Source organism: Haemaphysalis longicornis, unplaced genomic scaffold, assembly GCF_048455015.1.
Source record: "Haemaphysalis longicornis isolate Haplotype H1 unplaced genomic scaffold, Haemaphysalis longicornis Haplotype H1 scaffold_3, whole genome shotgun sequence".
NCBI classification, from domain to species: domain Eukaryota; kingdom Metazoa; phylum Arthropoda; class Arachnida; order Ixodida; family Ixodidae; genus Haemaphysalis; species Haemaphysalis longicornis.
In genome coordinates, this window is record NW_027526335.1 from 2,759,523 (window position 1) to 2,830,867 (window position 71,345).

The window sequence follows — 71,345 nt, forward strand, 5'->3', positions numbered from 1 at the left end:
TCAAAATGCGAAGGGGATTGCAGGAGAAGCATCTTTGTTGGGCAGGGCTGGGATGGGGCGAGGTGGCGCTGCGCTGGCAAAAGGTAGCAGCGGCTGCAACTAGGTGTCTCGCGAAGAACCGCCGCCGTCAATGAGACAATGTTTTGATACGCTTGTTGAGGCAGGCCGAGCTGAATGACAAAGGTAAGGGCTCCTGTTGGACTCCCCTTGGCATTGCCATGGCTTTCGAGGATGTCGGTGCCTCGAGGAGCCGTGCACGGTTGGGTGCAACTCGTGCCACTAAAGTGTGCGAGCATGGCAGCCGGTGGGTGGTTGGAGTGGGTGTCACTCAGAGGTGGAGTGTTGAAGGTGCCGGGAAGCTCCGCTGGTAATTTCTCTCTAAAAAAACAGAGCATCCCAAATGCACCCCAGCTTGTGGCTGAAGCGCTCGCACCAGTAGGTCCTGCGGCACCAGTCTGGCCACAACACTGCATGGGTGGTGCCGATGTTTTGCAACTGCCACCCCGCGCCCCCTCAACGTACACGGTGCAAGCACGCAGTTTGGGATGTCAAAGTGGATTGTGCTAAAATCGCCCACCCGCTGCCACTCTTGCCACGAACATTGCTCTCTAGAGCTCTTCTCCCCTGCCAATGCCCTGAAGTGTGTGCACACTCGTCGCAGGGGCAACCAGAACGTGACGCTGACCCTGTCCTGGAACGTGATCCCCAATGCCGGCAGCCTGCCCAACATTCTGGGCACCGGGGTGCACAGCTTCTCGTTCCCCGTGGAGTACACCTCCTCCAGGGTGTGACGGTGGCGGCGCTCCGGGGGAACAATGGCACCCTGGTGGTGGGACTGAGTTATCCGTTCTTTCTACTGCGTTGTACAGATGACATACTGCATTGGGGGAAACGTACATAAATGGTGGGGGCAATAAACCGCTTTTGTACAAACTGCTCTTGGTTCAGTCTCTTTACTTTGTAAGGGTGCTGCTGGTTTTTGCAGAATCGCGTTATTTCTAAATGAGATGTTCCGCGGACTTGTATGCAGCACCATGCTTAACAAGAAAGAAACCATAAACATAAAGGTATGGAACTGAATTTAAAAAGTTGCAGAAAACAATTGCGTCCTTGTCCGTTGTAACACAGTGGTGTAAGCATGAGACTCCGCAAGTCTATTTGCACCAGTATTGTGCCTCCATAACCTAACCCTCCCAATTGGGCATCTGCAAGCTCATATCCAATTTGCTTCTGGAGGTAAATGCCTGATGCACTTGACATGCTTTGTAACATATTGCTGTGTCACTCTCGAGTGAGAATTGGTGTGCAGAAAGGCCAGGTGTGTAGCACTGTGCAATACCACCATCTACGTACATCTGAAACATCATTAAGCTTGCTGCTGTTCCATGGCCACTAGCCCCGATTGAACTGGAAGCCCTGTGACGCTTGGTAGCAACCACCTGCACAGTGGACTGCTTGGCTACGATGCAGGAGTCACAAAATGTCTGATCTTGTTCATTTTAAATGTTTACTATGATAATGCACTTTCATGGCTGGCAAGTTTTATTTCTGTGGTTTGCTCAAGAATGTAATCATTTCACTAGGCATAATGATCCCATTTACACAGTGCACTGCTGTCAAATATCTCCATTTACTTCTGTAAAAGTTACCCCATACAGCAAAAAATGTGCCTTTTAGGGCATTTGTGGCAAAACCGGAAAGGAGTTCTATCATCTGGTAAAAAGTGGTAGCAGAAATTGACGGATCTCATTTCAGAGTTCACAAGATCTGCTTTCAGTAATCCTTTAGGCTGCGTCCTTGTCCACGGCTCAGTTATGGACGCGCACTAAAATGTTGATAGTGCGCCGAAACTGTATGACAATCATGCAGATTGTCGCCTGGGCAGGTGTTCTGACAGTCTTCCGCACGGAACCTCACGGTAGTGCGCCGAAACTGTATGACAATCATGCAGATTGTCGCCTGGGCAGGTGTTCCGACAGTCTTCCGCACGGAGCCTCGCGGTACCGACGGAAGCTTGGTCTCACTGCACCGGCGACCACAGCGCCCAATCGACTTGCCACTACCGCCCATCACTGACAGCCCCCTTCATGACCCCAAACTGCCTCCTGTTCTACCCCGCCTACTGCACTCCCCGAAGTCACGTGGTTCCCACGTCACCGACCCGACACCGGCGCCACACCGCTACCATAAAAGCACCAGCGTCACCCGTGGCCCCTCCAGTGGGCTCGGCAACAGCGTATCGATGGCGAACGCTCACCTGCGACGCCTGTTTTTCATGCAGGTAACGAACCGCTACTCCATATTTGCCAAGCCTACACGGCATTATACGTTGCTAGTGTTGCCGAGCCCACGGTATTGCATTGGTGCCCTTTATCATTACTGCTACTGCTTACTAAACCTGTTGTTGCTCTCCGGAGACATAGAAGAAAACCCAGGCCCTACTACCCGTTCATCCTCCACCCAAACAGCTGGCAACGTACTGTCAGCCCTTGATGAAGTTCGATTATCCCTCCTAAAAGAAATGAAAAGCATTCAAACTACACTGTCCCAGTATGATAAAACTTTTGAGAACATGAACGAAAGGCTTGCTAAAATTGAAGCAGACTGTGCGAACGTAGCCACATTTAAAACACACGTCGACGAAATCCGTTCCATCGCTGTACAAAATTCCGAACAAATCGCTGAACTAGCTTGCAGTATTGACGATTTTAACGATTGAGCCCGACGAAATAACCTTATCTTTTATGGACACAAAGATTCCGGACGCGAAACGTGGGCCCAATCCGAGGCTTTAATCATAGATCACTGCAAGGCTGCCCTCAATCTGACTTAACCCACGCGATATTGAACGCGCACACCGACTGGGAACTTTCCATCCTAGCAAAGATAGGCCCATAATTGTAACGTTCACGCATTTCAAAGATAAAGACCTTATTCTATCGAACGCAAAAAAACTAAAAAATAGTACATACAGCATTTCACAAGATTACTCCCCCAACACCCGTCTGATACACAAACGAATGATCGAATTTGGCAAAGCCCAGTCCCGACCCTATAAGCTCGCATACCGTAAATTAACCATCGATGAGGTGACTTACATTTTTGACCCGACTACACAAACGGTGCTCCCACATGCACCATAGCTACCCACTAAAACCCATGTTCAATCGAAAAACTTTCTTTCAGTTATTTATACTAACATTAGGAGCCTATTGCCTAAACGCGATTCCCTGCACAGTCTCATCCAGGCTACCGAATGTAAATTAGTAGTACCAGAGTCCTTCAATGCTTTTCTGGTCACGAAACTCCGGCCGAAGTTTCATTCAGCGACAAAAGCTGCCGCTAGGATCGCCCCTGTTAACGTGAAGGCTTCACCGGCGGGCGACGACGCTTGCGGGCCGGCTGTTTCTCCGTCGGCACGCGCCTACTTTCATCTGCTCTTCATTTCCACCAGTAAAAATGCGAGCGAAGTTTTTGAGTAAGCTTTTGAGTCAGTCAGTTGTTGTTTTTGAGTCATTTGTTGTCCCATAGCTCAGCTGTGAAACTGAGGCAAGACCACGGGTGTTACTGTGGCGCATATGTTGCAGCACTGCAACGTATGCCGGAATGAACGAACACTTGTTCGTTCATTCCGGCAAGCACTGCTACATTCTCGCTTCGAAAAGGCGGTCATCTGGCGTTTTCAATTTTTGACTAGCCTTTGCAGCCGCCTGCATGATTTGAGTGAACTAGCGCCAGAATTAAATCTGTATTTACCCCTGGGCGCGACATGCTGCGCTGAGCAAATAGGTGTGCAAACATACAGCACGTTGGGTTAGCGCTGTATTTGCGCTATTTTATAGCGCGCTAATAATGTAAAACTATAATCGAGATTCGGAAAGTTAGCGTGGACAGCAGGGAAAAAAACGCTCACGAAATGGAAGCAGAATAATGGGCGTGCGGAGGGGCCAGGGTAGGAGTAAATGCTACAGTTTTGAGCTACTTTCTCGGCTGTTCTCATAGGCATAGGGTGTCAACAGATAAAAACTCACCCGCTCAGTGCCTGTCACACCCCTCCCACCCAAACGGCAAGTTAAAAAACATTGATTGATTGATTATGATGTTTAACGTGCCGACGCTACACAGGCAATGGGGCGCGCGCCGTACTGTAGTGCTCCGGATTAATTTTAACCACTCAGGTATCTTTAACTTGCGCCGAAATCTCGAACACACAAGCGTTTTCTCTTTTCGCCTCCATCAGAAAAGCGGCTGGGAACCCGCGTCCTTGGGCTTATCAATAAGCACAACGCCTTAGCCCCTGGGCAAGCGCGGCGGGCAAGTAAAAAAATATATATATATATATGCAGGCAAAGATAGCCATGCTCCACTTTCCAAATTCAAAATATCTGGTTGGATAACCAAAATCACAGTAGCTGCAGTCCGATCTTTGTGCGGCGACGTAACGCGGCGACGAAACGCGACGACGTTTAGCAGACGGATTTTCTCGTTGTGAGCGCGATCGTGGCTTGGGCTTCGTAAGATACGCCGGCAGGTTTTCAAATATCCGGGGCAACGCGGAGCTTGAGCTTCTCGCTGCAGAAGCACAGGTTGTCCACTTATTTTGAACTCATCGGCTCGAATAATGCCCGTGGGGTCCAAATATTTCCCGAACACACGAACGGCCTTCCACTCGAAGCTGAAAGCGTCCGTCTCCTGTCGTGGAATGGCTCGCTTCCACTGTCGCGTTGTTCGTGGTCGCTTGGGAGGCAGAACAACGAAGCCTTTTCTGTTGTATTCCGATAGCCAGAGCGGCAACCAGGTACACAGCATGTCAGAGGCATGGTAGTTCACATATATTCGCCCATCGTGATGAGTTTAGAAAGCTATATCACACAACAAACACCAGCAAGCTCGCACTCCAACGCACGGCAAATACGGCCGCCGCCTTCACCGGACTCGTAGCGCCACCGCGCGGGCGCGTTGGTCCCCATATGAAGCTCTCCCATAGCGTTACGGAGAAGTTTCGTGACCAGAAAAGCATTGAAGGACTCTGGTAGTACTAACCGAAACATGGCTGAATTCATCTATCTTCGACTCAGAGTCGCTTCCTATGTTTACTGATTTTGATATTTTCCGCTGTGATTGCCAAAACAAACGGGGAGGTGGGGTCTTAATCGCTGCTCACCACAGTTTGCAATGCTGCGCGGTAGACATTCCTTCTTGCCTTGAAATTACCTTCATCCGCTGCAAAGCTGCAGCCCCACCCATTACAATTGGCGTCTGCTACCGCCCCCCTGACTCCGATTCCTCTTTTATTGGCAACTTTTATGATGCTCTCCAACTGGCAACTTCAGATTCGGACGGTTCCCCTCTCCTGCTATTCGGAGACTTCAACTTCCCCTCAATAAATTGGTCCAACTTAGCATTAACAACTTCAAAAAATAATATTCAAAGCGACTTTGCAGATACTTGCCTAACGTTCAATTTATCCCAAGTGATAACATTCCCTACACGAACAACCCCTAATTCAACAAGCTTGCTAGATTTACTCCTAACGTCCGAACCTGATAAAATTTCGTCGGTTTCTAATCTAACCAGCCTAAGCGATCACTCAGTCATTCATGCGAGTTTCCAATACAACTTACCGAACCCGCCCAAAATTAAGAAAAGAATAACCCTATCCGACAAAGCCGATTATGAAAGTATGAATAACGAACTTTCCTCTTTCTGCGATTGGTTTCTTATAGATTTCTGGAAACGGTCTGTTGACGAAAACTGGGAGCTTTTTAAAGTGAAAATGCAGCAATTAATAAACACCTATATTCCTACCATCACCATTACAGAACGTCCTACTTCTCCGTGGTACAACAACGCATTAAAACGCCTTAACAACAAAAAGAAGAGACATTTCCGCTCGGCTAAGGCGTCGAATTCCAAGCAAGCATGGGAAAAATATCGTAATACTGAAAAACTTTACGAATCCATGATTTCAAATGCTAAACGAACGTTCTTCTCGTCTACCCTCCCAGACATGATACGCACTAACCCCAAACAGTTCTGGAAGGCCATTAACCCAACTCATATGAAACCTATCTCGTTATGCGATCCACAAAATGTTACAATACCGGAGCCCTATGTCGCAGAAACACTAAATTCTACATTTTGTTCTCTCTTTACTGATGAACCCGAAGATATACTTCCTTGTGCTTCCACGCATGATTTCCCTGTTATGCCTAACGTCATCTTCGAACCTCACGGTATCATTAAAGTGATCGAGTCATTAAAAGTGACGTCATCAGCTGGTATTGACTGTATAAATTCTAACGTTCTGATAAACACTAAACATTTTTCTGCTGTTATATTGTCTCATATCTTTCAGCAATCACTGTCATCTGGAGTGGTGCCACGAGACTGGAAGGTCGGCGAGATCATTCCAATTCCCAAGAAAGGTCCGTCATCCTCACCCTCCAGCTACCGTCCAATATCACTAATATACATATGCTGTAAACTTATGGAACATATTATCTACTCTCAAACCGTCAAATTTCTTTCATCTGCAAATTTTTTTCGCCCCAGTCAGCACGGTTTTCAGAAAGGCCTCTGATGTGACACCCAACTCGCGCTTTTTATTAACGATATCAGCTCATGTCTTGATCATAATATTCCTGTTGACGCTCTGCTTCTAGATATCGAAAAAGTTTTTGATAAGGGACCCCATAAACGTCTCTTTCTAAAGCTTTCGCGCTTAAACCTTGACCCTGCCATTTTAAACTGGATCCAAAATTTTCTTTCAAATTGTGAACAGTTCGTTTGTGCCAACCAGGCATCATCATCCCGTTGTCAAGTAGTCTCAGGTGTGCCCCAGGGTACGGTCCTCGGTCCCCTCCTGTTCTTAATTTATATAAACGACCTGCCTAATAATATATCGTCAAGTATCCGTTTATTCGCAGATGACTGCGTCATTTATCGCCCTATTAATGACCATAATGACTCCTGCATTCTCCAAAACGATCTATTAACAATTGAAACATGGTGCAGAAATTGGCTAATGACTCTAAACTAGGGGTGTGCGAATATCAATTTTTTAATTTCGAATCGAATTCGAATAATAAAAACAAAGTTCGAATCGAATCGAATATTTTTCGAATATTTTTCGAATACGAATACTTATGGTTATTTGTAAAATTAATGTTTTCACCATCTAGAGACACAAAAACTGCAACTTTATTGCACAACAAATCGCACAAAGTAAAATTAGGAATTACACAATACCATTGCACTCAACAGATTAAGGTCTGCACTCGCTTAAATGTTAACATGGAGAAAGGTTAACTGCTCGACATGTTCGGGGAGCAGTGACAACGTCCTGCTCGTCACCACTTTACCAGATATCGAAAACAGCCGCTCACCTGAGACACTAGTAGCTGGCATGCCCGAGCCCGTGCACATTGCCGCGCGCTGATACAGTAAAATCTTGATTATACTAATCTCGCGGGACTGCGAAAAATATTCGTATCATCCAAAATTCGTATGAACCAACACAGACCAAAAAATTTAGCGCTGAAAGAAGTTTTCGTTTATTTCTTTTCCTACTTTTGCGTGAAGAAATTCGTGATTTTTCTGCTTTTTTTAACCCCCGTGTCGCAAAGCAGTCCTTTCTGGAGCACGTAAAGCTTCGCGCTCGTCTCCTCACTCGGTGTGCCCAAGCTCGCTACACGCCGAAACAGCCAAGCGTGAACCGCATGGTGCGGTTTTGCACGCGATTCGCTCGCCTCGGCTCTGCGAGCGCTGTATTTTCACGCCCACATCGACGATTTCGCGCCCGCAATAGCGCCTACCTCGGTCAGAAAATGACGCAGTACGCGCGCGGCAGAATGGAGGAGCCTGACTACTTGCGATGAGATCGAGACAGCCGGCTTCGCTCCGCCAGAGACGGTTAGGCTTAGCACCCCGGCAAATATTTTATGGGCGCTTTCACTAGCGGCGCGGATGGTGTTTTATAGTACCGTTATCGCATGAATTATCAGCTCCTTTACCGCACAAGCAACTTCGTGTCTCCCTTGAGCCGCATTTGAAAGAGCGGTTAGAAGCGGTCGCTCGAGCGCCCGCGCCACTTCGCGGCTGGAGCCGACGCCATGTTGACGTCGCCGGCCGCGCCGCGCGCAGCGTGGGGGTGGTTTCGCGGCGGTGTCAGCGCGTTGGGCGTGCGCAGAGCGTTTTCGCGAGCAGAAAACAACAGCCCGGCCGTTTCTGCAGAAAGAGTGACAAACAGGGGAGCGAGAGCCGTCACTTGCTCGTTCAGCAGTTGGGTGCCTCGCCGGCTCGTTCGTACCTTCCGCCGGGCCGCGCAGGTCTGTTCGTAACAGCCGAAATTTTTCCCATTGCAAACGATGCAATTTCGCCGGGACTTTTCGGAAATTCGTATCATCCCGAAATTCGCACCCCCAGAATCGTATGAACGAGAGTCCACTGTAAATAAACACCGATACAGACACGATTTGAATTTTTTTTTTTTTTAGTTTTGGGTGGTTCGAATATTTCGAACAATAAAAGTGTGGTTCGAATCGAATCGAATACCAAAAAATTCGAATCGAATATTCGAAGTTTCGAATATTCGCACACCCCTACTCTAAACATTAACAAAACTTCTGTTGTTTCTTTTCATCGTAGGAAACATTACCCGGCTCCAACGTACTTTATTTTCGGCTCTAAGTTATCCCCCGTGGACTCCTATAGGTATTTAGGTATAAACATAACTCCCGATCTTAATTGGACACCCCACATAATAAATATCTGTAACGAAGCAAATAAAGTTCTTGGCTACCTCAGACGAAACCTACGCCTTGCCCCTCCTCCTGTAAAACGTTTAGCCTACCTAACATTAGTACGCCCGAAACTCACTGCAAAGCTGGCTTTTCCACACGCCACCGAAGCCATGCAAAAGACCAAATGCATTAAGGACATGAAAAAAGTTAGAATTACTTTGACAGCGTCACCTTGCCCGTCTTCCACTTCCCCTGCACGGTCCAGTAAGCCCAAGCTTATTCACGATTACTGACCACTGATTTATAACAAACACCGGCATGAGATGTGTTTGAGACAATTGGGAAAAGAGCAGCAAGCCTGTAGACGTAGTTTTGCACTTCTCTCGGACAAACAGCCGCATTTCTTACTACACAGATGAATGCAACCCCTCTCGCCATGACACTGGCCAAGTGGACAACTTTACTGGCGATATTGTGCATCCTTGACCTCACCAGAGTCAGCAAGTTCACTGGTGTTTGTAGCAGCTTGTTTTATGCTATAATAATGGTGCTTAGGATAAGAAAGTGCTGTAGTGGGGGCATTTCATATAAGATTGCCGCCTATACAGAATGAGGCCTGTTTTCCTATGTCTTTCATGCAACCTAGTTAATAACTGCAAACCACTAGCTGTGAGTATTTTGACCAAATTAAGCTCTACGATAAACCATGCCTACACCTACTGTAGAGTTAGTTTTCAAGCGTCATTGACTGTACCGACCAGAATAAAAAGGAATAATAAAAAAACTGCGCATAGAATTTGCATCATCAGACAAGATAGTAACACTGAAAACACTCCACGATAGTGACAAGACTTTTGCAATATGCCAAGTACACAGAAATCCGGCTTCAACAGCAGGCTTTCAATGCAGTAGAACAAGCAAATATTTATTAGCCAATTCAGTAGCATCAGGGCAGAATTGAAATTGTGCAAATTAGGTTCTTTGGGCATAACACGGCAACAAATGATTATATGTGAAGTTGCGAGAAACTGTAGATCGGAATACAGAAGAACTGTACTAAATGATAAAGTGAAGTGATAGTTTTACAGGATGCTTTTGAAGGAAGTTTAAATGTGGAGTGCTTGAAGGAGCTTGAACAGTCAGTGCAACTATACTGCACAGTAATTTGAACACAGGCACACATTGCCTTATCATGCTACAAGAACTGTAGCATGTGTTGAAGGTACAAGAAAAGGGGGATACAAAAAAAGTTATTGATCTCACCAACAGCCCTATTGATAAGGATTACTTTTGAGACCTTCATGATCTACTTAATCAGCAAAAGGCTCAATTAACCAACCTTGACAAAACTCTGAAACAACGAAGATCATCACAGGAGTACAATATCTTAAAAAGCACGAGTGCTAAGAAGCAAAAAAAAAGAAGAGGGGGGGGTGCAAACTGAGCACTTGAAGGAGAGCTGTTAAGTTGGGCCTCTTTCTTTAGGGGCTGTAGTTTATTTGCCTTCAGCACACAGCAGAAAACTTGGGTGCAATTTTAAGACATGCAATGTAACACTGCCAAATGTAGCTAAATCTGACAGAGCTTTTCCCACGCTAACAGGCTCTGTGTGATTACCAGTTATCAGTTTCAGGCAAGATTTAGCCTTTGTGAACAAGGAACCACTGACAGCTGTATATAACTGCACGTTACTACTTTTTTAAAGTAATTAGTGTGCTTAAACTACGCAGCTGTTGTGCAAAAATCTTGAAAGCAGTACTGGATGCTTTTTTTTTTTTTAATCCAATATAGAGTTCAGAAGCGGTGCATCCATATTCACCAGCAAAAAGAAACAATCACCCCTTTGTAGGCCATGTGGAGCAAGGACCTGCTTCACACTTGTATGGAGAAAGACCCATTGTTAATAGTTAATGCAGTTTATTTGTGGATAAAAAGCCATCGAAAAAAAAAAGTAACAAAAGTTTTTGAGTTAGACAGTTTCACATAGAGTCAGCATTCATTCCCAGTTCAAGCATAACGCAGCGTGTACAAAGCTTGCACCACAAACAAGGGCACATTTTGACGTCTACAGAGCATACAACTTCTGTCTAGGGCAACTGGTGGCATGCCTTCAGAAGTGCACCATCATGAAAGATTAATTCTTTGAGCACAGAAGACGATTTCCAGAAGTCCAGCACTTTTGCCTACACTGCTGCGACTTAAAAAAAGAAAGGAACTCCAAAGACACCTAACAACTTGTTATTTGTGAATGAAAAAATGTGAATGTCCTATTGAACACCAAACAGCATTCCACACTGGTGACTGATGTGCCACTGGGCGACAGGAGCGGTGCTTGTTAGAGTATCAAACAGCTGCCTTTCATGCAGTCCTCCAGATGTCCAGGCATTGCTTAGCAGTGCGCAATTTCTCTGTGCGCACACAGCATGGAACATGTCACGGCCAATGGGAATTCAGGAACTGAACTTTGGTGCCATGTGGCCGGCACAGCATCTTTCTTGCACAACGAGCTGCTCGATGCCCTCGTAATAACATTCCACAGTACCTCAACTGATTTTTACAATGCTTTAAACGGACACTGAAAAAGTGCTACGAACAATGCCTGATGACTTCATCAGGACTGCACTTAATGTGTAGCTCAAGTTCAGAGTTTTCCTGATGGAGGCGAAAAGCAAAAACGCCCGCGTGTACGAGATTTCGGCGCATGTCAAAGATCCCCAGGTGGTCACTGCCAGTCAGAGGAGCAGACCGTAACAAATTGTGGGTACATGCAGGTCCCATAAACTCTGTGAACAGACATATTAACCACTAAATGGTGGACAAGCAGAAGGGGCACCAAGCCACGGGGCCAGCCGGCGTAGCACCTTTTGTCCCACTTCTTGAGGCAGCTGTGAAAGGCAGCTGGCACTTCCTCGGGCCACTTACGACTTCTGCAGCAGAGCTCACTTTTGTCAACTATATTTTTGCAATTATTATAAATATTCATACATGACATGCAATTAGCAAAAATTTTGCTCACAGCTGGGTTACAAACCTGCGCGATTAAATAAACTTGGCATTTCCAGCAAGCATTGCCAGAAGCCTTTTCCGTGCCCAAAGGGTTACCTGCACTGTGAATGCCAGCCAAAAGCAGACTCGAGGCTAGGTAACAGCAGCCTAGCTGAGGACGCTCACATTAGGAGTCTTAATCCTGCGCTTGAGGTGGGCTCTGAGAATGCGCGCGAATGCTTCCCGGCCGAGAAGATCGTAAGCAATGCCCGCCACCATGTCGATGGTCGGGTGCAAGCTGGGGTGGCCTGCACAGAAGAGGTCAATGGCAAACTCGAGGCCCATGCCATAGTCGCACTCATCGTTGGCAATGTTGATCCACGTGGTCAGCTGCAGAAGCCTGTCCACATGGCTCCCCGTGCTGGCTTCATCTCCAGAAAACTTATCCAGCAACTTCCGCAGATCAGCTGAAAAAGGTGCATAATAAAAAGGCTCAGTTGGATGCGAAAAATGTGCAAACCGAGCTTGAAACTGGAGCCCTGTCTACTATTGTACGGCGAAACGCACTATTCTAAAGTTTGGCCGAATACGTTCTTCGTAGAAACTGCAGCCAGTTGCAGCAGGCAGGGAGGCACTTACACTGTGAGATGGGCATCTCGCGGTACCCAACTTCAGTCTTCTTGTCAACAGGAACCACCAGACCAGCTCCATGGAAAGTGGCGGACTGCGGCTGGGGCCGCTTCTTGGACGTCTCCTGCAGCTGGTAACCCTTGTCCTCGGCAAACTCCACCAGGGCTCCATTGAGCTTGCGCAGCTTGGCCTTCGCCTGGGCGTCGTCCGTCCCTTTCAGGGCCTTCGAAATCTCCTTGCTGGAAGGCAAGTGGAGACGAGACTTGGCATCGCAAGAAACAAGCACGGCAACTACCACCACAGACTTGAGAAATCTCAAAAAACACTGCAAGCAGGAGTGCCCACAGACGTAGAGGGAGAGGTAATATGGCCAATAAAAGGGGGTGGCGCTTCTAGTTCCGTTCTCCCCACCTCAGATCGCATGATGGATAGATGGATAGATTGTAGGGTCTAACGTGCCGACGCAACGCAGGCGATGAGGCGCGCCGTAGTGGAGGGCTCCGGATTAATTTTGACCACCTGAGGATCTTTAAACGTGCGCCGAAATCTCGTACACACGGGCGTTTTTGCTTTTCACCTCCATCAGAAAAGCGACCGCCACGGCCGGGAATCAAAACCGCGACCTGGTGCTCAGCAGCACAACGCCTTGGCCACTGCGCCACAGCCGCGGGTAGATCGCATGATGGGTCGTTGAAGAACAGGAGTGAGTGTGAAGAAAGGTAGTGAACAATTTGTGCGCCTGCTTGACACCTTTATTCAACAGTCATCATACGACTCTTGCTTAGCACCGTTTTGACACAAGCGTACAAGTGAAAAGCACAAGATAATGTTGCAACTGCTCGCAGATTTCATAAGAGATACCATCAACAGCTGACAATAGTTAAAAAAAATCAAAGCTTGGAAAAAATTATGCTTTGAAGTCATCATCATCATCACCAGCCTATCTACGCCCACTGTACGGCAAAGGCCTCTTCCATTAATATGCAGTTATTCCGGTCCAGTGCTAACTGCGCCCAATTTATCCCCGCAAACTTTTTGATCTCATCTGCCCATCTAACCTTCTGCCGCCCCCCCCCCCCCCTTCCCCCCCCCGCAACGATTGCCTTCTCTAGGGATCCGCTCTGTTACCCTTAATGACCAACGGTTATCTTGCCTTCACATTACATACCCTGCCCACGTCCATTTCTTCTTAATTTCTACTAATATGGCCTTAACACGCGTTTGTTCCCTGACCCACTCCGCTCTCTTCTCCTCCCTTAATGTTACACCTATCATCTTCCGTTCCATCGCTCTCCGGGTCGTCCTCAATTTAAGTCGAACCCTTTTAGTGAGCCCCCAAGTTTCTGCCCCGTAGGTGAGTACCGGTAAGATGCAGCTGTCATACACTTTCTTCTTCAGGGGCAATGTTAGGGGGCCATTCATTATCTGAGAATGCCTGCCGAATGCACTCCACCCCATTCTGATCCTTCTGATTATCTCTGCCTCATGGTTGGGGTCTGGGGTCACAACTTGGCCTAAGTAGATATATTCGCTTACCACTTCCACTGCCTCGCCACCTATCTCAAACTGCTGTGCTCTACCGAGGTTATTGATCATTACTTTAGTTTTCTGCATATTAATTTTCAGGCCCATGGTTCTACTCTGTTCGTCCAATGCGGAAAGCATGCTTTGCAATTCGTCCCCCGAGTTACTTAGCAAGGCAACGTCATCAGCAAATCTGAGGTTACTGAGGTATTCTCCATTAACCCTTACTCCCACCTGTTCCCAATCGAATGTTCTGAATACTTGTTGTAAACATGCTGTGAATAACATGGGAGAGATTGTGTCTCCTTGCCTGTCGCCCTTCCTTATAGGTATGTTACTGCTCTCCTTATGGAGGATGATGGTAGTTATAGACCCATTTTAAATATCCTCTAGTATTTTTACATAATGCTTGTCTACACCCTGGTTCCATAGTGCCTGAATGACTGCTGAGGTTTCGACCGAGTCAAATGCTTTCTCATAATCTATGAAGGCTATATATAGGGGTTCAGTATTGGGACCGGGCGGCCGTTGTATGGCACCACCATCGCTTCAGCGAACAGCGCCGCCCGTGGCGAAGCGCTCGTCAGTGGAATGCCGGTGGCGGTCAGCGCAGCGTAACTGTGCATGGCTTTCTGTCGTTTTTATGCGGTGCGGCTTGCAAAGCGTACGTAACCCCACGTGCATTTTTCAGATCGGTAAATCTTGAGCGTGGATGCGACGTTTACGAGGCATGCCATGTGTGTGATTTACGCCCATACTCAGTATTTACAAATAAATAACAGACGACGCTCAATGCGCCAAGCTGGAAGTCAAGCTGGAAGTGAAAGGTCATTGCTTCATGCAATTTTTTTACGCCTGCATGCAGTTTCGCGTATCGAGGAGTATACTGCAGCTAAATGCTCCCACAAAGCCAGTGTGCAACCGATCCACGAATGCTGCGGCGCTGGCCTTGGGCAGTGGATGACGAAACGGCGTCGACGTCGTGCACAAGTGAAAGACAAAGTTGCGGGGTGTCTTCTAAGATTTACCTCAAAACAGAAATTGTGATGGACGACGCTTCCGTAACTTCATTACCTATGGCTGAAACGTGTTTAATTTCACAGAAATGCTCTTACTACAGTCATCAGGAATCGTTGATAGAATAAACACCGCATGATAGTAGAACGTTATTGCTTGTCGTGGAGAAGCATTGCTTTACAAGAATTGCAATGGTTGGTGGATAGTTGGTAAATGGTTTTTCAAAAACCAATTCCTGCGTGGCTGAAGGACGCAAGACAGGAGGGTGCCCGAAACCTGTACTCAGCTTCACAACTGAATGCTGTGGTCGGTTTACAAGCTGCCACCTATGCTTGCAAAATCACGCACACCTTCGTCTAATGACGATGAGGGTTTATCGCAAAGCTCTATCGTATGGGTTTCCCTGGTTGCCTTCTGGATTTAAGCTTTGACTAGTTGAGCGTCGAATTTGACTAGCACGCAGTTTGGTCTTTTGATCGCAGCGTTTTTGAATTTGACCATTTCCCATTCGATTTCGCAGGAAGAAAGCTTTGCGTTCAACCATCATAATCATTAGACGGAGGGCTAGATGATTTTGCTGTTTAATTTTGAACTTCCATGCCCCCCTCTCCAAATCTAAACTTTGTCCAGCGTGTCGGAAATGTGTCTGTGCTGTAGGACTCGGGCTGATGCACCCATATTTGAGGCAACTAATCGCGCGTTTTTGGTGTCTTAACCGGGCATTACACGATTGTTTTAGGTACTCTGTAAAGAATACTTAAGCATTAAAAAACACCGGCTGACGTTAACACTGCCACATTTTTTAACTATCGGTGCCAGCCTTTATTCTACGCAGGTGGTAAAACGGGAAGGGGAGGAGGGATGGTGGATGGTTTGTAGCTTGGGCTGTTAAGTTGGTGAATAACTTTGGCCCTTGATAAAATGACCACCACAAATGTGGGATTTCCACTTCGGCTTTCAGGCTCCCATGCTGTCAGCGTGTTGCTCACCAAAACCGAAGGCACAAAGCTCACGGTTACAGGAAGTGTAAACTACAGCAACATTTCTACGGCTACAGGGTAATCCATCTTGTATGCAGGTGCCTTTCTATTAAAAGCACACATATCGAGGTATCCCAGCGCTAAGGCTGGCGTGGAAACCGTAGTCATTGCAACCAGTGAAGATAATTTAAAGTGGTAGAAATGAATAATAATATTGCTAATAGTTTTATTCCTACTCAGATCGCGCAGAGCCAGGCGCAGAGCGCTCCAAAAAGCGCTCTTGTCAATATAGCCCATTCCCAACCTTACAAGAATCCAATAAGTTTGCGTAGCCGTTAGTTGCGTAGCCGTTAGTGCATTTTAAGAAGAAAATAATACTACTAATAGTAGTTTTATTCGTACTCAGAACGGGTGTAGCCAAGCGCAGATCGCTGCAAAAAGCGCTCATGCCATTGCAGCTGATACCCAACTTTAGAAGCGTCCGACAAGTTTACGTAGTTATTACTGCATCTAAGAACGAACACATCTGCAAACCTGCCAGGTTTGCCGGGATGGCATTAGGGAGATCTGACCGGAGGGGGTGGGGTGGGAGGGGGGGGTAAATTTTACACACATTTTTTTCATTTACTTACAACATAGCAGGAAATGAACTGTTTCTTCGTCCAAACTACCAACAAGCTACACCACTTAACTGTTCGACGTGGCTGACGCCGCCCTTTACAGAGAGTCCTGGAAATAGTACTGCCAAGCGCAATACAAAAAATTCCCCGCATTTCCCCGAGGGGAAGAATGTGAAAGTGTGAATGCACGAGTTGAATTTGCGCGGTTCGGTAATGTTCGCGAAAGAGAGATCACACACACACACACAACTACAAAGAAAGAAAGATTCATTTATTCACAGACACCTATTTGTGTTGTCGTTGTACTTGATTGCTAGAGCGGATCTCAGCTTTGAAATTTCGTGTCAGTACTCCTTTAAGCAGGTGCATTAGCCCTTATCACGCCCGATTCTTGGCCAATCCCCCACGTGGGTATGTGCCACGTCAGCGGCCAGGCAGCGCGCGCCCATCTCCCCCCGTTGCCAAGGAAGACGAGGAGATTCCTGGCCAATCCCCCACATGGGTATGTGCTATGTCAGCGGCCAGGCTGCGCGCGCCCATCTCCACGTGCGCGGACATCGCCGGTGGACGCAGGTTCAGGGTCGCTTAAGAAGTGCATTGCACTTAAAACAGCAGGAACTGAACTGTTTTGTTGTTTCGTCTAAACTAACAAGCTACACTTGCTAAATCTTCAGAATGGCCATGCTCGTGTGTAAATGAAAGCGGCGGCGGTGCTGCGTTTCTATAAACAGTACGTAAACTAACAATGGGAAGAACAGGTTCACCGTCTGCGCATGGCCAACTACGCTTTTTAAGCACTTCACTGATAACAATGCCAATTGGTGTCGGGTTGGATTGTCAGGTATACCTCCGGTGCATTGTGGCCAGACTGGGAATAAGATTTGGCCAAAGACGGGTGCGTTTTCGGGAGATTTTCGTTTCAGTCGTACAATCGTACAAAACCATGAAAATTAGGGAGTCTCCCGGAAAATTCGGGAAACCTGGCAGGTATGCATCTGTCTAGACTTTGTTTCACCGCACATATACGCTCACAACACCACCAAAACATTCAAAGCACCGAAGCAAACACGACAAAAACAACAGGAGGCTGTGTAGTCCAATGCACCGGCTCATTCCAGTGACGAGGGGAGCGCCGAGTGGTGGCGCCACCCGTCCAGCTGCCCGGTCCCTATACTCAGCGCACTACCCTATCACCTGATTGATCATGTCAATATGATCCATTGTTGAATAGCCTTTACAGAACAGTGCTTGTTCTTTAGGTTGACTGAAATCTGAGGTGGCAAAAATTCTGTTAGCGATTACCTTGGTAAGTACCTTGTAGACGACTGACAGCAAGCTGATCGGCCTGTAATTTTCCAAGTCCTTCATGTCACCTTTCTTATGGATTAGGATGATGTCTGCGTTCTTCTAAGATTTCGGTACATTCGCGGTCATTAGGCATTACGTGTACAGGATTGCCAGTTTTTCAAGTGCAATTTCCCCGCCATCCTTCAAAATGTCTGCTGTTATCTGATCCTCACCAGGTATTTTGCCCCCTTTCATTTCTTTCAAAGCCTTCCTTACTTCTCATGTCGTTACTGGTGCGGTGTCTATAACCTCTGAACTACTTTCTCATTCGGCATTATCCTGAATGTCCCGGCTACTGTACAGATCCCCATAGAACTCCTCAGCTACTATGGCTATTTGTGATGACATTGCCTTGCTTATCTTTAAGTGCATTCATCTGATTTTTTCCCTATGTCTAGACGCCCCTTCACTGCTTTCGGCTGCCTCTGTTCTTTACAGCATATTCGATCCTCTCCATATTATACTTCCGTATGTCAGCTGTCTTACGCTTATTGATTAACTTCGAAAGCTCCGCTAGTTCTATTCTCTCAGCTGGGGTGGAGATTGTCATGGTTTGCCGTTTCCTAATTAGATCTTTCGTCTCCTGGGAAAGTTTACCAGTATCCTGTCTAGACTTCTACTGTGCACTCTGTGATAATGCGTGTAAGATTGTCGCTGGCTTCCTGCGTTGTAAACTCTGCTTCCTCGGTAAGAGCTAAATATCGGTTCTGCAGTGCGTTCCCGAATTCTTCTACTTTACGTCTTACTGTTAGCTCATTAATCGGTTTCTTTCATACCAGCTTGTTACGGTCCCTCCTCAAATCTAGCCTAATTCGAGATGCTACCATACGGTAAGATACGGCTCTGAAGTACCCGCTGCAAAATGTTTTCCTTACCCAAGTAAAGCAAACAAGTTCCCGGCAACCTTGGTGATCTTGCAGCCCTTCGAAGCAACGTTGGAAGCCAAGAAGACAGGCATTTCTTCGGGGTCATCCCTGGAACACAACAAATGGATCACCTCTCGGCGGCCACGTACCATGCCCTAAAGCAATGTCCTGCATGTAGGTGAAATGCTGTCAGGCCCTTGACCTCGCAGCATTTCACCCACATCAGAGGTGCAGTTGCAGTTGCTGGGGATCAAACCGACTGTGCAGCAAAACAGTTCAGCCACATTCACCCCAGCGGGAATAAAATAGAAATCTCATGATCAGCAGCAGCCTATTCGTGTTCACTGCAGGACGAAGGCCTCTCCCATACACTTCTAACTGCATGTACGCTGCACTGTCCAAGTCCACTCTTTGCAGCCAAATTTGCTTGCTCATTCTTCAATCAGGTTATTGATCTTCTACCTCTAGGCCTGTCTCTGCATAGCTATTCAGTTAGAGTGACAGTGGTCACCTCTCTGCATTCCATGCCCAGCCAAACTCCACTTCTCTTTTTTCCCTCCTAATTTGAGCCAAAATACAAACGTAATTTACTGTGTTTTAAGACTTTCATGACCACACCTATACCCATCGATAGTATGTTATCGAGGAATACAAATTCGAACTTTGGCGCTCTTCGAGCGCTTCTGGACAGCTGACGCGATCCAAAGGAAGTAGAAGAGGAAGTATTTCATCAGTTTCACTTTTGAGGTTCTTTTCTCCACCGTGGCGGGGGATTTTTGAAGGTCCTTTGCAGTCGGGCGCATGTCGTTTCGGTTGCAGCATCGATGCCACTGGCCAATGTTCCACGGGAACGGCAAATATTGACAGATTCCGATGAATCAGAGCTGTAATCTCTGGATGACGGTAGCAGCACAAACACGTCAGACGACTTCGATCCGTCAGACTTCAGTACGGGTGGCGAAAGTGCGTCAAACCGCCTTGGAACGTCAGTAGGTATCCACCAGCAAGTTTCGCTTTCTCCTCGGGTCGTTCTATCGCTGCCACGCGCTGATGTAAGCATACCTGGCCTGTTCTAGAACTCACAGCTCTAATCTGCAGGGTGTCAACTTCATTTGGCCGGGACAATTGGGCGCCGGCTGCACAGTGAAGCCAACCTTTGTTTCACCGTGTCGACAAACTGCTTCACACGGTGGCATGATAGTCACTAGTGCTTATATTTTTTATGCATGTAAATAACTGTTACTTGCACAGCTCATATGTGCAGCATTATTCTATAAGGGCCTTGTATTCAAAGTGTATATTTCAATTTTTTTTGCATTGATGTTTTCATCATTTTTTTTTCTATTCATTACTTTTTGTTTTGATATTTTTTTTTTATAATATTCGTAATAAATCTGTCTGAAATTAACACTGTTGGAAAGCCCTACCTTCCTCTATCATCTCATACCTTACACTCTAGCATCAGTCATTTTCTGAAGCAGAAAAAAATATATCTTGGACTACCCGAAACAACCAATTTTTCCACGGTCACGAAAGTGTTCAAGCAGCTTTTGGCTTAGCCTGTTATGAGGTACTACCACAAAACTGTAAGTTGTGGTCAATAGTAAAAGCAACCAAAAAAATAAATCACTAGGTTTTACTTTATTGGAGTTACCACACAATAGATAGGTGAAAATTGCATTTTAAAGGTGTTCAAGTTTATTATATAGTAAAACCTCTTTACAATAATGTTGCAGGGAAAGCAGACATTGCTTTGTTTCAACCCCTGCATTGTTTACATGCACTACCATTGATAAAACAGAAATTGCGATTACTTTGCCTCATCTATCCCTTCAATACGGCACATTTCACTATAGTGAGGTTTTACTGCGGCCAAACATTTCTACACCTGCAGCAAATAATTTAACAGCAGCCAGTAGTTAATTTCGCAATAGTAACAAAATTCAAGGTGAACTGATACAATAGGTTAACTTTGTGTTACACATAGGTGTAAGCATGCACGTCCATACTTGGGGACCTTACCTGAAATATCCAATGTGGTACATTGTTTCGTCATCATCACTTAGGACGGTTTGCATTTCCGGTGGGTCGTAATAATAGCGCCAGTGACAAAGGAAGTCATCTGATGTCTTGACACTCTTGTTCGTCAGTTTCCCAGCCAACACATCAAACGGGCCAACCAGTTTCAAACCAAGGAGCTCATAAAGAGCGTCTGGGAAAAAAAAGAGAGAAAGCCAGCCTCAAATCCCCCCTCACAACACATCACATCGTCTTCTCTTGCCGCCCACATAGCCTCAACGAGCCCCGGAAACCCATTCGTACCTGCTCTGCATTTGACCCCGGAGCTTCAACAAGCCTTGGTGCAGCAAGCTCTGAATTCGGTGATGGCTTGCAGCCTCCTAGGAGGCAGACCACATCACTGTCTTTACACCCTTTTGCTCGAATAGACGTTTATCCCCACATTCTTCTTCACAAAGTAACAATTAGCAAACCTAGCATGAAAGTCAAGCCCAAACAATGTACGATGTACCAAAAGAGATGAGTAGCATATGGGTTGCACTCACTAGCGTGGCATGCATGCCAGCAACGGGCACACGTGGGTTCGGGTATGGCGGTGCACGCAAGAGGCTGTCCCAGAGAGCCCAAAAGCATCACCTCGACGCTAACTACTGTTTTGCGTAGCACCCTATACAGCCTACCTGCCACAAGAGACGAGTGAAGTGATTGCCAGATGCCAGCAGCCGATTCTAGCTGCCGTGTTTTGGTATCGGCCACAGATTTCATTTCATTTCATTTTATTACCTTACAGGTCCCCGGGGGGACATTACATAAGGGGTGGGGTTACAAAAAAAACTACAAAAAAGCCATGAATTAGTTTGAAAAATGGCTTGTGACGCTATGCATAAGTGTTGATGGACAGGTGATTGCTGCAATATGGTGGGGGAGGTCATTCCAGTCTTTTGCTGCACGAAGAAAAAATGAGGCAGCAAAAGTAACGGTGCGGGAACATTGACGGGTAACTTGAAAGATATGGCCAATGCGATGTGATCTGCGAAATGGGGGGGGAGATGTAAGGTTCGATTGCAAGTGGACTGTGAAAAAGTTTATGAAACAAGCAAAGGGTAGCAATGCGGCGGCGGGAAGACAGAGGGGACAGGCCAATTTCTACTTTTAAAGATGACACGCTAATGCGATAGGCATATGAGGAATGAATGAATCTAGTAGCCCGGTTTTGAAGTGATTCGAGTGCAGTAATGAGATACGCGTGTTGTGGGCTGCAAATTGACGACGCATATTCGAGCTTGCTTCTTACGAGGGATTGATAAGCTAGTAATTTTACATGGCGAGGTGCGTTGCGCAGATGACATTTTAGGAAGCCGAAAGTACGATTAGCAGCTGCAATGATAGTCCGGATATGCTCAGTCCAAGTTAGGTCACTGCACAAAGTTGGGCCAAGGTATTTGTATGATTGCACAAGTTGAACATTAGTGTTAGAAATTATGCAGGAAGTGGTCAGCGGGTTATGGCGACACTGAAACGACATAAGTTTACATTTGTTAAGATTAAGTTCCATTTGCCAGTGTTCACACCAATGCTGTACATGGTTAAGGTCACATTGGAGGCTAATTTGATCGCATACATTAGTTACTGTGCGGTACAAAACACAGTCATCAGCAAACATGCGTATGTTACAAGTTAAGTTCATTGGGAGGTCGTTAATATATATTAGAAATAACAAGGGGCCAAGGATGGAACCCTGAGGGACACCTGATGTAACTGGAATAAAATTGGAGAGCTGATTATTTACAAGGACAGATTGGGAACGGTTATTTAAAAATTCTTGGATCCAGATTAAGACTGCGGGGTGTAAGTTTAACTCTTTCGTTACCACGCCTAATCAAAATCTTTCCATTTGAACGATACTTTGGGAGTGCCTTTTCTTAGTGTTCCAGGCGTTGCTCGAACGAGTAAAGCTGTTTTGAGTTACATCAGAAAATGGCCTTTCAAAATCAGTTTTGTTTTCATTTTTCAAACAAAAATGTGATTTTTGTCACGTTTTTGAATCACCTGGGTGTGAAAAAGGGGCGTGGTCATCACTCGTCACTGCTACCAACGAAGAATGTGTGCCACTCGTAATTATTCTGCATCAGCGTTTGTTTTTTGTTATCAGGGCATGAATGATGTACCAGGAAACGATTTTCAATTGCCAGGTTTGCACTCTGACAGTAATAATCCCAGAAATCGGCTAAAAATGTCAAGCAGTGCCTGTTTCCAAAGCTACTTTATGAATTTAGGCAGTTTTATTGCCTTTGCGCACATTGTTCTAAGTTGTGTGGTAGTTCTACTTACGCCAGGACCGTTCGCAAAGTTTACAACAGTTTCGGTTTCGTTTCTGCATCACGAAATTCATATTTAGCGCTACTACGCAGTTACCCAACTTCAAGGCTACCTGCCATGGCGCCTTGAGCATCCGTGACTGATCCTGGAACAAAGCATGCTGCTCCTGATTTCACTGAACCCTAACCCGATTTCCGCGATAAGAACTTCCGATGCAACTCAAAAGATCACACCCAGTCGCCAGATATCTGTTCCGACGAGGACAGCGCTTCAAACCGGCCTTACACACTGCCAGCTGTTCACCTTCCAGTATCGTTTCCATACGAGGGTATCTCCGGGGGTGTAGTGTTGCTCCGTAGTTGAACTGTCTATTCGGACGTGGTCTCCGACAAGTTTTTGTACTGTTTCATTTCAGAAGTGTTAGGCGGCACTGCAATAGAGGAGGCTCGTCGTGCGGAGCTACTTAGTCAAAGTTTGTAGGGCACGATTATAGCGCATCGCACCTCATTCCTGCAAGCAAGGCTACAATTGCGAGTCAGAAGATGATAATAAAGCTCAACTTTATGTTTTGAGAGATAACTGACCGTGAACATCAACAAGCATCAACCACGGAGTTCCGTTTTCAACTTCATGCATGTTTTTCCACATCGCGTGCTTGTCCCAAATATTGTGCTGGCTGTAAATGCAAAGTCAGTCATTGGCATGATGTTTTTACGTTATGTGGGGGCAAACTGGTGCCTCGGATAATGTGAAACCACCACATTTCTTTTATGGAACCACCCGAAATTGCACATTTTGAATTGAAGGTTGGGCTTCACCGCACGACACGAGCACCAGCGTGCTAACAATTTTTTTGTATCTAAAAAACTGCTCCGCGCAGGTCGACATTTTTTCTAGGGCGTGTTTTTAAAATGTTTCCCTACAAAATGTATATTCTAATATTTTTCTACTACCATTGGTTTGTTATACACAACTCCTTTTTTATCATTTTTTTCTTCTACATTCTGACAAAACTTATGATTTTGGTATTTTTTTCGCAACTATGATATATGAAAGTAATTAAAAATTGGTGTTATAGAAAGGCCATTAAATAATCCGCTTTTTTTGTTCCTGTAATTAGTGCCTGACCAGTTTTTTCTGGCAGAAAAAAAATGTTTTCTTGGACCTTTAAAAATCGGTCAATTTTTCCGTGGTAACGAAAGAGTTAAGTGGGAAAGTTTCAGTAACAGGCGTTTATGGGGTACCTTTTCGAATGCTTTGGTGAAATCTAGAAATATGGCGTCGGTTTGAAGGTTGTTATCGAGATTGGAATGAAGGTCATGGACAAAAAGTGCTAGTTGAGTTTCGCATGAAAACCCTTTTCGGAAGCCATGTTGTGCAGGATGAAAAAAATTAACCTTGTCAAGGAAACTGATAATGTCAAGGCACTGAAGTTAAGGAGATGGGACGATAATTTAGAGGCGAGCTTTTGTTACCGGTTTTGAAGACTGGAATGACCTTCCCTTTTTTCCAATCGTCGGGCAGTTGGCCTGTTGCGAGTGACTGCGAAAACAATAAACATAAGTATTCGGCACAGACATCTACAGTGTTTTTAAGGAGCTTGGAGTTAATATTGCCTACACCAGCGGAGGACGACAGGTTTAGGTTGTTTATTGTAGATATTATACCGGACACGGAAAATGTGATGGATGGCATGAAGAGTTCGATAGTGGAAGTCGGCATGAATAATGGAAGGTCTGTTTCTTTTGTGAACACTGATCCAAATGCGTTATTAAAGATGTTTGCACAATCAACGTCACTCACTGGTCTGCCAGCATCATCGGTGAAGTTAGTCAATTGAGTTGGGTGAGGGTTGATTATTTCAAAAAAATTGCGTGGGTCATTTTCTAGAAGGTTCGGCAAGTTATAGTTATAGAAAGAGTGCTTTGCTTCGCATATCTTTCCTAGGTAGTCATGTTCAGCTACATAGTATTTTTCCCATGCGCATTGGCTTCCCTTCTGTTCGGCTGAATGAAAGAGGCGTTTCTTTTTGTTTTCTAGGCATTTTAACGTTTTGGTGAACCACGGCTTTTGAGTGTCGGCCTGGAAATTAAATGTGGGTATATATTTGCTCACAAGATAATCCACTTTGTCCGCAAATAATTTCTAATTATCTTGCACTGATCTATTTTGGAATAATGATTCGAATGATGGAAAGAAAGAGCGGAGTTCATCAATGATAACTGTGTAATTTCTTTTGTCATAAAGACGTATAGTTTTTTTTACTTTTTTGACGAGACACCGGTTTGAACATAAACTCAGCATGAATTACCTTGTGATCGCTAATTTCTGGAAGATATGAAATGGACGAAAGGCTCTCAGGGTGATCCATTAGTATTAAATCAAGGGTATTGGCGCACGTATGAGTTACGCGAGTTGGTTCTGTTACAAGTTGGGTTAAACTAAAGTTAAGGCACACATCAAGAAAGTCGTGCGCTTCGGGTTCTCCTGACGTCAAAGTATGTAATTTGGTTTACCCTGTCAATGAGAGGATCGCTCAGCTATCGGCGAACGCTTCCACTTGGGCTATTCGCGGTACTGATTCCTTTTGACTCAAGGCAGGCACTTCAAGCGCCACAGGGAGTTGGAACACACGTTTGCACATATGGAGAAATTGCACTCCATAAAAGAACAATTGTTGCCACCCGTGGTGTGGTGTCTGGGATAGAGTTAATTGCACCAGCACTACCAGAACTTTTCCTGGCACAGTAGTTTTCTTGTACCACCTTAAGGAGGCACCACAGGTGTTAAAGGGTACACAGGTACTTTGCGCGCTCACACGCACGCGGGGAAGGCCAGTCCCTCCGTGCCCGGTCCAGTTACACCAGAAGAGCACGGCTGTCGGCTGGTCTGGCGGCTCGGTCCACTTAGCTCCCCACTTGCTCATCTATGCAAGAAATGTGCCAAGTGGAGACCTTTCCGAGGCTCCAGCAGCATTGCTTCCAACGACCGCTTGGTGTGCGAGGCTTGCTGCTCTTTTGCCCGTGAATGCCAGCGTGTCGGCTAATGTAGTCGCTTCTTGATGTTTGCCGTTTAGCTTTAGACATTCGTGGAGTGTATGCTCTATCGTCTTGTTCTGTGCTCCCGTGGTCCGCGCCGAATAACTCACGTCGCCTTTGCTGCGTGAGCAGGGATCCCGTGCATGCCTGGAACAGTAGGGCGTTGTCTCTGTCACAACGGTAGGATGGCATCGGCGCTGGCTCTTCCCTATGTTTGCAGTACTCGGCAAGGCTTTGCTTTTTGCCAGGTTAATTTGTTCGCACTTACTAATCATCTGTTGCCACTGCTGTTCTGATTTAGCTTCATGTTTTGTTTTGTCGAATTTCGGTTGACCTTCATTTCGAGGCTGGCGAGTCTTTTTATACAGTCGGTTTTCAAATTTCTGTACCGTACATGCATGCATGTGCGTTTCAGAAATTTGTGGTTAGCATGAATCTGATCCTACTGGTGTAGCGTAGCTTTGCCCTCGCTTCTCTGACTTGGTGGGGGATCAGCCCATTTCGCCTGTGATGGCAGAGCTTGGAGAGCAGTTGCCTCAAGTAGCCAACGGCTCAGCTCGTTTTGGTGTTGCTCCATGCATTTCACCGCTGGTCTGGCGTAGGCCAGCACATCATCTGTGTATGTTATGGATGGTACTCTGTCTTCCACACTGTAGGGGTTATATGAATGTCCTGCGAGATGCTACGTTACCCCTTTCAACTTGTTGGATTTCTTCAGTGTCCTTCTCGTTCGAGGTAGTTCGTCTGGTGGCCGATGGGGATGCCCAGGTACTTATATGAATTTGTCCGGTGTAGCTTTCCAGTTTGGAGTGTGAATGGGTCTTTGATCTCCTTGTCGTTTACATCTATGCCCATCCAATGTGTTTTCGCTGGGTTAAATTTCAAATGGTCTTTTTTTTTTTTGCTATATGAGCAGATGTCGAACAGGTCTGTTGCGGATTCTGCTGGAACAATGTCATTGCCAAAGGCGAGGCATGCTATTCTCGTGTATTTTTCTCCGTCTTTCGTGATGGAAGACAAGCGTAGACCTGCTCCCTCCTTGTCAAGGACATATAAAAGTTAATTGATGTAGATGTTGAAAAGCATTAGAGATAATGGGCAGCCTTGCTTTAATCCAATGTTGATATTGACTTCCTTTACACTTGTATTTGCCCAGTTTGTATATGGCAGCGCAGTCTCTGTACATCTCCCTCATTAGTTCAATTAGCCCATCTTCTCTTTCAAGCATCGTAAGCCTTTTTTCCATACCAATCACGACATCGACCGCAACCTTTGCGGCCATGGGGCTGCACAACTCGGTTGACGAATTGATAGAAGCGCAACGCATAGCGCACGCCGAGACACTCTCGAGGAGCCGGATGGGCAGACACATTTTAGCTTCTCTCGGTATCCGCTACGAGTCGCAGTTTGGAGAGAAGCACCCTCTCCCGATTGCTACGAGATTGCTACGGGTGCTGAAGATTCCCCTTCACTCGGAAAACATGCACCCGCAGAGGGTCGTGGCGAGAAGAACGGCCAGAGCGGCAGCTCTTAGGAGGCAGCTCGAGCCCAAAGCGGGCACGACAAATGTAAACAGAATTTACTACGTGGACGCTGCGGGCTATCAAATCATGCGAAGATCGCAGAGCAGATACGGCGCAATGGCTGCTGCGGTGGGGGATCATGAGGGGAACCTGGTCGCTTCCAGCTCGGTCTGGACAACGAGCCCCGAGGCAGGCGAGGAGGTGGCAGTCGCCCTGGCAATCAGAGCTGCAGTCGCCGACGGGCATCTCGAGGATGACACACCGCTGCCACTCACCCTCGAAACGGCCACCACCGGTGCTCCAGCATGGTCAATAGGGGAGAAGGATGTCACAGCTCGCATCGACAGGGTCGTGATTGTAAGTGATTCGAAAGCGGCGATTAGGAACTTCGCCCAAGGCCGCGTGTTGCTTGAGGCTACAAAGGTACTCGTCTCTCTATCGGAGAGCGCAATCAGTAGAATGAACAAGAACCCCATTACTTTGCTATGGGCGCCGGCACACTCGGGCCTCCCGGGCAACGAACGCGCTCACGAAGCAGCTCGAGCATTAACCATCCGAGCTCGCGTCTGTGAGTCCGTGTGTATCGGTGCACACGGAGACGGCAGAACAGAGGCGCCTTCGTCACCGACTGGGTCGGAGGGAACCGGACAGGGTGACGGCGGAGTCAATCTGCCCTCAAACCCCTGGCCTTCCGCGAGCGGTCGATTGGTAACGCATAGGGAAATATTGGGCCATTACAGAAGCTCTCGGCTCAAATACCCGCCGGCAGACAAAATACTAGAAAGGGGGCAGGCGGTGGCATGGCGACTCCTTCAGGCGAACAGGTATCCAAATCCCGTGTTATACAACCAGTGCTGCCCCAGAAAGTACGATGCACATTGTAAATGGTGTAAAGAAGCCAAGGCAGATCTCGCACATACGCTCTGGGCCTGCTCGGGCCCAACCGACAATAACAGGCTGTCAAATGACCTAGCATCCCCCACACTCGGGGGAAGACGACGCGAATATAATGGCAGAGGGGACCGCTGAGTTGGGAGACCGCGCTGCTCAGTACGGACCCCCGGATCCAGAAGAAAATGATCCAGCTGGCCGAGGGTGCCGCTGGGGCCCACGGGCTCCTGGCCGCCACCTGAGGAAGGGGAGAAGTTGTGCATCCTCCTTTCGAAGTGGATTCGAAAAGTTATTCTCTCTCTCCATGTCAAGGAATGCCAGGAATAGTTGTGATTTGTCTTTATGTTTCATTTCCATGGCTTGGGTTGATGTGAAGAGTGCTCACCTGTTCTTTGGTTAAGGCAAAAACCATTATGGGAATCTGCTAATTTCTTGTTTTCCACACAATATTTTCGGATTCTGCGATTTATAATTGTGCAGAAGAGCTTTAGCAGTGTGCTGAAAACAGCTATTGGTCGGTACTACCCGAGTTAATCGATGGGTTTGCCTTTACAACTGCATAGGAGTTTAATCCGTGCTTTCTTCCATTTTTGTGGCACCTGCAGGGTTTCCAGTTTTGTTTAGGTAGTGGAAGAGCACTTCACATGATTTTGACTGCAATGTTTTAATGAACTCGTTGAGAATTTTGTCCAGGCCAGCCACTTTCTGATATTGTAGGTATCTGATATGGCGCTTCAGCTCTGCAGGTGAAATTTCTTGGAGCAGAGACTCTTCTGGTCTGTTCTGCATTGCTTGGGGCCTATCTGCTTCTGGACGCTCCTCTGTCTGCACCTGTGTTTGTAGGTTGTTGAAGTACTCTGTCAAATATGCTTCTATTTTGTCGTCGTGTTGCAGAACGGTACCGGTTGCCGTTTTTAGGCTTGTCACTTTCTGTGTTGTTTCTTGGGGGCCTAATGAACAGATGTACAACTAGAATCTTTCGCTGAGGTGTTCGCGCTCTTGTGTGATGTAGATCGCTTGTTTTCTGTGGGTTTTGTCTATTTTTCTACAAGCAATCTTTTTACTTTTTCTTTTAGGGGCGAAGCTCCTAAAGCCATGGGTCTGTCCATCCCTTGTGTCTCGTGGTACGTGACCGCCGCATGCTTTCGGAGATGTCGCAAAGTGGGCCGCGTTGCACGCGCAAGAACCGGCTGCAACCGGCAGCGCAAACTCGGCACCAGGAGCGCGAGCTTGTCTGCGTTCCCCAACGGAGGCGCGAGCGCACGTGCACTGCGAGGGGGAGATCACGCAAGAGATCACGCCACGAATGCAGGCAGTCGTTCTCGGAGATCGAACGAGACGCAAGGACCTTTGCTCGTTTCCTCTCGTCTTGTTCGGGCACAAGTTCGCCCTAAATAAAAGTTCTTTCTTCAAATACGCACTCAGATGTATCCATATGAACCCTACCACGATCCGAGGAACGTGTATAGACTTAGTGTTTGCAAACTTCCCATTGCAGCCAGTACAAGAACCTCTCTCGCTTCATTTCACAGATCATAAAGCCGTCGTAATGAAGGGACCTCGCAATCCAGTCATGACAACGATGAAATGAAAAGAACAAACGAAGAAACGAAACAACAAACGAACAAGAACAAAATAAAAGAACAAAATAAAAGTTGATTTGTACAATGTACGCACACAGTCTTACGTCTTTCTTAATGATGTAATGGGCGAACTTTCACGGGAGAGTTACGGTTACCGATGATCTCCCCCTCTCGAGCTTCGCCCCACTTATCATCATTCATTCTGTGGATATGGCGTGAATTTTTTTTGTTCTATGTTGTCCTTCCAGGCTGCTGCATCATTTTGTGGTATATGATGGTGCTTTTTGGACAGTCTTTTTCTTTCTGCTATTTGCTTTTCGACCTCAGTATTGAACCAGGGAGTGGCTCTGTGGAACGAGAGCTTCTTCTTTCTCCCAATGGTTTCCTCTGCAGCCTGGACGCATTTTTCAATAAACTCTTCACATGTGCGATATTTGTCCAATTCTGTTACTAGTTGAGATGCAAAGGTTATCAAAGCCTCCGTATCTTGCGCTTTCCAGTGCGTGGTTGTCGCCCCTGTGCAGTTGCATTTCTTCTGCATTTGTTGAGGTCGATTCGCTTGCAGGCACATCTTTATCCGGTTGTGGTCACTACTGCAGCTGTCTAGCTTCTCCAAACTGGTCCTTGCTAAACACAATGAGAAAGCAGGTCTTTCCACAAGCTCATCTCCAACTACCACAAGCTTTTTCCAGATAGCAGCCATGTTCCAAGGCGGCTCCCTCGGACGGTGCTCGCTGTGGAAGCTGTGCTGACACCTGGTTCAGATGCGGTCACGGCCGACACAAACTGTGAGAGCACACGCAGCTCAGGCCATGCGGCTATGTGTAGTGACGGAGCATTTATATTGTGTTGGACTGCGAGGTTGTTGAAGAGGGCATAGTCAATGGCTGTTTTGGGGGTATTTCTGGACCACGTGTACATTCCTTGGCTTGTTCCATAAAAATTGGCAAGATGCAGCATTCAATTAATTTACGAAAGCCCGAGGCATTCTTGTCTTTGCTTTCTAGTTCTGCTATACGGCAGCTAAAATCTCCGAGCAGGAGCACTGGCTGGCTGTGGTATTCATCTTCGATGTCCCTCACGATACATTCATGGATGCCACTGTTCCACTTCGGCCACTCGCCGACAGCTGTTGCTAGTTCCCCAGCTAACAATGCACTCACCGCTGCACAACCGCCGTATATCTACCAGCGTGCACTTGAGCATTCACCATTTTTCCAGAAGCTTATTTGGCTTTTGTACTGAACGGCTCTGCCACGGGCAACATGCGGGTGCACCCTTGTCTGTATCTGCACCCACAGGCAACTGCGTTTCATGCGTCGTGCCGCTTTTCACAACCGCGGCTCTATTCTCCAATGGGGATGCGGAGCTCTCTAGGGCAAGTACAGCATCAGCATGAACTGCCACTGCTATTATTCGTGTCTGCTGACGCCCCGGCCGAGAAATGCGTGCTAATGGTGCAGACGAAGGGGCCCGTATTTTTTTTTTTTTTTTTTTCAGTGTTGCCACGAGAAGAAATCGGCCACTAAACTTTTATGTGAATACCACCTATACCAACCGCCACGTTATCAACACAGTCACTACTACTAAAGGCCTCTAAAAATGCCCTAAAAATGAGTTATCTTGTACCAGTAAATTACAGTGAGAACATAGAATACATACTACTCTCAGCAGTTGTTAAATAATGCCAAAACTGATGAACACCATAAAAAAAAGTGAAGGAAGCTCACCCTAACACATAGGACTTGAAGGTAGCGAAGCTGCACGCAACCTGCACGACCATCACGACAGTTTAAGTCCACGGTTCTCCACCGCCGCAACGACCTTTACTCCCGATTTGTTGCTATAAATGTGAGCTTCCTCCTCTTTTTTGGAAGTGATAATCAGTGGACATCACCTTGGAGGGGAGTATGCTTTGAAATGTCTTTCTCGTTCCGAGCAAGTGCACGATTATGGCGAACAATGAAGGTTTTTTGGGGGGGGAGGGTGCAATCTCCCCAAGTGGGTATGCTTGGCTTAGCAAACGTGCACAGGGGACGCTGGGCAGTCCATGTGAGGCAGGCACACATGAGCGCCTGGCATTTTCTCCGTTTTGTTAATTGCCGGGTGGCCGCCGTGAGGCCCGCACTCATGCGCTCGGCAATTTCTTGGTATTTTTAATGCGGACACGAAAAATTATAATTTGCTAAACAGCTCTGCTGTTAAAAGAACAGGCATCTCTGCTACATGCATTATTGGTGCACTACGGGTTGCGAGGTCACAAACTGTGAAAGAGGATTGGTGGAGCTTGTATACACATTGTTACGATGTACAATAACAGCCTGCAAATGTAAAATAAACGTACCACAGAAACTTAACCGAACAGGTTTCCCAAAATCCACACAAAGAGGCTGCCTCACCTGATTACCACAGACACTCATCAATGCTTCCAGTTTGATCTTTTCTGCATGGTGTAAAAATGCGGTACAACAGGTCTATGAGGGTGAGTTTATGAACCACCGCTGATCCTTGCTGCTTGCGTAACCGATTATCACGGCCAGGGGCAAGAGTGCAAGGCCACTACCGCTGGTGACTAGGTTACCACAAACCAGCTGTTAGCATCGCCCTTGATCAAGCTTTAAAATTGCTCCGTGACAACTTAAGAACGGCACCGGAAGTTGCCGCTGAGCCTTATCACCGTAGCCGGATGTTTCTCTGCGCAGCGCAAGTAGGGCATTACTGGGAATATTTTAAACATGGCATGAGCCATTCTCGTGACTTTTTGGACTTAATATGCTTATAAACGACTCCAGTGACGACAAACAAACTGCGTGAGACAAGGCAGACGATATCCCGCATTCATAGCAAACCCCTTTCAAAACGCGCGCGCACTGACGTCACGGGTCCGGCGCTTTGGCGGAGTGATACACTACATGAGGTGGTGCCGTTCTTGAGTTGTAACCGAGTATAGCCAATTAGATGGTAACTGCCATGCTTCTGTGACGTGGCTCCATTTTGCAGCGGTCATTTCATACTGCAGCATCGTTCGTATTTGAATACAAGAACACTGAAAGGCCCCGTCTCTCAGTACAGGCGAAACATTATTCCACATTAGCATCCAGCAGTACCACTCGGGGTTGTTTTCTTTTCCCCACGTGCAGGTGAGAAGGCAGCGGTTTCAAAAGTACTCAGGAGGCAGTCGAGTCCAGAGCGAGAGAGAACAGATGGGAGGGTAAAGCGGGCAGAAGGCAACCCCATGGAATTGATGATTGCCAAATGAAATGCCTCCAAGAGTGAAGATTTACCCACCTACCCTGCATATATGCGTACACAGGTGCCTTTGAATTTTGCTTAAAAGACTGCTTCTTCCTGGCCTGCGCGATGGTAATATTGTGCACGTACGTCAGCCGCCAATGGCCTAATTATTTCGAAGCATACAATTGCGTCATTGCCTTTGTTGCTTGTTGCAATAGGGCGCGGCAACTGAGAAAGTACATCAGTACCTGAGGGCGATTTTTTGTTCAGCGAGCTGCAGAAGTCCCAGAAGTCATAAAAGTCTTCAGGCATCTCCACTAAAAACTTCTGCTTAATCGATGCCCGGACGTCACTGGGAGAGGCGGGAAGCTCACTCGAAACGTCTGTTCGCCCGTTCGACGTTTCCCTTGATGACGAGTGGCCCTCACTCGCGGCCTTTGGAGATGTTGATGCTGTGACCCGTTCTTTTGGTACAACTTTCGCTGCGTTGACAAAGACAAAGGTACTTAGCATCAAAAACACACGAAACTTATTTCAATAAAGCAATAAATTTCGGCTTGCTTTTTACTCACGTGAATCGACGGATTCTTCCGCATCGTCGCCGCGTAATTGCTGAAAACAAAAAAAAAAGTAGACTCAAAACAGAAAACAAGGTCGGTTAGCTTGCAGGGCGTATAGAACACATAGTGCTAATTGAAGCGTCATTGTACGACAAAAGGAAAGTTCGGCGGCGCAAACGCTAGCCAGTACGTACCTTTGAATCAGGGTGTTTAAATCTCTTCAAATGGTCTGCGCTCTTACGGTAACACTTGGAGCCGTATTTACACTCCACTCGCTTGTCATCCGCCGCAGGTCGCTTTCTTTCCGGGGGCATTGTGTCAACAATTGCAAACGTCTTACTGGATGGTGTGGTTATTTGGCAAAGAATTTGGAACGTAACACAAAGAATAGACAGGATTTTTAACAGCCTTTTGCAGAAGCGCAAAAACGCGCGCAAAATGACGCAGACGATACGACCTGGTTTGGCTTGTGCCTGCTCCTATTATGGATTACTACGACTAGCGATAAGACAAAGCTCTTTGACACGTTAAAGACGCAAATATTTAATTTTGTACAGCATTGAAAGAATGCAACATATTTTTAGAAAGTAAATTGTTTATTATATCTTGATTTATTTTTTTATTGACAAAAAGATGTATTGAGCTGCAAATTGTTGCCGCCAGGCGCGGTTGCAGCAGTTGCAGCGCTAGCCGCAAACATGGTGAATATTTTCTAGTAAGGAGCGTTGGGAGCGTCGCCTCATAGCGCTGGGCTTGCTGCCGCCCTCAGCTAGCTCTTATCTGTGTTTTATGAAAGTATTGTTGGTGCAACACCGAGCGATCGCCGCATGCTCTAAGCTGCGTGCGCTTTTACAGTTTGTGTCGGCCTTGACCGCATCTTAACCCGGCGTCAGCACGGCTTCAACAGCGAACCCCGTCCAAGGGAGCCGCGCCGGAACATGGCTGCTATCCGGAAAAAGCTTGTGATAGTTGGAGATGGAGCTTGCGGGAAGACCTGCCTTCTCATCGTGTTTAGCAAGGACCAGTTTCCCGAGGTTTATGTCCCCACTGTGTTTGAAAACTACGTGGCCGACATCGAAGTCGACGGCAAGCAGGTGCGTATACGGCGGACTGATCGAGCGTTCTGTACCCGTTTGCTCAGCACTTTTAAGCCTAATGAGGCTGCGCGTGCCCTTACCAGTAAGCGAAAATCATTCTCAGAAGTTCTGAAATGAGGTTTTCGATTTTATTAGCTGCATTATAGTTTTTAACTGCGGGCTTTCCGCCCGTATTTGCCTTTTATCAAGCGTGTCAGTTGACGGCGTTTCCACGCCTGGCAAATAGTTCGGTGACAAGCGATCGGAAAGCATCTCGGCCCAACCCGGCGCTTGGCTGTTGCAGAAAACCGCATTGGCAGTTATCCATCCGCTGACTTTCCGAGGCATAGTTGTTGTTGAATACTATCTCGAAGCACTTCGCTACTCTCGTGCGCAGTTGTTTTCGTGGATATTTGCGACTGCGGGAGCTCCGCATGCTGTGTCTGCCGAGGAGCGACGGTTGACGAAGGGGGCGGGGGATCGTTCGCAGCCTCGCCGTTTTGTCCGGAATTCTGATTGAATCAATTGCGAGCAATCATTTCGAAATAGCTTGAAACGCAAGTCCGTGCTTTGGTGAACCTGTTCGGTGCGTTCTTTTGACATTTCGCCGGTGGCTGTGACAGCGGTTATCAAGCGCGCTGCGCCGAGGGCGTGAGTTCAGGATGCGGAGTGCATGACTAATCCCACGAGCGGCTCGGGTAAGAGAGCATCACGCCGCTTTTTGTCGCAACACGTTTTGTTTCTCGCGGCCTCGCCGGCGGAACACCAGTCGTTCCTCTGCAGTCACGTAGTGCGGAAATCGAGAGCGCGAAATCTCGTCTTTGCCGCTCCGTTTCTTGCAGTCCGTTTGTGTTTTTCCCCGTGGTCGCATTTGCCGTTTTTCCGCCGCACTAACCCCGCGGTGACCTCATGCCGGTTACGCGGCTTCTTGCGGCGCGCGCCTGTTCCGCCCGTAAACGACATAACGATGTTTTTTTTTTTTTTTTTTTTTTTTTTCGGATCTGAACTCTGGGAGCAGTTGCCGATCGATAAGGCGTGCGCTGTTTAACATTACTGGCGGTCTTTTCTTCTCCTTGCGTCTTGCAATGTGCATGCCGTTAAACTAGTTGCGCGGATTGCATTATCGACGAAATTATCGCCTTGTGAGGTGTTATTTTGATACTTCGATGGTGCGAAGAGGCCGTCGGTTCTGGAGATGTTACATTTACGAAGTATTTTATCTGGTGCGTTTCTTGCCCTTCAACTCGGCGGCATCAGCGCGTATAAAACGCAGTGGGCGTAGCCGTAAGTTGTCGTAACTCGACTTTTTTTTAGTACGTTACTGGTGACCCCCATAACTGCAATTACACCGCGGACGTTTGATAAAAGTTCCAGTTCCATGAAAGAGCCCCCTCTCTCGATTCAGTTTTTCTTGTTGTGGATGCGGTGTGCGGGCACCGGCCTTTTCGTGATGGCGGATCTGACCCGTCTGCTGCAATCTTGAACTGACATTCGCAGTATCTCCCTGGAGCGCAGACTGTCGTAAGGAGGCCGCGCGCGATAAAAAAGTACTCGGTCGCCAAGCGCCTCAGGCAGAACTGACTGACTGAAGCAGACGCCCCTGCTCAAAGCTGCTTGCTTTGAGTAGTAAAGTCTTCTGTATGGAGGCACTGCGTGGAAAATAAAATTAATGACGACCCAAAACAAATTTTTTCTTATTGTTGTGTACACGAAGGAGACAGGAAGACTGTGTGGAATGGAATGGTGCCCAAAAAGCTGTCGTTCCGATTGGACATCCCAGTTCACATGCTAATTCCCCCTCGCTACATCGAAATGATACATAAATAAATGACTTGACACTTAACACACAATTCGATAACTAACGTGGGACATTGTGCCGTTTACAAATTGTGTCTAAAAGCTGTTGTGGTTGTAAAGGCATTTTTTGACAGTTTAGGGTACTATTTTTCCACCATTGGAATTTGAACTGACCTCCTTTGTTCCAAGTGCCGTTTCATTGGCTCTGAGTTGCAGAAGTGTTATGTAACTCGATGACAACAACCCAAGGCAATGAAATCCTATATATGTATATTAACTCATAGGATGAAAGTTCAGACCTCTGAAAAGCTCCTTGGTCTTTTATTTGATGGCAACAACACCCTGTTTGCTTTGAAATAATTATAGCTGGCATTACTCTTCCTCACTTGTTTGCATTTTCTGCAGTGCAAAGGGCACGCCATACATTGCACAAGTAGCCCGTAGAAAGAGGACGAGGCTGCTGCCTAGGGCTGGGAGCACGGAATGTCTGCACGATGCCCCAGCAAGGCGGGTCAGGGTTTGGCTGGTTTTGTAGGGGATTGTGTCAGTAATATTGGATGTTTGCCACTGGCTGCGCTGATAGCAAGAAGGGACGGCAGCCCTCGCTAGAGATATGATGAAAATCAAAACTGGAACAAATTTTGCCACCCCTTGTAGTTTGGGAACGTGTTTAATAAGGTTCGGAAGCATAAGTTGGTATGGGCTGAGAAAACGTACCTTTGTACGTTTACATGTCGCTACTTTACACCTTGTTTAAAAGAGACTTTTAGGCAAGTTCCGCTAATCCTGTTTCATGGTTCATGATTTGCGACGTCTGGTCGTGATACGAGGAAGGTTCTGGAGTGGTGAAACCGAATTTCATGTATTTTATATTTTCTACGTGAATAAGTAACTGCTGCTGCTACTCGTGGCATATTTTTATTCACTATATTGAAATCTACCAATCAAAACTGGTGTCCATTTAAAGGAGCCATGAAGACAAAGTACAAGTTTGTTTATTCGAAAGATTTTGTGTTTTGTATTGCCTCCAGCGCTTGTCCGGCAGAAAACGATGCCTAATTTACTAAGAAATTAATCAATTTATGTTAAAATTTTGATTCTCCCACCAAATCCTGTTTTTCGTGAGGTCGTCTGCGATGACGTCAGAAAAGCAGGCCTCGAAGAGAGCGCGGACGCGGCACTAGGCATCCAGCGAACTACATAGCCTTGTTTACCACCAGTCCTCCCAGATGGCGCTACCACATTGTGGCTGACATTTGCCCGCCTTTGCTTTGTTTTTGACCGTGTTTGCACCTGGCCTGTTTTTATTGCGGTAGAAAGTGCTCGTGTTGTGAAATGTGGGGTACACTCGGCAGGCAGGGTCACGTAACAGAATGTCGCTCACGCCAGTCGGCCTGTGTCGTGTGAGACAACCCGACAGCGCCATACTGCTCTGCAGCTATGACAAGCCAGCACCAACAACAGCACGCTCTTCTACTTCAATGTTTGCATGTACTTTCGTACTTCCGTGCTTCCCCCACCATTCTTACTTCTATAAAATGAATATATGCATTACATGTAAGCGAAAATATCTCATGCAAGAAGATTATAAGCCCTGCATAACTTGCATTTGCTCTTGCCGGCCTCCACCAATCGCAAAGCTGGCTGGTATCTGTTGCGGGAAATGAGCGAGTGAGTCGCATGGCCATTGCCGTTTTTCCTAATTACGAAGCTTATTTGAGCGAAGCTCACGTTAAAAGTGGAGCCAGTGTGATTCTGATGAGGCAGTCTTTCGAATTTTGTCTTCATGGCTCCTTTAAAGAGGCCGTAAATTGTGCCAACAAGTTGGCCTTCGATAAATGTTTGCTTTGGTGTGCAAAATCAGTGGGAAGGTTTATGTGCATGAATGAGAGAGCTAGCGTACCTTCTTGGTGCCGTTCTGTGTGTGTGTGTACACATTCTGTTCCGAGGTCAATAAAAGAATTTGGTGTGGGACCAAGAGCTTGCTTGGCTGGTCACCACACCGGCCAATCGCATGGTATTTTCTACTTAGTCGCCTGACATCACCTTCTGGTTTTAGGTCAGTGGGGTTTGGGACGTGCTCATCTATGTCCTGTAAAAAATTTATAAAATAAGTGAGAATTGCCAGTTTTTAGTGTTTTGCCTATCTTTAAACTAAAGCCAAAGCAGATGTAAAAGGTGGGATCGCTAAGTTCGAGCAAGTTGCTCCAGCCTGCAGGCCCCCTTTATTCCTGTAAAAGACAGCATTCCCATTTCCAAGGTGCATTTTTGTTTGATTTAGATGGGCGTGGCAGGAAAGGGGGTGAATAATGTGTTCCTTTTCAATTGTGATGTACACACTAAGCTCTCAGTTCTTTTTGCTGTTATAGCAGAGTCACTGCAAAACAGGGCCTCCCTGCTTGAAATGCCAATTTGGCACGTATTCAGCAGCAGTTATACGCGTCTCCTGTAGCCGACAGTGAGCGACAGCGCGGCTACTTGTGGTGAGCTGGGTGTGTTATGTTGCCAATAAAAGAAACTTTGCAGACTGGCCTTTAGGCGCACCACTATCTGCAGTCAATTTTACACCTGTCTGATCAACAGCAAGGTTTATTTGCTGCCAAGAGAAGTGTACTACGATCTGTAGCTGACTAGGATCGACGTAAAAAAGTGGCAGCACCCCTATTATTTAGCACTGTTGATCACCAGTGCTTGGAAGCAGCAAGGGAAAAAATACTGAATGAAAATTGAGTGTAGATACATTTGGGGGGGGGGGGGGGGGGGGGGGGGGGGGGGTTAGCTTTGTACAGAGTAGATGAGTGGTTTCCTCCTGGGCGCTGCCATGAAATGGTACGGAAACAGGTCAGGGAAATCCTAGAAGCAGCGTTGATTTTCTACTGTATTTTTTTGGCCACACAGGTGCTACCAGGTGTATGAGAAATAGCTTCCTGAAAGCAGAGACTAATTTCTGGGCTTCTGATGCCTCTACTCATTTCCGTGTGGCATGTTCGCATTAACTGGTGAGTAACTAAGTGCTGCGTACATCCTGGACGGTGTAAATGACTTGTGTGAGTGTGCCACCATTCATTCTGGCTTTTGTCCTTTGTTGTTTTGTATAGAAGAAAGAAAAAGGGCAGGTGCTTTGCGGAAGCAAAAATTCTTGCCCTACACGAGACAGCAAGGCAAGAGTCGAGTACAAAAAGTACATGGCGGCATGCATTAGTGTCAAGTGGATGCACTGTCAACTAGAGGCATGAACCAATTGGCTAAGTTTAGTGTAACCTTCCGCTGATGCTCATTTCTAAGAGTTGGGAGGTTTGCATTTTTGGCACAGGAACAAGTTTGGGAACGCAGCCCATGAATTTGTTACTTTGATGTTGCGCCTTCCAGCAATGCTTGAGCCTCAGCGCCTGTCGCAGAGGTGCACCGTTTGTGGGGAGCACTGTGGGAGCGTGTTTGGGGTGGCCCCGTCCAGGTGGAGCTGGCACTGTGGGATACAGCGGGCCAGGAGGACTACGACCGACTGCGGCCGCTGTCTTACCCTGACACGGACGTGATCCTCATGTGCTTCAGCATCGACTCCCCCGACTCCCTGGAGAACATTCTGGAGAAGTGGCACCCGGAGGTGAAGCACTTCTGCCCAAGCGTCCCGATAGTCCTGGTTGCCAACAAGAAGGACCTGCGCTCGGACCCGGCCACCGTCAAGGTGAGGAGGATGTGGGAGAGGGAGAGGGAGGGATCACCCAACCGCTCCTTTCGCGCGCTGCAGGAGCTGGCCAAGATGAAGCAGGAGCCCGTGAAGAGCGACGAGGGCCGTGCCATGGCGGACCGCATCAGCGCCTTTGGCTACCTCGAGTGCTCGGCCAAGACTAAGGAGGGCGTGCGGGAGGTGTTTGAGATGGCCACCAGGGCGGCGCTGCAGGTCAAGAAGAAGAGGAAGAAGAGGTGCTGCCTGATGTAGATTCGAGCCGCCCGCTTTTCTTCCCGTTCTCTGTTCAGCCCCCCCGGCACAGGCTTCTCCTCTCTCCCTCTCCTCCTCCCTTGTTCCCGCTTGCTCGAGGCTCTCTGCGCTGTTACGCACAGGCCACCGAAACCGTTCCTTTGCACTATCTGGCTCTGGGGGTGCCGCCGTAGCTGCGCTTGTTCTCATTTTTCACTCTAGGGTCTCGGATATGCTCTACTTTGTGTTCTCCAATACTACTCTCTGGTGTTTACAACGGCTGCTGCAGGGCTTGCCCCACCCCGTGAGGCAGGTTGGGGGCACGCTAGCTGCTCTCTCTCTCTATCTGGTGAACCTGGTTAAGTACTCGCACTGTTAGTCCAGGCAGAGGCCGCTTGCTTGGATGTGCCTCCCTCGGGGCGGCAGAGGGGAGGCAGTGTCACGAGACAGCAGTCACACGTTTTCTATCATGACTCGTGCCTTCTTGCTACGGTTAGTCTCCTCTGCTGTGTGCTGTTGATCGCTCAAAGTGCAGCATGCCCTGTGGCCAAACTGACTAGCATGTCTGTGGGACTCGTGAGAGCTGCTTTGTTTTCTCCCTCGTATAAAAATCGCGGTTTTGCGCGCTTTCTTTGTGTAGTTGCCCAAATGTTTCCTTTCTCCCCCTCCCCCTTTTTTTGACATGCAATGTCACTTACGATAGTTGCCCAAATTTTCCCTTTGTCCCCCCTGCCCCCCCCCCCCCCCCCCCCCCCCCCCTTTTTTTTTGACATGCAATGTCACTTAAGATAGCAGTGTGGTTTGCAGCATTTCCTTCGATCATGCTATGGGCAAACCCATGACACTACTGTCTGTGAAGAACTGAAATGCTGTGAATACATTGCCCCCACCCACACTTTTTTTTTAGTAACCTTTGTCAAATATTCTTTCTGCAGAGGTGTTTTTTTTTTTTTTTTTTTTTTTTTTAGTGTTATGTATGATCTCTTTGGTTGATAAATAAATGTTGTCTCCAAACTGTGGAGCACTCTTCTTTTTCCCATGCTGTGCAAGAAGAATCGGGCATTGCTGCAGAGGTGGTGAGCTGCTGCTAGTTCGTTTTGATAACTTTCGTTGTTACAGTCTTTAATGACCCGCCGCAGTGGCTGAGTGGCTAAGGCGTTGCGCTGCTGAGCACGAGGTCGCGGGTTCGATTCCCGGCCGCGGCGGCCGCTTTTCTGATGGAGGCGAAAAGCAAAAACGCCCGTGTGTACGAGATTTCGGCGCACGATAAAGATCCCCAGGTGGTCAAAATTAATCCGGAGCCCTCCACTACGGCGCGCCTCATCGCCTGCGTTGCGTCGGCGCGTTAAACCCCACAATCAATTACAGTCTTTAATGAAGTGGAGTTCTGCTTTGAGGTATTGGAATACCATCTTGTGCCATGTGTGGGTGCATTGTTTTCACTGCACAGTTTCCCAGGTGGGCGTATTTACTGCAGATGTTTCCCTAGATTCATGTAACATTTGTGGTGCACCCAAATCGAGTTGTGCGGTTGTGAAACATGCTAAGCGATTTTTTTAGTTACTGTAGATGCTGAATATTCCATCTTTGAATATTACCCACCTTCAGGGCGGGAGCAGCAAATCTCACTCGTGAAGCTGCTTTTGGCTTGCAAACTGTCCACTAATTTGAAGTCTCTGAGCATGTAGATGATTGCTAGGTAATGACCATAGCCAGTTGCAAACATTTTTTGCCAATGTCAAATTCCCCTTGCCCGATTGTTCTCGATGTCGACAACGGCTCGCCTGGCCTACACAAGTAGTTTGTAATTGTAAGTTCGCAGCTCCAGTGATTTTCTGGTCAGGTTAAGCCAATAAATATGAATTTAAGCGTAGCTATAAGCAACTTCCCCTCTGCTGCAAACTTGCGTTAATAGCCAAGCGCAAAGTAGAACACAGTTTGACCACATCTTCTGCAACAGCAGGTCTGTGGCCTGTACGCTTAGCAGGCTGGTGGGGCTCATTTCCCAGGGGTGGAAAAATCAAGATTTGAAACAACTCGGTTGACATCGCGCTTGGGCTTTGTTGCCTTGGTGGCTGTGCACATCTCGTTTGCCTGGCAGCACCTTTCGCCAGAGCAAAAAGTGCGTGTGGGTCTTCTAGTGCGAGGGCAATGTAGCACGCATGGTGCTTGGCGTGAACAGCCTCGCATTTCATGCCTGCATAGCAAAGCTCTCGTAAATCAGGAAGTGTTGCAACAAAAGCGATACGCAATGAATCCATGTGTACGGCATCCATCTTCATTGCGCTGCTTTGCATGTTGAAGCATCCACAGGTTCTCTTAGCAACAGTCTTTGCACTCCAATATTCATGCAAAAAAGCCTTTTGAGCCCAGAAGTGTGGCATCTGTTGCTCTGAAATGGCTCAAAGTGGGCAACAATGCAACGAGAATTGGACTGAGTTGGAAAGAAAATTTGGGACGGGGTGGGAGTGGAACCCAGAGTGTGTGGAATGTGAGTCATGTGCACATCCGTCAGACCCCTCGGATGTCTTGGCTCTGACTGACTGAAGGTGGGCCTGGTGAATGTGTTGTGGCCTTCGAGTGGGAAAAAATTCACAACTGGTGCACGCAGCTCACTGCACAGTGGCAGCGACGTTTCGTGGCACATGGTGGGGCTCAACATGGCCGGGTACAAGAAGCGTGACAGCATAGCAACTCTGGTGGATCGATTAGTGACCGTGACAGCTGCTCATGGCTGCCGATATTCCGCTCCAAGATACTAGGTACTAGCCTCGCACTTCTGGTGGATGCAAAACGGTAAGCGTAATGGGCCGCACTCCGCCTCTAAACCATCCCAAAAGATGCCAAACCACTTTTATTTATGAAAAGAATGCACAGAATTGAACTAAAAGAACATTTTACAACAAAGAAAAAATGCAGTGCTGGTGCACGGACCCGTGGCATTTGTTCGAAAACCCACGCGGCTGCTGCAGCAGAACAGCGGAGCTCTTTGTGCAGCGGCATCAACGAATGGAGGGAGTGCTCCAGGCGAAGCAGTAGAGTGCACACAGGAGGTGCCTGGCTTGTGCCCACAGCGGAACGGAATCTTGGTAGATGGCCCCACGTGGCCACTCGAGGGATTGGCCAATTTATCCATTCCCGTTTGGCTGCAATGTCGGCATGACCTCTGACATACTCGCCAGTAGTGAGAGGTGGCTCCATATCGTGCTAGAATAAATGTGTCGAGTGCATTCAGCTAGAACACACATTTACAGATGGATCATCATCTCGTGTGGAACGTACGTGTCACTTGCGGGTGAAATGTTTTCATTTTGTCTGAAGCAACCAATGTTGTCTGCAGCGGCTGAGCTCTATGCCCTTGAAGAAGCAATTGTTTACGTCGTACGCCACAACCCGCATCAGTGGAGCATCTTTGCAGACTCCAAGGCAGCTCTGCAAGTTTTGTCACGGAGGAGCCGGCCTCCCCCCACCGTAGCTCAGCCTCCAATGTCTCCTACCTTCACCACCTCGCTTGCATTGCCGGACACAGTATAAAATGGCAATAGATACCTGGCCGCTGTGGTACTGGAAATCAAAAGGCCGATGCCACAGGAAACGCCCGAAAGTGTTCTTTACAAAAACGGAGGCTTCTACCATGGCGCATCGCTTTGCAGCAACTGAAAGAAACTGGCTGTGGTGCAACGAACCGAATAACCAAGTCTTTTTGCATGCAATTGACCCTGAATTGAAATCAAGACTTCCAAGACAGCTCCCTCATAGGCTAGAGACGTATCGCCTACGACAACTCAGCTTACACCAACAGTTGCCTTGTTCGCCTCGGACTGACAACCAACTTGTACTGTGATAACTGTTCTTCTGTAGAAACCATTGAACATATTTTATTAGAATGTGTGGCCCACTTGGCACCAAGATCCCATTCTTTTTTTTTAAGATATTGAACACCAGATAAAGGGTCAGTAACTGTGAAGACTTTCCTAGGACCATGGCTTTGCCCCGCAAAGAAGCGTCAGGCTCTAAAAGTTATTTATTATTTATTTATTTATTTAGGAATACTGCAGGCCAATTCTTTGGCCCTGGCAGGAGGGGCATTACATAAACAATGACAAACAGTAATAATTCAAAAGGTATCACAGTGGACTACGCTAGTACAATGGGCAGACATAATGCCAAAACAAAAACAGGTAACAGAATTATCGCCAACACTGAGAGCATAAGAGCGTAAACTTGATAAAATGCAGAACACAAAACGCACAAACCATAACATAATAAACCAAGATGAAAAAAGAAAACAGCATAAAATGTAATAGCACCTTAATAACCACAAAATAGCATGCACCGCCAGAACTACGGTTTCTACAGATCACTAAAGAAGCGTTCCAACTCTTGTAAAAAATTGTTGGAATTGACAACATTTGGTGGCAAGTCATTCCATTCACTCACCGTTCTGGGAAAGAAACTATACTTATATGAATTAGTCTTCGCAAAAATAGGGGTTAGGGCATGTTTAGCAGTGTGCCTTGTTTTTCGTGTCAGAGCAGGTTGGATAAGATTCGTCTCGTTTAGAGCAATTTTTCCTGAAAGAAACTTGTTAAGTAAAAGCAGCCGGCTTATTTTCCTGCGTGTTTCCAATGTAGCAATGTTATTATCTTTCATAATCGATGACGGCGAATCTGTCCTTTTGTGTTTGCCAAAAATAAATCTAACGGCCTTCCTCTGTACGCGTTCAAGTTTTAATATATCCTTCTTAACATGTGGGTCCCATAGTGCCGACGCGTATTCTAACTTGGACCTCACACACGCATTGTACGCTAAAAGCCGAACACTTGAAGTGGCATTTTTAAGTTTCCTCTTAAGAAAACAATTTTTGAAAAGCTGACACGCAGATTTCAGAAATGTGCATCCCCCACGATAGATTACTGGTTAGTGTTACCCCTAGGTATTTATATTTATCAACCTCTTTAATAGTGCTGCTGTTAAGCTGGTAACTGCAAACACTCGGGATTTTTTTTCTTGTTACACGCAGAAGGACAGTTTTTTCACCATTCAGGGCCATGCCCCACCTGACACACCAGTCCTGAATTGCCACAACAGTTGCCTGTAGAGACGCATGGTCGCTTTCGGTCTCGATTGTTTTAAAAACAACACAGTCATCGGCAAATAATCTTATTGAAACATCATGTGGAATCACTTCTGCTAAATCATTGATATAAATTAAAAACAATAAAGGTCCTAATACACTGCCCTGTGGGACCCCGGAGGTGACAGTAAGCATACTAGAAGAAACATTTTGCACTTGTACGAATTGTTTTCTGTTTTTAAGGTATGCGGAAATCCACCTAATAATACAGGGAGGAAGACCAATGCTCTCCAACTTGTATAACAATTTGCCATGCGGTACCTTGTCGAAGGCCTTACAAAAATCCATAAACAAAACATCAACTTGGCCAGCCTTGTCAAGAACACTGAACAAATCATGTAACGTTGATATGAGCTGGGTAATAGTGGACATACCTTGCCTAAACCCGTGTTGGTAAACTGACAACACCTTATGTTCAACAAGAAATTCTCGTATGTATTTAGCAATCACATGCTCTAACATTTTGCAGCATTGGCTGGTCATGGAAACCGGGCGGTAGTTATCAGGCAGAAGCCGGCTGCCCTTCTTATGTATAGGAACTACACGTGCGTTACGCCAGTCATCTGGAATCTCACCCGTTGCCAGTGACAAATTAAATAATTCCGTTAAAAACCAAGACAGTTGTTCAGCATATCGCCTCAAAAACTGGTTTGGGAGGCCGTCCGGACCCGCGGCTTTCCGTATATCAATGCTTAAAATCATCGCCAAAACACCTTCTCGCGTTACCGTAATGACCTGTGGCATGTCCGATGCGCTGGTTCCGAAAAAACACTGTGAAAGTAACGATTAAAGCTTTCCGCTATGCTAAAAGCATCAGTCGAAGCAACTCCCTCAACATTCAATTTGGACACTTCAGTTTTACTGTTGCCTAAGTAGCGCCAGAATTTTGATGGATCGTTTTTTATAAACTCTGCTAGAGTGTTGTTAAAAAATGTATTTCTTGCTTCTCTAACCTTCGTTAACAAAGCGCCCTTAAGGATATACTGAACTGCTCCGATTCTGTTTTACGTTTTTTCCTCAACCGCTTGATTTTGCGTTTAGTTTGGATTATTTCTCTGGTAATCCACGGGTTTTGATGACGCTGGCGGAACGTTTTTGTTGGCACAAAGTTTTCGATGCAATACTGAACAACATTATAAAAAAGCTGCCATCCTGTCGCAACATTACTGATAGGCCCGCAAAGGTTAGCATCCAGGTAGTCTATTATTGCAACATCATCTGCTCGGACGAAGTCCTTGACAGTTTTCATTACAGAAGTATTTTTCCTTTCAACAGTACTGTTGTTCCATGAGTAAAAAATTAACTTGTGATCTGAAATACCATTTTCAACTGACAGAGTTCCACTCCCAAAAAATTCACTGAGAAACAAAAGATCTAGAACCGAATTTTCTCTTGTGTTTGCCGTCACTACTTGTTCTAGGTTAAGCGAAAGCATAATGTCCAATATAGTGTCTCCGTGGGTCGAACAGCCATAGCTAAGCCTCTGCCAATCAATAAAAGGCAAATTAAAATCACCGGTTATTATTACATTCTTTTCTTGAAATTTTAGTGCGTGATCGTACAATTGGTTCAGGTACGAGGAATCGGACTCCGGAGGGCGATAAACAGCGCCTAGAACGAACGTAATGCCAAAAAGCGCAACTCTCAAGAACAAGCTTTCATGGTTATCAATTTGGTCAAGAACTTGTACGTCAACACCTTTTCGTGCCACTACAGCTACGCCACCGCCACGGGAGCCTCTATCTCGTCTGTGCAACTGATATTCCGGCGACACAACTTCATCATCCCGAATAAACTCGTTTAGCCAAGTTTCTGTGATGACGCAAACATGCGGGTCATAGAGCAGCAACAAATCTTCAAGTTTATCTAACTTATTTACAATACTCCGGGAATTGAAAGAAAGCAAGCGAAGCTGGCAAGGCTGTAGTCGCTAGCTAGGAACAGCCGTTGGCACCTTGTGGCTTACACGGTTTGATTTTGGCTCTGCTTTGCGTGTGCGCGAGACATCATCCCACGTGTAAGCAGTGTCACCAATCCAGAGCCTATTGTTTACCAATGACACTTTCATTCCAGCGTCCTTATCTGCCTTGGCGCTGTCTCAGAGTAGTTTGCGCTTTCTGAGAGTGTCTGCGCAGTAGTCATTTTGAATAGATATTGGTGTTCCTTTTAGCTTTTTAACGTTGCTCCAAATAGCTTGCTTTTCCCTGTAATCTTGAAAATAAAGAATAACTGGGCGATTTTGCTTCGGCCTACCAAGCCTGTGAATTCGAGCGACCGATAAGCAAGTGACTCCCAGTTTATCCTGAAACAGCTCTTTAATAACTGTGGTTCGCAGTGCTTCTTCCGATTCTTCAGCTATGTCAGGAACACCGAATACAATCAAATTTGAACGACGGCTTCGGTCCTCTAAATCTACCAGTCTTCCCTGCTGTAAGTGAAGTTCCCTTTCAAATTCTGTTAACCCACGACTTTCGTTCAGGGTCGCCTTGTCTTTTAATTCCTTTACCTCCTCTTCTAGTTTTGTCACTCGAGCACCAAAACTATACATCAATTTTTCAGTAGTCTCCAGGCGGTTTTTTAAGTAAGAAATGTCAGTTTTAATTGACTGCTGGCCTTCCAACAGCTGTTCTAACATCTCCTCTACCGTGGGTCCAGGATTTTCCTCGACATCACCACAAACCAACAATTTGCAAACACAAAAACAGTCATACGCAATACGGACGCACGTGTGTGGGCACGGCACGACAACAAGAAATCTATCATCACTTCGCAAGGAACTGTAACTGACCTGTAAGGCGACAACAAAACGCATGATGAGTGACCTGCGCCCAGCGCTTTCGCCGTGCCCACTGAGGTTCAAACGGAGTGGTGCAGTCTAGTCTAGGAGAGCTTGCTGATGACGTCACAAAGCCGCGTACTGACGTTAGGGGCGGCACATCCTCGATGATCTGGCGGTAACTTGATGCTTGATTTCCACTGCGCAGCCCGTCGAAGGGTTTAGCTGCGCACACGGGTATCGGCGATGCGGACGCAGACAGCAGTACGGCCTGTAAGGCGACAACAAAACGCATGATGAGTGACCTGCGCCCAGCGCTTTCGCCGTGTTTTCTTATATAGAGGACATTGGTCACATTTCAAAATTGTGAATTCTGTGACGCAATTCTCAAAATAGTCAAGCGCACGTCGAGCCACGCCAGTGTTTTTTCTTTTTTTTCTTTCTGCCCACCTCTTTCTAGAGCCTGTTTTCCCTAGATCCCCTACCCCTAGCAGAGAAGCATGTAGGCGATTGCAAATGCCGGCAAAACTCTCTGCTTTTTCAATAAAGAGCCTTCTCTCTCTCAAAGGCCTTCTTATAGCACAAGGTGTTTGACGCCACGAGTTTAAACTTGGCAGTAGCAAGAGAGGGAGAGAGAGAACTTTATTTATTTTCTATTGTCACGATGGCAGGGGTAGCATCTGTCAGCCGCCTCCGTCCAGGCAGCTGCTGGTAGCACTTGGGATGAAGGTCACCAGGCTCTGTTGATCTTGGTGATTGCAGGTGGTAGCCAGCCACTCCGTAGTGTGAGGTGTTTGTGCATTCCCACAGGATATGTTCTTGGTTAAGTATTGGTATGGTGTTGCAGTGGCTGCACAAGGGGGGAGGAGGGGGCAGGTGCCTTAGGCGGTGTAACCATGCCAGTGTTTGTAGTGTGTTTGTTCTTCTCTGTCCAACAAAGGATGGGGGGTGGATACTCCATCAAGGTACTCTCTAAATTTGATATTACGTGGGGGTGAGATTTCAGGGTACATGCATGGTCAGCAGGAGCCTGGATGAGTGCTTCACGGGCGAGTTGATTGGCTCGGTCGTTCCGTGCTAATCCTGTGTGTCCAGGTACCCAGTGAATTTGGGCCTGTCCTTTTACTGTGGCTAAAAGTCGCAGTGCAGCTGGGAAGGTGATTCCGCTTGCAAGCAGGTGACGCCTTCTTGGAGTCCGTGTAGATATTAGTAAGTGTGGTGGGGGCATTTCAGCTTCTTCTGGAGTGGTACAGCTCATGGGTATGGAGCATTCGTCCTCTTTGTGGTTCGTATACGCTATTGCACACATAGGTCCTTTCTTGGCTGCATCCGTGAATGTGTGTTTTTGGTGGGGATCTCTCATAACTGTGAATAGAATTCCGCTCTTTTTTGTCTTCGAGATGGCTTCGTTTCTTTGTCCATGTGTCGTGGGATGGGCGCCAGCTGTATGTGCTGGAGGATGTCTTGCTTGATGGGGGTTATAATGACCTGGATGGGGCTTGGTTAGTATCCGAGTTCTGTGAGTGTAGCTGTTTAGCCGTACTAGTTGGTTGTGACGGTGCGTGGTTGTGGTTCCTTCGGTGGAATGGAGAGTCCCTGTGTTGAGAAACTTCATTGTACTAGCACTGAGGGGGGTTCCTAGGGCAAGTTTTGTTGCTTTTCTGATTAGTGTGCCCAGCCGCTTTTCTGGTGTTTTGGTGAGGTTTATGTAGGGGGCCTGATATCTGATGCGTGTGGTAATGAGGGCGCCCCTGCTTCCTTGATCCCTTTATTTCTGTTTGACACTCCTCTTGTTTCTCATCATGTGTAAGGTCTGCTCACACTGCTGTATGATTTTACTCACAGCTCTGTGTCCTCTGCCCAGAATTTTAATGGAGGGCTTGGGGTATTTGTCGTGGTTTTCATGGCTTAGGTGTATGGTGGGGGGCTTCATGGGGGATTGTGCACTACTAAGAGTTCTGATTTTTCTGCGGAGAATTCTAACCCCATGTTGTGGGCTGCATTCAGTGTCAATTGCAGGGTGTCTTGGATGTGACCTGAACTTCCCTTTTTATGTCTGGCATCTGTGGACCTTCTGTGGACATCTGTGGACTCTGTGGACCTTCAGCATGGCAAGATTAAGTAGTGTTGGTGAAAGTGCTGGGTATGGAGGAGAGAACCCAAGAGAAAATATTCTCCTGGTTTCTGCTGGTCCCCGTTGAGGTGGTTTATGGCTTATGGCTAGTATTCTGCTCCCGCACGAGACGCTCGTCTGCGCAACGCTGGCGAAAACGTGAGGGGGGCGGCGCGTGATGATAGTGTGCGTTCCCTGCCTGAGACGCGGGTCGGTGTCCCTTCCTGAGACGCACTTCGCGCCGCCAACGCAGAGGCTCATCATCGCTGCCGTCTGAGAACCCACGAGTGAGTGCTACAGCGCACTGCTGCTGTGCCCAAATATCCCATCAGGGAGTATCGTAATCGCGAGCCAGTTTTTTTTTTTTTTCTATTACAGGTAGTTGCTGACCTAGGCAATATTCCCGTCTCTGCTTTTCGTCCACCAGCATTCTAATCTAATTCTTTTCGTCGCCTCAACAGCCTTGAAGTTAACCCCCTCTGTGCTGCCCTTCAATCCTAGGGCTTCTGAAAGCCTAATATTTCCCTGTCAAATACATTGTTAAATACACTCGCATTCCAACACTATGTGCCGCATGGTTTATGTTTCTTTCCCGCAGAGCACGCATATACACCATCAGTTTGTGAATAGGCATGCCCACAAAGCTCTCAGTTCTCAAGCAACCTGCTCTAGCCTCAAATGTATTTTTTGTGCTAAAGCCACTGCGGCGCAAAGGTCGTGCCGGGCGCCTCGCGCCAGGGCAAAGAGTCCGTTACTGCGAGTGTTCTGGTAAATAAAAACAGGTGAAAAAAAACTAGCAGAACTAATGCTCTTGCGAAAGTAAATTTTCAAGTCAAACTCGGTGCGATAAGCCGCGATGTTTTTTCGCGGTGAGCGCAGTCTCCTTTCAAAGCACTAAAGCGGCCATAGAGGTACTATACTGACTGATAGTGATAATATGGTGATAGTGTGCTGATAATACACTGATCTCCACCAGAGTTGCTGGATGGCGCTTCGAGCTCTCCGGCGCACGGCCGCCGGAAGTTCGAGCGCTCGTCCCGGAAGTCGGGCCGTTCCAGCATAGCGCATGCTACGCATGGGCTGGTTTCGCACGCATTCCGCCAAAAATGCCTGCTTGTTGCGCCGTCAACTGCACAAGCAGACCAGAGAAGTCGTCTGGGAAGACGTTCTACTTGGAAGTATTACAATATTCTGAAAGACGTGCGTGATACGCAGCGAAACACAAATGTCATATCAGTGTCGTTTTAAAGCTGGGGCTCTTGTTACGCAGATTCCCTCGCTCTAAGCCGGATTTATACCGGCGTTGAGTGGCAAACTTATACCTATAGTTACACGGCGAAAGTAACCGCAGTTAAGTTTAACCGTGGTTACTAAACTTTAACCGCGGTTATCGCAAACGGCGGTTTTGGATGTTGCACGCGAAATTGCAAGTTTGGTAACCGCAGTCACTTGATTATGAGCGCACAAAAAATAAATTACCACACTTTTAACTTCACGATAAAAAAAAGAGAAGCAGTGTAGACAAAAAAAAATATCGTTAAAGCGTTCGCTTCTGACACAAACGCAACACACTCGTGCGCGGCGAGAAGAGGGGCTTCCCCAACAGCTCGCAGCCGGCTTGGTTTGCTTAGGTCTGTTCGGTGTTGGGAACTTTCATCTTAGCATCGCAGTAGATATTTGACCACCGCTGTCTCTACAACCCCAAGCAGCATTGGCCGATAGCCAATCATTGGACGCCCCTTGGCTTCCCTTTGGCTTCCGATAGCTTGGCCAGACGCTGGCCTGTACACAAAAGCCATTCGTGGACAACGAGCGCTATACGACCGGCCTTGAGGACACGCATTGGCCGGTGCGCAAAAAATCACACTGGACAGCCGATAGCTTGGCCAGACGCCGGCCTGTACGCAAAAGCCATTCGTGGACAACGAGCGCTATACGACCGGCCTTGAGGACACGCATTGGCCGGTGCGCAAAAAATCACACTGGACAGCGCGCTCATTCAGACGTAATTTTTGATCATAAAATTTTATGAAGAGTAGTAGCCTATATGTGACGCAGGTATTTATGAGTGCCTTTACGCACGTCTTGGCATTTTCTTGTTAGTTGAATGACCACTCAAGTTCACTTAAAATATTACTGAAGTTTGCGTGTTTTTGAATTTGTTTTCACGCGCAGCGCACAACAAAAAAAGTAGTTCCAAATCATTTTCACGCGTGTGTCAAGTAGCACATTTAAATAAAAAGTATTGGCAGGTGTAAATGCCGACAGCCTTGCCTGTTGTTGCATATTGTTGCATGAAGTCTCACTGTAGAGCACTGGTGTGCGTTATTTTGCGTCTATACATGCGCACCCGACGCGCAAGCAGCACCACTCGATGGCAGCACTGCGGTCGTTGCCCGCGGCGGCAGGCCAAAACGCAGCAAAAAGTAGTTACCTAAAGAGCCACAGCACCGTGCCACGTGCCACGAAACAAAGCGTACTTAAACTAAAGTGCAGCTTATTCAAAACAGCGTGAGAGAGAGTGTTAAACGTTCAGTAGGAATTGGTCATTTGTGTGTCCTAACGCAACGGTGAACGTCGAACTACTTCAGCGTTGTGCCTTTGCGCGTTCTTTGAACCCGCGGCGGGTCAGGTGGACGGGCGCGTTGCACCGACGGCTCCGTCTCTTTTGTGGCATTGAAACTGCGGTAGTACTCCTGTACGTGTCTGTGAGGTGCGTTTTGGTGTCGGTGGCTGTGTGGAGTATACCTGACTGGTGTAATAACATCGTTTGCCTGCTACGGCCGCAGCTGAAAACGTAAGTCGCCATTTCATTTTTTCGCGGTGCGGGAGTGCTCGCGCTCGTTCCCGCCAAAACTTCAGCTGTCGTTTATAACTGGCGCTCGCGAGTGCTGCTTAGTGTTGTTGGTTCTTGCAAAGAAAAAAGTGGTCACATACATGTGCTTCCAATTGTGTGACGCCAGTTCTAGCTATCCTTTTTCCGGCTTTGTGTTTTCCGAACAAGCAGCCGTACTCCCACTGCAGGTTCACGACGTTCAGCATGCGTTGAAGCAAGACTCGTGTGCAGTATAAGAGTTGCGGATGTATTAAGCTGGCTTAATTAAACTCTACCTATTAATGAAGCTTTCGTTTCATTATTTTCTTGAGCAACGTAAAGGTATTGTCGAGCGACAAAGTGGCTTCTCCGTCGCTCCGTCGGTTCCGTTCGCGTCTTGCGCGTCTGACGGGGCAGAAGTGAGCGAAGGCACAACAAAATTTCACGGAACCGCTGGCGTGTTGCTTTGTCTATTGTACTTTTTATATTACCTTGCGCGACTGCAATACGAGTGAAGCCCATTTTCGGTGAAATTCCGGACTGTTTTCTCAAGAACGAGCCAAGTAACTGCTACCGTAAAACGCAGTATTGAAAAATGAATAGTGCAGTACGTTTTATGTTTCATAGCGAGTGTTAACAAGCTAGAACTTTAGGCTGAATATTTTCACACGGACATGTGGTAAGGCTTGTATAGGTGCTGTATTTAGTAAGCAGCGTGAATTTAACATTATAGTGAACTATTTTTTTTTTTTTACTTATTACAGGCGCTACGACGCACAGGTGTTTCCCGTGGACAAGTGGCGGGTGCAGCAGTGACAAGCTTTCCAAGCTGGGCTATTCTACAATAGTGCTGTTCAACAACATATTGTGATCTTGGCACGTCGGCGAATTACCGGGAATGAGGGTGCTGTTTTCATTTACCTGAATGGTTCTGTTTTGTAGGCATCTCAAGCAGTTAAACTAATGATAATTGGTTCGCGCTTCATGAGCAGCGCTTTTTAAATTTTTTTCTCGACTGTTGTGTTTGTGTTTGCTTTCATGTTTGTGTTCGTATTCTTGCCACTGTTAAGCCAGGTTTCTCGTATATTTGATGTGCATAATAAAAAAGCTACACAGAGAGACCCGGTGTGTTGCTCAATTGTTTTTGGCAAGTCACTTATCTATAATTGCTTCGAAAAGTTAAGGCAGTTTGCTTATTGTGCCTCGCGGTCCCATTTCTGTTTATACATGCCATTGTACAGGAAATTATTTAACCAGTGCGCATTAAATAAATAATGCGCACTCGTTTAATAATTTCCTGTATACTGGCATGTATAAAGCAGAAATCGTGCCGCGAGGCAACTCATAAAATAAGCATTGGTCATAAGGACTGGCCACAAAGCCAAAAATGTGCATGAAAATAGCGTGGGGTCCACCCATTGGCATTATAATGGCAAGATACTTTGCCAAGCGTTGTCCAATATTGGCCTTCCAGGGCTTGGCCAATTGTTGGCTTGTCACCTTTCCCAAACACCAGCCAATATTGGCGGCCGAGGTATTGCCAAGCTTGGACACATTGGCCACTGATGAATTGCCATGCTTGGGCTTGGCAATTTCTGCTGCTTGGGACTGCGAATTACGATCCATAGCACAATTTTTCACCGCACTAACATCCATTTTCTCGAATGCGGAAGGTCTTTTCCGCGATCAGATTGATTTCGAAGAGCAGCGATGCGATAACCGCAAGCAGTGCCGTGCGGGCAGGCGCGCCGGCGTGTTTACAGGCACGGCCGACGCGCGCGCCGATCGTTTCCGTGTGCTGAAAACGCTTCAAAATTGCCTGATACATCCATTTTTGGCGGACGACGCGCAGAATTTACAAATTTAGCACGGCGTTTGTCGTAGTTGATCGGGCGGATCGGGAAACGAGCCGCTGCTGACGGACGCAGTCGCGCTGATTGCGAGAGCGATGCAAAGAACGTAAGCGCGTCTTGGGGACAGCTTTGGGCGCCCGCTATTTGAGAACCTTTGTCTCTTCCGAACGCCAGGTGATTTTTTTTTTTCGCCTCCGCTGATGCGCCGCCACTTGCGTCCGAACTGAATTGTGCGATTTTGAGCACTGCGGCTGCAGAAAGTGCGGTTAGCGTGACCGAACTGAGGTGCAAAGCTCAGTTTGCGCTAACCATGGTTGGCGACGTAACCGCAGTTTCCTCTGTCCTGTAACGCAGCAAACTGCGGTTTTGTCTAACCGGGGTTTGCTTAACCGTGGTTAACTGTGCCCGTGTAACTAGCTCTCCATCCCCAGGCAGCAGCGCTCTGCAATGACCACTTTACTGACAACTGTTTTGACAGAACGGGCGCACGAACTCGGCTACAGCCTGTCGCCGTGCCCACGTTGTTTTCTTTCTAGCATAAATCCCTAGCATAAATTTCTAGCATAATCCCGTTAGAGCTGCGTCGTCTCTCAAACCAAGACCCAAGTGACATTTTCGTACTCCTTTGCAATTAAATTCTGCTTCATATTAGCGTCGCATATTTCGGTATAGCATATGTTGCGATCTGAACGCAATGTGTATAGCCAAAATGCAATAGAGTGAGAACAAAATGCCAGAATCCGCCAATGGGGACGCTTATCAGCGGTTGAAAAGCATAGCAGACGCCCGACTTCCGGGACGAGCCGTTGAACTTCCGGTGGCCGTGCGCGCGCCCGGCCGCGACAGCGGCGAAGCGCCATCCAGCAACTAAGTGGAGATCAGTGTGATAATATACTGATAATATACTAATATACTGAAAGCGGATGTCTGCTGGACGCGTTTCGTTAGACATGACAGTGCCTCTAGGAGGGCCGGACATGATCAAGAGGAAATTTAAAAGACTGCGTAGCTGGGACACGGACGAAATGAAGACTGGACACACACGGCCGGGTGCCGACTTCGTTTTGTCCGTGTTGGTTGGTTGGTTGCCTCAGATTATGGCACGTATACCCACGCGCGCGGCCAAGAAGCTTTGTACCTAATCAGGATGTGACCTCTATTATTTTAGATCCCAAAATTTAGAAAAGGAAATACAGAACAGAAATTTTTAATGTGTATAATATGAAGGTACGTAGAGTCAGGAAGAAAAATGAAATAGATGTGAACGTAGGGATGGGCGAATATTCGGTATTGTCGAATATTCGATCGAATAGCTCTCTATTCGTTATTCGCTTCGATCCGAATGCAGGTATTCGATATTTTCGAATTATTCGATGCCCCCGAATAGGCAGCTAAAAGCCAAGCTTTTCGGCCAAGCTTTCCGAGAGTTACCCCAGGCTTGGCTCAAGACCCACCGACGCGGACATTTCTATTATCAGTGCCGGCACTGCCGAGTTGCTGCCTTGCCTAGAGGTTCGACGAAGCTCTCGGCCGCCAGCACACTTTAGGTTAAAAAAAAAAAAAAGGCGGCACTGAAACGACACCGCTCCGAACATAGCGGCACCAAGCCAGCAGACTTGTACAGGCCGCCATTTTGAATAGGCATGCCGCCATTTTGAATAGGCTCGCACAGTGCGGCAGTTTTGTTTATTGTTCAAACGCAAACGCAATACAGGAGGAGGTCCCGAAGTTCCAAAGAACTGTCCGGGGGACCTCCCATGAAAAGAAAAAGATATCAAACATTGCTACATTGAAAGCAGCGACAATTATACATTGCTGAATAAAGTAACCTGATTAGTAGGAAAAAACACTTCATAGACAAATTAGTTTGGATATTGTACAAGAATAATATATGTCATGAAGTTTTGAACAATACAGTCATCAACACGCCGCACTAAGCGAGCCTATTCAAAATGGCGGCCAGCCACTTGCGCTTTGCTTGGCTACGGCCGAGGATACTAGTGGCTACAATACTTCTTTTTTTAACGGAGCTTCTATAAATAGGCGGCGCTTAAACTTGTGAATGAGCAGCCGGCGGAAACTGCTGCACCTAGAGCATGTGGTGCAACAGGCATTTCTTCATGAAAACTTGTGAATACAGCAAAGGAAAGCTGTGTGTAAGATTTTGCAATAAATGTTCAACTGGTAATAGTTTTACACAATGCTGTGCCTACGTGAGTTTTAATTATTAGAAAAAATTGTGCACATTAGTCAGGTCACAAGTTGCTCATTTGTCTTTGTGATTTGCAATGTGCACTATTCGAACTATTCGATTCGAAATTATTCGACCAAATCACTATTCGCTTCGAATTCGCTTCGAACCTCAAAATCTATATTCGCCCATCCCTATGTGAACGCTTAGCTCGCTAGCAGGAAAACCGGCGTGTCGCCGCGACATAGCTAGGAGTGTAGGGCGGACACAACATCCCTGTGGCAGACTCCAAGGGCGGAAGCGCCTAGTGACAAAACTTCGGAAGTAGTAGGAGGCGCCTAAAGGTTGACTCCAGATGCGTTCGTCGCATCGGGGAGAAGCTGCGGCAATTAAACCGGAAATGTTCTATATTTTCCAGCTCGTCACAGAAAGGGCAATGCGGGGATGGGACCAGACCAGATTTATAAAGATAAAAATTTAATGGGGGAATTTTGCACCGAGGTTCAGTGATTGCTACCTCGCATAGCCTTGATTCACAAAACATCGGCTTCCATGCATGACGAATGTGGCTATAATCTCTAGAAGAGAGAAGGGCGTCTTGCCGATAAGTCTAGTAGTTGTAAACGTCTAAATCTCGCCCCCAATAGAAAGCTATCATTTGGACATTCGCGACCACAGGGCCACCAAGAGACATGCTGGCTAATTGATCAGCCACTTCATTGTACGAGATTCCTGCATGTCCTGGAACCCACACTAATCTAGCCTCAGAAAGCTGATGAGGAACAAATTACCGGAATGTGCGGATAACTGAAGAATCTTTTTCGGACGTTAATGCGGAACACACAGAGAGGGAGTCAGAAAGAATAACAACATGCGAAAATCTATGCTGAAGTTTTTGAAGAGCCAAAATCATTGCCAATAATTTCGCCTAGAAAATAGGTGTGTAATTAGGTAGCCTAATTGAAAAGGACCAGTCGAGGGCCTGGGAGAATATCCCGAATCCAGCCTTCTCATCACTTTGCGAGGCATCGATGACAATGTGGGAATGAAGGGTTGACAGATGATCCTCCACCAATCCATTGAGGATTCGGGCCGGCAACATCTTTGCATTCGGGGGGAAGATATTATTAGGAGGGGGGAGCCGAAAAAGGTCTGCGTGAAGTGGCTGAAGCCATGACTGAACTAGATCCATCTGGGGGCTCTGGAACCGCGGCCAATGAATGCCTTGGCAGCCTTGAAAAAGATCAGGCCTCAGACGAAAAATGAACTGCGTGTCTTGCAGTGGCGAGTCAAACAATTTGATAAAGGTCAATAATTGAAACCTAGACTTCAGTGGAGGAAATCGTGCCTAAAGGTGTAAAATAGGGTTAGCGACATATTTTGGTAATCCCAAGCATAGTCGCAAGGCCATTCTTTCAACGATAAATAGTGGATGTAATTTGTACGCCGCACAACCAGAAAATAGCTAGGACGCAGCCAAACTCTAATACCGGGCGAACGTAACTCCGATATGGCTCTATACGCAACCCGAATTTGTGGTGAGATAGCCCAGCCTGCGGAGCACGTATACAGCTCTTTCTCCTTTAGCAGCAACATGTTTAATATGAGGACGCCATGTAAGCTTGTCATCATAGATTATACCAAGATATTTAATTTATGTAACTTCGGGGATGGATTGCTGTCGGTACAATGGGCATAATGATATGGGGATGGTAACCGATTATCTAGGGAGACCAGATAGCTTTGTGCGTTGACACAAGTCATGAATGTCCCTGCCCGATGAGTAAAAAGCAATATCATCGGCATGTTATACCCTCCATAGTCGGAATTGGTTTGAGAAGAATATTAAAAAGAACTGACCCCTGAGGAACACCACGAAACTGCTGATATTGCGAAGATGATATGCCATCTTTCGAACAGAAGAATGTCCTTCCAGTTAAAAACGCACCAATCTAGGACTGAATGTACAGTGGAATTTCGCTACTCTCTATATATAACATTAGGGTATTATATACGCTGTCACAGGCAGAGTAACAAGTGCGCATACGCGTGTTTTAGGCTTCGGGCTAGTTTGACGCGGCTCTCAATGCCCACATGAGCCTTCCAAATAGAATTTCCGGGTCTAAAGTCAATTTGGGTGGGGCTTAACATCCTATTGCTTTCGATAAACCGCATAAGGCGACCATGCAGTATCCTCTCGACGAGCTTTACCAATATAGTTATAAGGAAATCGGCCCGATGTTATATGGGACGTAACCTAAACATCGTTTATTAGCAATGGCATTATCTTAGATAGTTTCCATTCGGGAGGTATCCAGCTATTTTTCAGCGACGTGTTTACTACGTTAAGTAAATCTTTAGGGGTTTCCTAAAATAAAAACTTAACATTGGCACAGTAATGCCATCTGGCCCCGGAGCTGCCACAGACAGCTGCGAAATAACTTTAGCCAATTCCGACATGCATTGTCACTGGGTCGAAACCAACATTAGAAATTTGACTGATAAAAAGGGGCGGAAAAAACAGAAGAAAACCGGGATTTAAGTTCTTGCACAATTTGTTCGGGAGCTTCAATAGACTCGACTGAACCACTGAATTTTCATTGTAGCGCTCTTGTAGCCCCGTTCTCGAGCGAAGAAACTGGTAATCGCCTATTCTTTTGCTTTGAGAGAGCGACAAACTTCTGGTCGTTATGGACCTCTTTCGCTTTAGACACTGTCCGTTTGAATATGGCGGCCGCAAATTTGTAATTGGTCCAATTAGACGGGCATTGGTTTCTAAGAAGTACCTTCATTCCAAGCCGCCTGCCTTTGATTATACGCCAGAGCGCCATCTTCATTTCACCACGGGCTATTGCCATCTTTTTGGGAAGAGATAATGAATTGAGAAGACTTAACAGCATCCGAAACGATGGATGTAACTTGAACTGCCCTGCGTTCCTCGTTTCCGGGTGGAAGTGATTGAAGTGCTACCTTTACTTTGTTTTGCATACGGTGCAAATTGGTATGCCGAATCATACGAGCACGTGGGGACCTAGAAGGGCACACTATCTCGAAATCACTAGGAACGTGGTCACTGCTTGTAGCGTGATCCAAAGTAGACCACGAAGAGATATTGCCGAAGTTTGAAAAAGTCAGGTCTAAGAATGAAGTAGTCTTCCAGCGAAAAAATGTTGGTGAACCAGAGTTATAACAATGCATATTGTTATCATTCATCCAACCACTTAGCCGCCTACCACATGAATCTGTGCGGAGCCCCCAGGACGCATGGTGTGAATTAAAATCACCGCAAATAATAACACGCTTCTCACACGATGACAAAACACCATCAAGAGGCGAGGCGGAAATGACGCCTTCCGGAAAATAGGAGTTAACCAGAGAAAATGCAAACGAGCCAGGCAAGCTAAATGTAACTGCTAGAATTTCACAAACCACAGACATGGATTCAAATGACTTATGGGCTTTATGTCAAAATTGCGATGATACTAGAATTAACAATCCACCTCCTCTGGTTAGTCTATCTAAGCGGAATATTCGATAATTCTGGAAATAAAATGGCCGACGCGGAGTCAGCCAAGTTTCCTGCAGTACAATGTCTGGTTGTTCTTTAGAGACTATGAAGTCAAGGTATGTGAGAGCTGACATGACACAGCGGCAATTCCTTGTAGTACCCGAAGCGACATTACGATGAATTGATGGCTGCCACCGCAGCTTCCAAGATGTCGTTTGTTTTGGGAACGCCTCGACCTTTCTTTGCTTTTTGTTTTGGAGAGGATTCCAGTGAACCCGCAGTCGGAGATCCAGTTCTTTTAAACGGAACTGTTTGGTACTCCATGTCCACCGGAGAGTTCACAGAAGTGGCACTAGGTTTGTTAGCAGGATTGAAGCAAAGTGGGCTGTCGAAAAACGATTTTGGAGGAAGATGGATGCCGTCCTGAGCAGGACTGAGGCGAAGGGTGCACACTATAGGGGTAGAGGATGGTGAGTGCTGGCTGTGTTCTGGAAGTTCAGGTTTCAGCTGCTCTTTCGTTTGGTCGTTTTCCACTCCTTCAAAGGACGCGCGTCCGACGTCACGAATTCGTCGCTTCGGCGGAGTGATACACTACACTCGATTCTTGTTTGTTTTGCAGAAAAGTCCCACTCCCGGGAAAGAGCGCGCACACCACGGAGAAAAGAAAAGTTTGCACACACTCAAAATGACCCGGTGTCTTGTTTAGAAACGATTAACGTTGACCAACCCCGCCCGGAGCGGCTAGAAGGAGAAAAGAAATCCTTGGGTCACGTGATCAAAACGTGACGTCACTGGACTTGTTTTGAGCACGACCAGCCGGTCGTGGTTTTGAGCGCCTAGCCTAGCATGGGCGCCTAGGGCAGGGACAACTAGCTTATTTAGTGGCTCTAGGGACAACGCCGAAGCTGGCCGAAGTAGGCGCAGCTGGTTTCCCTGGGTCCACCCCAGTGAACGATTTGCGCTGTCAGTACTCAGCGTGTCAGTTTGTGTTGATCGCTACCAAATGAAGCTGCAAATGCGTGAATATACCGTGAATGGTAGTATTGGTGCGATCTCCCTATCCGATTAAAACATTTCAAGAGAGACTTGCAGCCTGAGCTCAGCGTAGATCAGCCCTTGCCGTCTCCGGCGTTTGCTGTCACAGACACGGAATTAAGAGCGGAAAAGAGGGCACCCATGCGATCATTTTCCCAGCGAGGTCAGTAACATCGTTATTTTATGTTTGTTGTAGTTTTTGTGTTTATTTCACTGTACTGTGTGCCTATAAGCTGCGTGAATCCTTGTTTGCGTGGCCGCCTCGGCCGCCTAGCTGTCATTCTCGATCCCGATAGTATTGTGACGTTAACAATTGTTGTATAATCTTGAATCAAATTTAGCGTGCGCTGCATACTTGGACGAGGAACAGAAACAGTGGAAAAAGACAAACCAGACGTTGGCGCGCAAACGTCTAGCCAACGTGCCTGTGGTTTATCTTTTCCCAGTCCCTGTTTCTCGTTCAAGTATGCTGCACACGCTAAATTCAAATTACGATGCTATGTCCCCACACACTCCGGCCGCAGTTTCAAGCGTTTCGTTGTTGTTCCTTTTGTGTAGGAGCCCATAACATTGCTCAAGTTTGATCGAACCGGTGGCGTGTACTCCCCGAAGTTTTAGTTTTGGACGATGCTATTGGCGGTGAGCGCGAACACAGGCGGCGCTGCGAAGCGCGCCTCCGTGACGTCAGCTTAGGGATTCTCGCATTTGTCGTCTGCTTCACTCAGGATCGCTCTCCCTGCTGTTTCTTTGCGCTCTGTCAACGACTGATGCTTGTCCGCACCAGAATTGGCATGTGGGTAACTTTTTATCATAATAATAGGCTTAAAATCGCATAAACTAGCTCATGGTGTCAATTAAAGTATAGTTTTGGATACCGCTACGGGTGAAACATTGCCGGCGCCACCCCATTCCTTGCGAAGCCGGTCCTGTGCGGAGCGCGAAGAGTCGGAGCTAGGCGTCAGCTTCTCATGTAAGCATTCGAACAAAAGGAACAGTCAGCTGCTAATAACCGACAACAGCGAAAATGGAAGACCAAAACAAATTCTAGGCCTTCAGGGCTGTCGGCTTTGGCAGAAGGTATCACGATTCCCGGTAATCATATGTAAGGTAAAACAGTTTTTGCAACCTTGCCGAACGCTCGAACGCGTTTTGTCACATCACTTTACGTTGTCAAGGCATGAAAGTTTGCCGACATGCACTATAGACTGCAAAAACTGTAGGTTGAGTTCCAAATAACCTATAGTGTGTACATACGCGCGTGCTGATTCTATACCAGGCATCTAACCAGTATGGAGGTTTATTGAGCAAAACGAGTCACGTCTTCGTTAAATTTATAGTAACACATATATGTTTGTTAAGACCTGGAGGGATATTTCGGAACATTTTGCACAGCCATATCTTCCCGATATTCGGATATGCGTTATAGAAAAATTGCACTCAAGAGGAGGAGGAGGAATAAGGAGAGGAGGGGAAAACTTTGTTTAACAATTAAATCGATCTGGTTACTGGGCCGGGTCCTCAGTCCAGGACAAGAGAGTAAAATTAATTTTCTTCAAATCATAGAACGCCATCCCGAGTAGAATAGGATTTGTTCTTCGCGCCTGGAAGGGTTGAAAAGCAATAAAGAGCTACTTGGAATTCTTCTTCGGTTTCGAGACTTGTAATATATGCAGGTATACTATTTATTACGTTAGTTAGTGAGTATATCATGCCTTCAACACCGTAATCATGTCATCATTGTTCGAGTTGAGAGTCAGTTCGTTATGATAACGATATAATTACAATAGAAATTCGGAGCACAAAAGCCGCCTTCGAGTACTGTGGACCACGTTGTTTAGGGCGCGATCGCGGTGGCGTAGCACAAACCTTCTCATTGTATTTGCATGTGAATAAACAAAGCACGCTGTGGATATGCACCTTCTTGCACGCATACGCGTAATGAAAGCCAATTTGTGAAGAAGGATTCGTATGCCATACAAAATTAAGGAAATATCCACACGACCTTTGTGAGGCTCCCAAACATCCCGAAACCTCCTAATAAGAAGTTTGTGACGGCGCAGAAAAATTAATGCGTTGGGCAGAAAAAAAAAAGCAAGAAACATTAATCCGATACAAGACAACTACGAAAGAAACAAAAGAAAGCCGCTTTATTTCCTGCTGTGCGATGAGCGTGTAGAGGCCGCTGCTTGGTACGTAGTATTAGACTGTTGAGTCTTCATAGGAGCATCTAAAAAATAGTGCAGGGAAGCCTACGCATTTTGAATACTTATCGAGAAGCTCTGATCGCTGATCCTCGCTAATAAGCAAGAATTCTGCCCGATACTCTGAAGAAAGTTGTTCTCTATCTCTTCGTGTGTTGCAAACTTGTGGGGGATACAGCTTCAAATTATTCAGATGCGTCAGAAGCTGGCAAAATAACTGAGTCGCTAGAAATACGCTTTTTAACGCACTACAGCAACGAAGCGGGCGATTTCTAGCCCAGGCACTGTTGCCCCTCACAAGCGGAGTGTAGCAGACGACAGCGGCGCGAATCCCTAAGCTGACGTCAGAGCCAGGGGCGCCACTCAAATCATAGAGATAATATATGACTCAAAGATCTCACCGCCAATACGCCTCGAGCTTTGCGATCGCTGCGCCGCCTGCCGCCGCTTCTCCGCGGAGTTGACGCGTGATTAGCGCTGCGCGGCCCATAGGGGCTCATGCAGTGTTTTGATTCTCTGTCGCTTTTTTTTTTTTGCCTTTCCAAGCGCTAAAAAAACTTGTTATGGTGACGTCTGTAAGTAAACAGTACGTTTAGGTCACTTCAAAAGCCGCTGCGTCTTGGTAGGGTGCTCAAACACCAACAATAGCTATCCGGGAAAGCGGCTCAGCGTCCTTCTCGGCCGCTGTTACGGGCGTCGGCGAATTGCAGCAGCATACCACCACTGTCACCTCCGAATACGTCCGACACAAGTGAATTTTATTGTCGCCTCGTTTATACCTGATACTGGCACAGTGAGATGTGTGTTTTGTTTTGTAGCGCGGACAACGAATGCGGCCTCATTACGGATATATGCGTCGTAGAAAAATACATTTCGGGGATGCGATTACCCAATACCTGATAACAACTTGTGCCGTTTATAAGAATATAAGCCACGTACGCGAAAATGTTAAGTATATTCCAAGGCTCTGCGTCGTGTGCACCAGTGATTTCCCTACACCGCCCCCTAGGGACCCCCCCTAGTTTTTCTGGACACCCCCCCTTGAATCCCCAAATTTCACTCTTGTCAGTCGTTGTATGGACCTTTTTCAGTATCGATCGTCATATGACTATGCTTCGAAGAAACGTTTAGTCGCGAACGGGCATTACTGTAGAAGCCCTTCTCCGGCCTGCTCGCGGAGGATATATGTAACATATATGATTGTTTGCGGGCGCTCAGCTCACGACAAGACGCCCCAGCATTTTTTTTTGTCGTGCGCTGATCCCGGGTATAATTTTGGATTATCCATCGGACCATGCATCGCACTTATTTCATAGAATGTTCGTAAAATTTATCTCCAGGGTAGTGATCAATATTTGAGGTATGATATTGGCAAGCATAACTGGCGTGCTGTCAGGTATGAGCGCTCCACTAGGTTATATAAGCGCACAAAACTGATTTACATCGTAGTGTATATAGCCATGGCATGACATCTGGGGATATTATGCATATGCTTACGGAGACACTGTTAGCAAATTTCAGGGCAGTGGAATCACAATCATCTCCATATGCATATCCCGGTTTCGCGACGCCGACCTGTGACGCACACTTGGCGCTTGTACAGACCGAATGTACCAGACTAAGATCGCGTCACACACATTTACACTCTCGCAAACACACCACATTTGCGAACAGAGTGACTGCTCCACATAAATATGTATTTCCAATGCCTACAAACGGTAAATCTCAGTCGTGAACGGGCCCCAGAAGCAACGGTGGCAGTAGGGAGCGGGCCGGCGTCTCCCGCGGCTGCTTTCGATACGAGCCGCTAGGCGGATTTCAGTGGCGCCCCTACTAGAGTTCCTGTATATAGCTCCCGCACATGGCTCCCGCAGGGAGCTATATACAGGAACTCTAGCCCCTACAGGCCGCGCTCGAGGCGTATATGTACTATGATGATGATGATATTTTGGCTGTACCCTTTGAATCGGGTGGGTGTGTCGCGCACACGCTAGCCAGGACGAACAGAAAGAGAAATGCATGACAAACATAACGACAATAACGCGGCCCGAACGAGACCCAAACATATGGCACACCAAAAGGAAACACTTGACAACACTCAGCCACACACGAGAAATCAAGAAAAAAAAAAAAAGCATAACATAACGAAGAATCTGAGAATTTGTACAATTAACGGCCCTGGGCTGCCTTCGCACACCAGCGTTCCAGGCGCCGCTTTGTACGCGCAACAGCGCGCACGACCACCACACCATCGGCGTCCCCGAAGCCGAGAGCTTCTTGCAGGGTCGGAGGCGGACCACTTTCGCGGATACTGTCACAGACTCAGTGTCCGAGACCTAGCTGCACAGCTTAAGATCAAGTGTTCAACGGACTCGTCACCACACTGGACACTTTTTTATTTGTGAAACAATAACTTTATTTACACATGAATATACACGTTATGCCGAGTGTTACACATGGTTCAGGAGCAGCTCTGACAGCGGATGTGTCCGTTACATGTTTGAGTGGTAAGATGACAACAAACGTAAATCCAGGAGAAGAAAAAAAGACACAAAGGCAAAGAGAAACCAAACAAAAAAGGACAATGAGAACAGTAACACAGACTATACAAAAACAAGGGCGGAAGGAATTGAGTGTCCTATTAGCTGGCGCTAATCTCTCTTGTACCTCAAAAGAGGGGCTGGTCAACGTAGATGCGCTGGCTCGTTAAACGGTCCAGTCACATTTTTTTATTTTATTAATGGCTTAGACGTGTCCCTGCCTGCGTCTTTCCTCATTTGTTTTGTAGCGCTTCAGCGCATGGCTGCCTCGGGCGAGCTTCCTTCGCAGTTCCAGGTCGCAGTCAGATGTGCCCAATGCACTAACCGTCCAGAAAAAGTTAGGAGACGGCGCTACCGGTATAGTGCCTGGAAAGCCAGTATATTCTAGGCACTATACTACCGGAGAAACTTTAAGCATATACATAAAAAGTAAAATCGAGGTCGGCCCAGGCGTCACTGCACCATGTGACCCCATCGCGCCGCCGCCGCGAGCTCTTCAATTTCGTCTGCTCGAAACTACTCTGCTGCCCGTTGTCGCGAAGCCTGATATATGTTGGTTTTTTTTCCACGGCTTTTGTCTCTCACACATACGCGGCACTCCTGCCCGCACGCGGGCATGAGATCACCGAGCAGACAAATGCAGGGAGGACGGGGAAAAGCTACCGCCAACCAAACACGAGAGAAGCGCCGGAGTCAGAGACCGCCGCCGCCGCGCCGGCCCACCCGACCATGGAGGTCACGTGCTGGGCCGACTTCGGCGGCTTGAGAAAGAGAAACGGCCATGGAGGAAGAAAAAGTTAGGAGACGGCGCCACCGGAGAAACGTGAAGCCTATACATAAAAAGTAAAATCTAAGTCAGCCCAGACGTCACTGCCCCACGTGACCCCACCGCGCCGCCGCTGTATGGGCCAACACGCACTCTTCGATTTCGTCTGCTCGAAACTGCTCTGCGGCCCGTTGTCGCGAAGCCTGCTATATGTTGTTTTTTTCTCACGGCTTTTGTCTTTCGCACGTACGCGGCACTCCTGCCCGCACGCGGGCATGAGATCGCCGAGCAGACAAATGTAGGAAGGACGGGGAAAAGCTACCGCCAACCAAACACGAGAGATGCGCCGGAGTCGGAGACCGCCGCCGCCGCCGGCCCAGCCGACCATGGAGGTCATGGGCTAGGCCGACTCCGGCGGCTGAGAAAGGGAAACGACGGAGGGAGCGGCTTCAGAGAAGCTGGTCTTGCGAAGGCTAGCTGCGTGACGTCATGCCGTCTCCTAACTTTTTCTTCCTCCATGGAAACGGCGGAGGGAGCGGCTTCAACGGAGCTGGGCTTGCGAAGGCTAGCTGCGTGACGTCATGCCGTCTCCTAACTTTTCCTTCCTCCATGATTGGGCCTCCCGCAGAAAGTGTCGCCATGCGGGTTGTGGGTGGAGGGCGCACTCCACTGCATCTACCCTCGCTTTCCAGAGGGAGTGGTGTCCAATGGCTAGGACACAATCACGGAAAGCGGGGTTCTCTGTGTCCACGCACAGGAACTTGAGGCCCGTCCAAGTGACGTTCCACGATGTTCTGAAGCACGATTGTATTTCGTGCCAGAAATACATCGCTGTGTTGCAGTCAAGGAATGCGTATTCTGCGGTTTCAGGTTTGCCACACGGGAGGCATCCGGCGACCCAGGGAAGGAAGAAGCCCCGCTCCTGCTGACGCGCCATGACTGGCAACACTGCCGCGTGGAAACGGAAAAAAAAATCTTTTGTGCCGACTGGGATGGGCGATTGCCTGACTCGCTTGAGCACATCGCCTCCACCCTGAGGGACCGGAGGCTGACGGTACAGAGGTGGTGGCAATGTCTGCGCTACTAAGTCCCAGTATAACTTTCTTGGGTCCACAGTGAGCAGGTATTCCCAAGAAAAATACGTCTGCAGTGATGCCACCGCGTTCGCTATCTCCCCGTAGAACCCGGTGATGCGAGAGCCGTGATCGACAGACGCTGATGTGGCAAGCCACGGCCGCAAGTGAAAGAAGCCTAGGCATTGGATGGCCGCTTGAAGGAACGGGTCAACCTGGTCGCGGAAGAAAATGAAGCGCTGGACGACGAGCTTGAGTTCCGCGTTTATCAGTCCAATGCCTCCCCCCTCCACGCTCCAGAAGAGATTCGTTCGGCGCATGGGCTCGTATTGTGACCGCCAAACAAACACCGCCCACGACCGGTGTAGCCTCTGTATCGAGCCGGCATCGATGGTGGTGATGCGCGCTGCGTACAGAATCGCGGGGTATGCTACCATGTTGCACAAGAGGGACCTTGCTTGAATGGATATGTTACGGTTCCTCCAGGGGTGAAGCTTCCATTCGGCCGCGTCAACTTTTGCTTTCCACCGAGGCGCCACCACCTGGCCCACTCCGATCTTTACCCCCAGATATGTCTCAACGCGGTCCGACCACCGCATGTTGAAGCACTTGCGCGGCTTTCTTTCCCAGCACCCCAACCAGGCTCCCTCGGATTTTTCAAGGTTCAGCTCAGCACCGGAGAAACCGCAGAATTGATGTGCCAGTCGGAGTACTTCTCCGGCTTGGGCAGCTGTTGTGCAGATAAGGGCAACGTCGTCGGCATATGCCAACACTCGGAGTTCCCGTCCGCCCATAACGAGTCCTTCGATTTTGGTGGACGCAGCAACCATGCGACACAGCGGCTCCAGGTAAAGAGCAAAAAGTAGTGAAGACATTGGACAGCCTTGGCGGACAGAGTTTTTTACCATGATGGGGGTTCCTACTTGCCCATTAACGACTATGCCCGTCGTGATTTGGGTGTAGCATATCTGGATCCACTCCATCATGGCGTCTCCAACTCCGCAGTGACTGAGGAGTGTGAACAGGAAAGGCCGTTGTACCCTGTCGAATGCCTTCCTGAGGTCGAGCTGTAGCACAGCCAGTGGTGCCAACCCTAGCTCTCCCGCCTCACAAGCGGTCCTCATCCAGTGAAGGTTGGAATTTATTGTTCGCCCTTTAAAACCGCAAGTCTGGTGTGGGCCCACCACCGTACTAAGGGCCGTTTCGAGTCGATGAGCCAGTATCCGAGCCAGGATTTTGTAGTCCGACGACAAAAGGGAAATCGGGCGGAAATCGGATGTGCTTGGAATTGGATCGGATTGTGGTGTTTTCGGCAGGAGGACCAGGTGGCTATTTCGCATGGAAGGAGGAAGTAGCTTTTTGTGCATTGTGTCCTCGAAAACTGAAGCGAGTACCGGACTTAAAATTTTGTGAAAAGCCTGATAAAATTCTGAGACAATCCCGCCTGGACCTGGGGACTTGTTTTTGGGTAGCTGTTTAATTACGGATTCTACCTCCGCGGCAGTTATTGGAGAATTAATTAATTCTCTCAAATAATCCGATACCTTTGGGAGCTCGCTAAGAACGTCCTCGGGGACGGGGTCCAATCCGATCTGCAAATTAAACAGGCTGGAATAAAAGTCCTCAAAGGCGCTTGCCACTTCACGCGATCCCCGTGCGAGCTGCCCTTGGTGTTGAACCTCGGTGATGTTTTTCCGGGTAGCGTTCTCTCTCTCGAGCGTGCGGAAGATTTTCGAGGGCTGTGCCTCCTGCTCAACTCTCTGCTCCCTGCTGCGGACCAAGGCACCCCAGTAGCGATGTTCCAGTTCATTGAAAAGCTCTTTTTTAGTTACGCGGATGTCCTCGCGAAATTCCCCAGGCCTCTCTTCATCCGCCTCGATGAGGTCTCGGAGCGTTGACATGAGGCGGTTTTGGGTAGCTCTACCACGCGCGGCCTCTCGCCTGCCTATGGTGGTTGCAACTTCTTTGATTTTAGTTTTGAAAGATTCCCACTCGCTAGACCCTATCGTGCGGGTTCCCAAGCATTTTATTTCTTCCCGCACGCGTTCTACGAATTCTGGGTTTTGCATGATCGATGCGTTCATTATCCATCGGGGATTTAGTTTGCCATGCTTTTGGTTTACATCGTACCTAATTTCACATGTCACTAAGCCGTGGTCAGACAGTGGGACGGGTGTCACAGCGTAGTCTTGTATTCGTGAGAGTAAGTCTCCTGAGACATAAAACCGGTCCAGCCGGGCCTGAGAGGCACCACTCCATCTGGTGTATCGTGGGGTGGCCCACTTCCGTCCCGAGGCCGCGTCGGTCAGGTCACAGTCGCGAACTACTGACTTTAAAATTTGCGACGAGGCATCGGTGCTGCTGCACCCACCCGCTCTGTCACTTTTTTCCGTCACACAATTAAAGTCACCGCCGAATATTACGGTGCATGGGACATTCAAAAGAGGGCGGGTGGCGGTGAAGAGCTCACTTCGTAATGGTGGGTCATTGGGAGCGTACATGCACAGGAAACGGGTGAGTTCCCTTCCCACAAATGCGTCCACTAGGCTGAATCGGCCATCTTTGCCCAATTCGCAGTCGACGATTTTGACCGAATCATTTTTCCTAACGAGAATGGCTGCGCCGCCTGCTCGGGTCTCGGTCAGGGTGTGAAAGCACCAGAACT

The 71,345-nt window shown here is 47.3% G+C and overlaps 3 protein-coding genes across 3 annotated transcripts in view; 2 read left to right on the forward strand and 1 right to left on the reverse strand.

Annotated features, from left to right (window-relative positions):
- Spase22-23 (Signal peptidase complex subunit Spase22-23) overlaps window positions 1-936 on the forward strand; it is a 5,298-nt gene extending 4,362 nt beyond the window's left edge. Inside the window, exon 5 of the mRNA XM_077702129.1 lies at window positions 662-936. Coding sequence (XP_077558255.1) covers window positions 662-791 — 130 coding nt within the window. The 3' untranslated portion in view covers window positions 792-936. The remainder of the gene's footprint in view (window positions 1-661) is intronic.
- An 8,712-nt stretch (window positions 937-9,648) lies between these two features.
- Window positions 9,649-34,351, reverse strand: Hpf1 (Histone PARylation factor 1). Its single transcript, XM_077702130.1, has 7 exons — window positions 34,075-34,351; window positions 33,893-33,932; window positions 33,569-33,802; window positions 20,736-20,925; window positions 18,723-18,821; window positions 12,369-12,598; window positions 9,649-12,196 (listed from the first exon to the last, which is right to left on the reverse strand). The coding sequence occupies exons 1-7, from the start codon at window positions 34,192-34,194 to the stop codon at window positions 11,898-11,900; spliced, it is 1,212 nt and encodes a 403-aa protein (XP_077558256.1). The 5' UTR covers window positions 34,195-34,351; the 3' UTR covers window positions 9,649-11,897.
- A 210-nt stretch (window positions 34,352-34,561) lies between these two features.
- Window positions 34,562-41,366, forward strand: LOC144173854 (rho-related GTP-binding protein RhoC). The gene is made up of 3 exons (XM_077702131.1): window positions 34,562-34,974; window positions 40,208-40,438; window positions 40,502-41,366. Exons 1-3 carry the CDS (start codon window positions 34,819-34,821, stop codon window positions 40,691-40,693), a joined length of 579 nt encoding a protein of 192 aa, XP_077558257.1. The 5' UTR covers window positions 34,562-34,818; the 3' UTR covers window positions 40,694-41,366.
- Window positions 41,367-71,345: the final 29,979 nt, after the last annotated feature.

Bases quoted from the DNA above. Each gene is read 5' to 3' on its own strand.
- Hpf1 (XM_077702130.1), bottom strand. From the start codon at position 34,194: ATGCCCCCGGAAAGAAAGCGACCTGCGGCGGATGACAAGCGAGTGGAG. The intron at 33,933-34,074 runs GTACGTACTGGC...TTTTGTTTTCAG, and splicing joins TTAAACACCCTGATTCAAAG to CAATTACGCGGCGACGATGC. The intron at 18,822-20,735 runs GTAAGGTCCCCA...GTTGTGTTCCAG, and splicing joins TACCACATTGGATATTTCAG to GGATGACCCCGAAGAAATGC.
- LOC144173854 (XM_077702131.1), top strand. From the start codon at position 34,819: ATGGCTGCTATCCGGAAAAAGCTTGTGATAGTTGGAGATGGAGCTTGC. The intron at 34,975-40,207 runs GTGCGTATACGG...GGCCCCGTCCAG, and splicing joins TCGAAGTCGACGGCAAGCAG to GTGGAGCTGGCACTGTGGGA. The intron at 40,439-40,501 runs GTGAGGAGGATG...CGCGCGCTGCAG, and splicing joins CGGACCCGGCCACCGTCAAG to GAGCTGGCCAAGATGAAGCA.